Source organism: Zingiber officinale, chromosome 6A, assembly GCF_018446385.1.
Source record: "Zingiber officinale cultivar Zhangliang chromosome 6A, Zo_v1.1, whole genome shotgun sequence".
Classification (NCBI taxonomy): Eukaryota; Viridiplantae; Streptophyta; class Magnoliopsida; order Zingiberales; family Zingiberaceae; genus Zingiber; species Zingiber officinale.
The window spans coordinates 50537515-50609603 of record NC_055997.1 but is presented as its reverse complement, the minus strand read 5'-3'; the positions used below and the strand labels follow the sequence as shown (position 1 = coordinate 50609603).

The 72089-nt window shown below is 39.2% G+C and overlaps 1 protein-coding gene across 4 annotated transcripts; it reads left to right on the top strand.

Annotated features, from left to right (window-relative positions):
• The first annotated feature begins 51279 nt into the window (after window positions 1-51279).
• Window positions 51280-56377, top strand: LOC121996352 (cleavage stimulating factor 64-like). Of its 4 annotated transcripts, none has more exons than XM_042550292.1 (8): window positions 51280-51410; window positions 51615-51826; window positions 51918-51995; window positions 53804-53842; window positions 53925-54485; window positions 54571-54651; window positions 55500-55697; window positions 55810-56377. In XM_042550292.1, the coding sequence occupies exons 2-8, from the start codon at window positions 51707-51709 to the stop codon at window positions 55930-55932; spliced, it is 1200 nt and encodes a 399-aa protein (XP_042406226.1). In that variant the 5' UTR covers window positions 51280-51410; window positions 51615-51706; the 3' UTR covers window positions 55933-56377. The 4 variants fall into 4 exon arrangements, with proteins under 4 accessions (XP_042406226.1, XP_042406225.1, XP_042406228.1 ...); XM_042550291.1 differs by having other exon boundaries at window positions 51308-51410; window positions 51589-51826; XM_042550294.1 differs by lacking the exon at window positions 51280-51410 and having other exon boundaries at window positions 51590-51826; window positions 55506-55697.
• Window positions 56378-72089: the final 15712 nt, after the last annotated feature.

Genomic DNA, 72089 nt, shown 5'->3' with positions numbered 1-72089 from the left:
AAAGAAAATGCTTCACCAAGGAAGAAAATCAAAACACTAACCAAGCTCCAAGAGATGCTCGCTTCCTCTCCTTCTTCTTCTTCTTCTCCAAGTAGTATCCGGCCACCACAAGAGCTCCAAGGAAAGAGAAGGGTTCGGCCACCATAAGAAGAAGAGAGGGAAAGGATGGCCGGCCACACCAAGGAACCAAAAGAGGGAGAGAAAATAATAGAGGTTGTGTCTTGTGAAGGCACCCTCACCCCTTCTTTTATATTCCTTGGCCTAGGCAAATTAGGAAATTTAATTACAATAAAATTTTCTTAATTCCCTTGACATGATTTAATTGAGAAAAATAAAATAATATTTTCCCAATTAATCTCTAATGGCCGGCCACATCAAGAGGAAATAAATTAGACAAGTTTTAATCAACAAATTAAAACTTCCTAATTTGTTTCCGGAAATTTTAAAAATAAAATTTCTCTTTAAAAATCTCTTCATGGTTGATAAAAGGAAATTTCTATAATTTTAATTTTATCAATATGTGGATAATTTTAAAGAGAAAATAAAATATCTCACCAATCTACAAATAAGGAAAGAGATTTAATCTCTTTCTTTAATCTTTTATAGATCTTTTACAAGAGAGATATTTTAATTTTAATTCTCTTTAATAAATTATTTCTTTCACATAATAAAAATTAAAATTAAAATCCCTTTTTAATTTAATTTGGCCGGCCCCCACTAGCTTGGGTTCAAGCTAGGGCCGGCCACCCAATTTTATACCTAGGCCGGCCCTAGCTTGGTTCCCAAGCTAGCTTGGCCGGCCCCTTATTGGTGGGTATAGAAGGTGGGTATAGGTGGGTATAGAACTTTATAAATAAGAGGCTACGATAGGGACCGAGAGGAGGAATTGGTTTTGGTCTCCCGATAAAATTAAGCATCCCGTGTTCACCCCGAACACACAACTTAATTTTATCAATAATAATTCATTCCACTAGAGAATTATTATTGAACTACCGCACCAATCCCAAATTACATTTTTGGGCTCCTTCTTATTATGAGTGTGTTAGTCTCCCTGTGTTTAAGATAACAAATGTCCACTAATTAAGTAAGTTACTGACAACTCACTTAATTAATATCTAGCTCCAAGAGTAGTACCACTCAACTTCATCGTCATGTCGGACTAAGTCCACCTGCAGGGTTTAACATGACAATCCTTTTGAGCTCCTCTTGGGGACATTCTCAACCTAGTATCTCTAGGATACAGTTTCCTTCTATAATCAACAACACACACTATAAGTGATATCATTTCCCAACTTATCGGGCTTATTGATTCATCGAACTAAATCTCACCCATTGATAAATTAAAGAAATAAATATCAAATATATGTGCTTGTTATTATATTAGGATTAAGAGCACACACTTCCATAATAACTGAGGTCTTTGTTCCTTTATAAAGTCAGTATAAAAGGAACGACCTCAAATGGTCCTACTCAATACACTCTAAGTGTACTAGTGTAATTATATAGTTAAGATAAACTAACACCTAATTACACTACGACCTTCTAATGGTTTGTTCCTTTCCATTATGGTCATGAGCTACTGTTTATAATTTATAAGGTACTGATAATATGATCCTCTGTGTGTGACACCACACACCATGTTATCTACAATATAAATTAATTGAACAACTACATTTATCATAAATGTAGACATTTGACCAATGTGATTCTTATTTCTAGATAAATATTTATACCAAAAGCTAGGCTTTTAGTATACACTCTAACAGTTCTGCCTCTGATTGTAACCCATGATTGCATCACATTGCTCTAATTGATTAATTTGTGCAGTTATAGCCCCCAATGGGCATGAGTCACTTAGATGTTCAGAACTTCCACATACTTCACAAGAAGCAACAATGGCATTGGCTGTATTTGAACTAGCTCCCATATTCTCAAATTTTTTTGTAAGAGCATCCAGTTTTGCAACCAACAAGGTTACTGCATCAACATCAAATTTCCCTGATGCTTTTGTTGTTGGGTTCATACATGAATAGCCACCACTTCTTTCATTGGCCCATTGATGGTGGTTTTGTGCTACGCTCTCGATTATCTCTTCGGCCTCATCTAAACTTTTGTTCATAAGTGCCCCTCCAGCAGCTGAATCAAGGGACATTTTTGTGTGATAGTTGATGCCGTTATAAAATGTGTGTAACACTAGCCATCTTTCCAAACCATGGTGTGGGCATTGTCTGAGCATGTTATTGTATCTATCTCATGCTTCAAATAAAGATTCTGAGTCCGCTTGTTTGAAGCTTGCAATAAGATTCCTCATATGAGCTGTTTTGCTAGGGGGATAAAATTTATCAAGGAATTGTTGCTCACATTGTTCTCATGTGGTGATGCTATTTAGAGCCAAATAATTCAACCATTGCTTGGCTCTATCTCTCAAAGAAAACCCAAACAATAATAAACACACTGCCTCTGAAGGCACACCATTCATTTTCATTGTACCGCATATTTCATAGAAAACCTCCAAATGTTGATTTGAGTCTTCATACGGTCCTCCACCAAATTGATTTTGCTGCACCATGGATATGATTGCAGGTTTGATCTCAAAATTATTTGCCTCAATGAAGGCCTAGAAATACTAGATCGAAAACCCCTAGCATATGGTGCTGCATAATCCTTAAGTGGTCTGTTTGCCATAATGGAATGTTCTTGTTTTTCTTACTATCTTTGCAGAATTTTTCTCCTATGAAATGTTCTGTCTATCTCAGGATCCAGAGGAAGAAGTTTTCCTGCAAAGTTAGATCTTCGCATACACAAGAACAAGATGACAAGATATGTTCTCAAAAGAAAATAAAAATAGAGGAGAGTGTTAGAAATCAAGAATGCAAAGTTAGAATTAGAATTAGAATTGCAACAAAAAGAATTGTCAAGAATGTTATTCAAGAAAAGAAAAGCTTATAGAAACAGATTTCTAAAAAGAAATTAGTTACAACTATGCAAATGTAAAGAAAAGAAAAATAGAGGAGAGTGTTAGAAATCAAGAATGCAAAGTTAGAATTAGAATTAGAATTGCAACAAAAAGAATTGTCAAGAATGTTATTCAAGAAAAGAAAAGCTTATAGAAACAGATTTCTAAAAAGAAATTAGTTACAACTATGCAAATGTAAAGAAAGAAAGAAAAGTTATGTTTAATCTAACTCAATTGATAATCTCTAATGTTATAGCGCAATCCCTGACAACGGCGCCAAAAACTTGTTCGCTTCCGCAAGTGTACGGAAATGTCGCAAGTAATATAAAATATTATCGTATCCACAGGGACTTGAATAAGCACTAGAAATATTTCGACACGAGTTAGCTAAACAACTAATTAATTGGTTTCCAAAAGCTAAATGTAACTAATGAAAAGTAAACATAGGAATGAAAAATCAACAAACTAGATTATGGGCTATGATAAAGGAATGTTCTAGGAGTTTTGGTTTCTTTGTAAGATTCCTAAATGTAAATGATCTACCAAATCTTATTTCTCAATTGTCCAACATTTATAGAAGGTTGAAGGTTCTTTCTTGCAATAGACAACCGACCTAGGACTGAAATCTATCCCTAAATGTGATCAAGTTGATATGAACTTATGTTGTCTTTACACGGGCTTGTTCCTGTCACGAAGATCCCTCGGATGATCAACACAAGATCATACTCCTCAACCCATAAGATATAAAGATTAATCCCTAAATCTATCCTACCCTCTTGAATTGTCCTCCTTTTCCCTATATCTTATCCCTCAAGCGTCCTTACACGGGCTTGCACCTTTCGCGTGCTTCCCTCGGAAAATCGAGTGGGGGATAATCTTTATAAGATGCATAGGACATTCAAACAATCAATCAAGAATGTGAATTAGGTCCATATCACAACAATACATTCAAGATCAAATTGATACAAACAAGACAATATCATAGAAACAAGGAAATGACAAATCCACAAGAGTTTACATCAATTCATCATACAAATACTCCCTCCTCCTAAAACAAGAGATCTACTCCATGAATCGAAGAGAGAAATCTGAAAATATAGAGATTACAAGCATTTCTTGATCCCCCAATCCAAGAAGAGGAGAGAAAGAAGACTTATCTAAGATGACGCTTGATCTTCGAATCCAATCCACGCTCCTCGGAGTCGATTCTGTTGAAGATCCACCTTTAGATCGCCAAGAAAACTCCCAAGAATGGAGGGAAAGCCCCAAATATCACTCTCTCTCAAAGGGGAGAAGATCCCCTTTCAAATCTTGAAGAAGGGTTTAAATAGAGGTGAGATTTGGGCACCATACTGCCCCGTGGCACGGCCGTGTGAGGTTCACACGTCCCTACCCATTCTCCTCTCTGTCAGCCTTGCACAGCCGTGTGTGAGACACGACCGTAGCAAACATCTCCAATATCCTCTTCACACGGCCGTGTAGATCTACACGGCCTGAACTGCTCCTGCCTCTGGAAGCCTGGCACGGCCGTGTGGTGCACACGGCCAGAGCTCTCTTGTTTACTGGGAACCCTGCACAGTTGTGTAGTGCACACGACCAGAGCCTTCCTGGTCTCTGGAAACCTCACACGGCCATGTAGATCTACACGGCCATGTAAGGTTTAAGCTCTGGATTGCTTCATATCTTGACACGGCCGTGTGAGGTTCACACGGTCGAGCCTACTCCCTTTCCTGTTGCTGCCACACGACCTTTGATCTCCACACGGCTTGAGCACCCCTCTGTGGCATGGCCGTGTCTGGTACACGGCCAAGTGCTTTCTCCCCTTACTTTACTTATAGGTTTGGCCTTGAACATGAAATCTTCACCAAATTCGACTCCTGTGTACAAAAAATACACAAAAACATATCTCCGAACAAAGAGAGTAAATATGTTAAAAAGGAAAGTTGAAAGTACGAAAATGCATAGATCAAGCATGCTCAAAGTATGTAAATGTGCGTCAAAACATGCCAATAAGTGTATACAATCTACGCACATCACCTTGGCCGTGTGAACCTCACACGGTCGTGCCTCGGGGTCGTGTGGTGCCCAAACCTCTCCTCTATATAAGGCCTCCTTCAAGATTTGAAGGGGCATCTTCTCCCCTTTGGGGGGAATCAAGATTTGGGGCGTTCCTCCACCTTCCTGGAGGGATTTCCGACGATCTAAGGGCAGATCTTCATCGTTTCGACTCCGAGGAACGAGAATTGGATCCGAAGACGGTTCTTCATCGTAGATAAGCTTTTCTTCCCTTTCTTTCTCGAATTTGGGATCAAGATGCTTGTATTCTCTTTATCTTTGGATTTCTTTCCTTATTCTATGGATTAAATCTCTTGTTCTAGGATGGAGGGAGTATTTGTAATGGAGATTTGATGTAAAATTCTTTTGGATTAGCCAATTTCCTATTTCTATGATTTTGCCCTGTTTGTATCTATTCTTTTTTATGTGGATTGTTGTGATTAGGGCTCAATTACCTTGCTTGATTGAATGTTTGAATATCTTGTGGATCTTGTATGGATTGTTTCCCATTCAATTTTCCGAGGGACGTTCGTGATAGGAACATGCCCGTGTAAGGACGTTTGAGAGGTAATCTTGAAAGGGAAATTAGGTATTTCAAGAGGTTAGGATAGATTGTATAGATTATATATTATATCTTGATGCAGTTGAGGGGTGATGAATTGTATGTTGATTATCCGAGAGACGCACGTGACAGGCAAGCCTATGTAAGGACAACATAGATTCATTTCTAATTGATCACGTTTAGGTATAGATTTCAGTCCTAGGCCGATTGACTATTGCAAGAGAGAACCGTAACCTTCTACAAATGATAGTCAATTAAGGAATAAGATTTGGTAGATCATTACATTGAATAACATTACAAAGAAACTAAAACTCCTAGAACATACTTTTACCATTGCCCTTATTCTTGTTTCTTATTCTTTCATTTCTACGTTTTACTTTGCATAGTTGCATTTAGCTTTTGAAAACTAATTGATTAGTTGTTTAGCTAATTCGTGTTGAGATATCTTTAGTGCTTATTCCAGTCCCTGTGAATACGATACCTTTTATTATTACTTACTACATTTCAGTACACTTGTGGAGAGTCAACAGTAGTCATCCTCCCATAATTGTTGAGACGCTCCTTCAGCTCTAAGGGCGAGCTTCCTTGAAATGCGTACAGCAAATTGCTGGCTAAATTCACGAGATTCGTGATAAGCTTTCCGCCTAATCTTGAAACACTCATCCTTCCAGGCCTTATAAGATGCCAACTGGGATTTAGTAGACTCTAGTTCAGCCTGCATTGATTCCAGTCGGGCTTCCTATGTATCCAAGTTATCCTGCTATTCTAATATTAACAGGTCTTTAGACGATAGTTCTTTAGCTCACTTAATGGATCCCAAAGGTTGAATAAACTTCAGATCCTCCAGCAAGGCAGATTTTTATGCCAGGTCGGAGACCACCCTGGCTCTCATTGTGCATTCCGCTTGGAGCTTGGTTTCACTGGTCTGCAATAGGATTTCTAGTTTCCTTTTTTTCTACCTATTAAGATTCCACCAGTTGCTGGGAGTCCCTCATCCGCTTCTTCATGTCAAATAGCAACCCGACTTGATAACTTACTTCTTTCTGCAAATTAGCCACCTCCGTGCTTAGATTAGATGTGGAAGCTGTTGGGATCTTAGATGGCTAGAGGGGGGGTGAATAGCCTCTTTAAAAACTTAAGCAGAGAGTTCTACACAGAAACTAGTTAGCACGGCGGAATAAGCAAACTAAAGCAAAACGAAAACAAGCACACAAACACTGATACACAGATTTACGAGGTTCGGGGATAACTTGCCCCTACTCCTCGGCGTGTCCATAAGGTGGACGACTCCTTGATCTTCGGTAGATCGCACCCCGGAAGAATTCCGGCTAAAGATCCTCCTTCTAGGTGGAGTAACCTTCCCACAAAGTCTCAAGAAATATCTAAGTTAAAGCACAAGACTTACAGAAGCTCGATGGCAGAGAAGAATGAAAAATGCTTACAACCACGCGAGGATCAGTGAAGGAAACAGAGATCGCAATTCACCCGAGAGCTCAAGAAGTTTTTCACACCCAACAGACTTTTCTTTCAGCTTTCTTGTTGTTGTGTTCTTCTTTCCTCTCGCTGTTTTTACTGCTTCTGAAGCCCTGTTCCCGATTATGGTCAGACTGCACGAATCAGTGCTGCAGCCAATCCCTCTTTCTCCTTACCTAGTTCTCTAAACTCACACCAATAAAATCACAGTCATCACTGGCGTCTCTGGATACGAACCAATAAGTAGAGGTCAAACTGAGCGTAGCCCAATCGCAATCAGATTCGCCAGTGAACGTTGATGCCTCAAATGCATCTGTTGCAGCAAATCACAGTGAAAAGAGCACTTGTCTTCTTCTCTTAATGAAGCTTAATTTGAATTCAACCATGAGAGTGTGACCTGCAACCTGCAAGCTAAAAAGACTCACAGCAGATGGTTAAAAACAGATGGGTGAAAACAAATACGGCAAGAAGAAAAAGTGCATACAGAACAAACAATATCGTGGGTCGGTCAGCAGACCGATCCACGCTTTCTGGATCATCGCTGATAGGTCTGGCAGACCGATCAGGAACTAATCTGATCGGTCCCCAGACCGATCAGATGTCGCTCGCGGTCTGCGGACCGATCAGCACTAATCTGATCGGTCCCAGACCGATCAGATGTCGCTCTTCCCAGCGCTTACCTCCCGATCGGTCTCTAGACCTATCGGAAAATCACGATGAGCTCGATCGATTTCGATCGATGCGGACCGTCGATGTCGCTTCGGTAGCCATCGATCGATTCTGATCGGTCGCCGACCGATTAGGTGTCCAAGTTTTCCTGGATCGGTCCCGATCTAGCTTCTTGACTCGGTCCGGGTCGAGCCCTCTCGACCTAGTCCGGAGAAACGAGCTCCCTAGCCCTCTCCGACTCCGGTCCTAGAGAACGAGCTACCGAGCCCTCTCGACCGCATGCCAAGCTTCCTTCTTGGACTTTTCAACACGGATGTCCGATCACCCTTGATCCATCTGGATTTTCCTTCCCAGCTTCACTCACCGGGACTTGCACCTAGCTTCACTCACTAGGGTTTCACACTTCCTCACTGATTTCAATCTGCTGACTTCACTCACGGGACTTTCCAAGCCTAACATCCCGTTAGGACTTTCTCAATCAGTCAACCAAGTCAACCTAGATTAGTAATTAATCTGAGTTAAATATCGATACAAACTTAAATCGGTGTCAGCAACAAAACATCCAGGTCAGACTGTATCAACAATCTCCCCCTTTTTGTTGTTTGATAACACGATTTAAGTTTAGATCAGAAATGCTCATATACCCATAATTTTAGGGAAACCAGGATCCTCCCCCTAAGACGGATATACCTTAGTTATTTTCTCCCTCTTTTTCATATTGACTTGATGAAGTCAATTCATCACTTAACTTAGTCGAATATGTGCGAATTAGGTAAGAGGATTCAAAAGGACTCAAAGTCATCCTCTCCCCTAAAATCAATCTTTCATTCATTTCTATACTTAGTTATCTTCTCCCCCTTTATCAAACACCGAAAAGGAGCGAACAAGGTAAGATAACTTAAAGAGCTCCCCCTTAATCCATACTGTCTTCTGCTTAATCCCCCTAGAATTCCTTCTAAGTGTATTTTAGGACAGTAAATGAATAAAGAAATAAAAGACATATGAAGAGTATAGTAACAGCCAAGAAAAGAACAGCAAATATATAAGGAAGAATGAGTAGCATAACAGTAAGTAGCATACAACCAAGTCAGGCATAAGTATCTAGCAACCATCATCCAAAACATACAATCAATATGATCATCAAAAAGTATCAGTCATCTTCCTCAAGACGAGGAACATCTCCAGTGTCGGCTGGAGGAATATCTTCCAGAGGCGGGATGCTGCTGCTCGAAAGTGTATGGTCCGGGTGGTGCTGCGGAGGTGGGTAACTGTCCATCCACCCTCGAAGCAGTTGCTGAGTCACCAACTGCTGGCTGCACAGATCGTCGTAGCGCTGGTCAATCCGTATACGTAGTCCATCGAACTCAGTAGCCATCATCTCCTCGTGGCGATCAAATCGACTCTCCAGCTCGGCGATCTGCCAGCGCAGATCAGGATCGGCCTCTCCATCGTCAGCAGCAGGAGGAGCAGCAACAGGAGCAACTTGTCGTCGAGGTAACTCACCTAATGCCCTCCCATCCTTCCACCTAACTGCCCCAGCCTCTCCTAAGATTCCAGACTTAGAAAATGCACGTTTCCCAAGTCGACAATCCTGCCTAACCATCTTTACCAACCTCCCCCGAGAGACGTCAACACCCAGGGTCTCAAGCCAATCAGTAATTACATGCCCATAAGGCATATAGATGGTGTAACCGCTTGGCTCGCTATGGGATATGATAGAAGTATAGACACTTGACATGATATCAAAGTCAAGACGCCTACGCAACCCATAAAGCATCAGACAATGATACGGTCGAATCTCTGCCAATGGTTTAGAAGTAATAGGTAGAAGATAGTTTGTGACAATTTTGAAAAGAATGTAATCAGGAGCAGAAAGGCCAAGGGCTGCAAATGTAGGAAAGTCGACATCTAACTCATCTAATCCATCCGGTCTCGGATGTCCAAAGAAGTACTCATAAATCGAGTCAGATGAGACATCAAGAGGATGAGACACGGGTTCAGGCAAAGCAGGATAGAATGAGAACACCGTCCCCGAACACAAACGACAGCCTAAATAATCAAAGAAGGCAATTAAGCTGAAATCAACGGTTTGCTTAGCCACTCTTGATCTATAACTACCATCAATAGTCTGATGAAGGTTGTTATAGAATTCAGAAACTAGGTCAAGGTTGATATCCCTCTCTAAATATACCAAGGAGTCAAGTTTATAGTAGGCGATGGTCTCCGTAATCGCTGGACAAAACTCATTCATGTATTTTTTATCGACTGATCTACATGGGAGCAACTTGAAGGTCCTTTCCTTAAAGGATTGTTCAAACTGTTGGTTGGGAAATCTTCCCGAACTGGATGGTTGAGGTCGGGAGGTTTCTTTGGATTTGGATTTATCTTTGGACTTGGAAGTACCCTCACCTACTGGTTTCTTCCTAAGGGGTTAGGAACATGACACAGATGAAGCAAAGGAGCACAACCCGAGCACCACCCCAAATCACTGAATCAGTGAGAAATGAAACAAATGAAGTACTAACGAGAAATAGAGCTGATGAAGTTACCTTGGAGCCATTTCTCTGGTTTTCGGAGAAAGAAAGAAATGCTGAGGCAGGAGGGAGTCGTCTAGGGTTCGGCGATCAAGGGGAAGAAGAAACGGGGGAAAAGAGAGTCGGCTAGGGCTTCGTAGGTAATGGGAAAGGAGGGAGTCGGGAGGAGTTAAAGCCAGGGATCGATCTATTCCCTGATCGGACGGCTGTTCGATCAGGAGAAATCCTGAACGATCAGATTCACCCGAGTGAATCGGCGACACCTGATCGGTCAGTGGACCGATCAGGGATCATCCTGATCGGTGCCCGGACCGATCAGGGGGCTTTCTTCGTGCGCTGATCGGTCACTGGACCGATCAGATACCAAACAGAGAGTTTGGCTTCGTTCTGGATCAGTCGATAGATCGATCCAGACTTTCCTGATCGGTCTGTGGACCGATCAGTGTCTGATAACCCGATTTCAGTAATTTCAGTAACTGAAATACTGAGCCATGAAGTCTGAAGAATCCGGAACTCAAGAATTCATAACTTCCCTAAGACATACCCTAGAACTTAGGAATCACCAAACACTAATATATTCGAAATATGATTTCTTATGGCCTGAACTTGTTCATAATCCAAAAGTTTCAGACTCTTATCAAACAAAACCTCACACTAACTCCAACCATATGGAGTTCTGTCTTCTTGGTCCTTAGAAGTTCAAAACATATTTTTGCTAAACTCATCTCTATGATCAGGTTCAAATTTGTCAAAATATAAACAACTTGTCCTAATTTTTTCAATCAAGGCATGAAAGCTGAAATTTTTTATCCTTCTTATGTTTAGTTTCAAGTTTGTCAAAATATATCCAAGTTGCTATTATTTCCTTTACCAACCTATCGTTTTATCAATCAAAGTCATGACATGAACCAAACAACAATACCAATCAACACATCAACCATCAACCATAATTAGAAAATTTCTAGGCAAAAGTCCAACCAAGATTCCTTGGTTGGAATATATGAGTAAGATCTAGGAGCCAAATACACATGAATTATGTAATGGCCTTCCCCATACTCAATTAATGTCTCTTCAACCTAATTATTCAAGGGATGCATGATACATTTTGAATAATTTGGTTGATCCTAGCATCTCACCCCATATTTAGCAAACAAAAACAATTTGTTAAACCTTATAGTTTGTGTGAGATGTCCCCAAGTTGCCCAAATTAATTTCCCAATTTTTCTTGTCATTTTAATGGTCCTTATTGATCATGATGTGGTCAACATGACTTATTGAGCCAAACACATTCCCAATTCCCTCCTTAAATGACTAAATTCATTTTCTGGAAGGGGTTTTGTGAAAATGTCGGCTAAGTTCGACTTTGACTCAACATATGTGAGTGCAATGTCTCCCCTAGCTACGTGATCTCTAATGAAGACTTCAATGTGTTTGGTCCTTGAATGATGGACTGGATTTTTCGTTAGGTTTATTGTGCTAATGTTGTCACACAACACTTGCACTCCCTTATACGAAAGTCCATAATCTTCTAGAGTGTGAATCATCCACAACAATTGTGATACACTCTCTCCCATAGCAATGTATTCAGCCTCGGTCGTGGAGAGAGCAACACAATGTTGCTTCCGACTTGACCAACTAACTAATGATGAACCTAAGAATTGGCAACCCCCACTAGTGCTTTTCCGATCCAATTTACACCCAGCATAATCGAAATCGGTATAGCCTATCAAGTCAAAAGACTCTGTACGAGGGTACCATAGACCTACTCGAATTGTGCCCTTAAGGTATCTCAATATTCTCTTAACTGCAATTAAATGAGATTCCTTGGCACAGACTTGATATCTAGCGCACATGCCCACAGCAAAAAGTATGTCTGGTCAACTAGCTGTGAGATATAGAAGACTACCAATCATACTTCTATATTGCGTTAGATCAATTGGTTTTCCACTCTCATCATTGTCAAGACGAGTGTTTGTCGCCATCGGAGTGGACACTTCCTTAGAGTCACTCATATTGAATTTTCTAAGCATCTCTTGAGTGTATTTTGTCTGATGGACATAAATTCCATCTCGAGTTTGTTTGATTTCAAGTCCGAGGAAGAATGTCAACTCTCCTACTAGACTCATCTCAAACTCACTTTCCATGTGAGAAATGAATTCATTCAAATAGCCTTTGTTATTTGAGCCACAAATTATGTCATCGACATACACTTGGGCTACAAAAATATTTTCACCATCTCTACGCAGAAATAGTGTTGGGTCTATTTGGCCTCTTACAAAGCCCTTTTCTAATAGGTAAGTTGACAACCTTTCGTACCATGCTCGAGGTGCTTGTTTAAGCCCATAAAGAGCTTTCTTGAGCTTGTACACGTGGTTTGGAACTGTATTCACAAACCCCGGTGGTTGTTCAACATAGACCTCTTCTTTGATGAATCCGTTTAAGAAGGCTGATTTAACGTCCATTTGATAGAGCTTGAAACCTCTATGTGCAGCAAAAGCTAGCATCAAACGAATGGACTCTAATCGGGCCACGGGAGCATAAGTCTCATCATAATCGAGACCTTCGACTTGACTATAGCCCTTGGCTACAAGTCTTGCCTTGTTTCTTACAACTTCTCCCTTTTGATTTAACTTATTTTTGAAGACTCATTTAGTTCCAATAATGGTGGTCTTCTTAGGTCTAGGAACTAAGTCTCACACTTGACTCCTTTCAAATTGACCTAACTCATCTTGCATAGCTAAGATCCAATCAGGATCGTGCAATGCCTCATCAACTATTTTTGGTTCAATCTCTGAAATCAAAGCGACTTCATTAGACTCATTTATTATGAATAAAGAATCACATTTGGTCTAATTGTCTACATTTGTTTGTAGTTGTTCATTTAATTTATATTGTAGATAACATAGTATGTGGTGTCACATACAGAAGATGATGTTATCAGTACCTTATAAATTATAAACAGTAGCTCAAGACCAAAATGGAAAAGGAACAAATCATTAGAAGGTCGTAGTGTAATTAGGTATTAGTTTATCTTGACTATATAATTACACTAGTACACTCAGAGTGTATTGAGTAGGACCATTTGAGGTCGTTTCTTTTATACTGACTTTATAAAGGAACAAAGACCTCAGTTATTATGGAAGTATGTGCTCTTAATCCTAATATAATAACAAGCACATATATTTGATATTTATTTCTTTAATTTATCAATGGGTGAGATTTAGTTCGTTGAATCAATAAACCCGATAAGTTGGGAAATGGTATCACTTATAGTGTGTGTTGTTGATTATAGAAGGAAACTGTGTCCTAGAGATACTAGGTTGATAATGTCCTCAAGAGAAGCTCATAAAGATTGTCATGTTAAACCCTGCAGGTGGACTTAGTCCGACATGACAATAAGGTTGAGTGGTACTACTCTTGGACTTAGATATTAATTAAATGAGTTGTCAGTAACTCACTTAATTAGTGGACATTCGATATCTTAAACACAGGGAGACTAACACACTCATAATAAGAAGGAGCCCAAAATGTAATTTGGGATTGGTGCGGTAGTTCAATGATAGTTCTCTAGTGGAATGAATTATCATTGATAAAATTAAGTTGTGTGTTCGGGGCGAACACGGGATGCTTAATTTTATCAGGAGACCAAAACCAACTCCTCCTCTCGGTCCCTATCGTAGCCTCTTATTTATAGAGTTCTATACCCACCAATACCCACCTTCTAAACCCACCCATAGGCCAAGCTAGCTTGGGAACAAGCTAGGGCCGACCTAGGTATAATATTGGGTGGTAGGCCCTAGCTTGAACCCAAGCTAGTGGGGCCGGCCAAATTAGATTAAAAGGATTTTAATTTTAATTTTTATTAAGTGGAAGAAATAATTTATTAAAGAGAATTAAAATTAAAATATCTCTTATAAAAGATCTACAAAGATTAAAGAAAGAGATTAGATCTCTTTCCTTATTTGTAAATTGAGAGATGTTTTATTTTCTCTTTAAAATTATTCACATGTTGATAAAATTAAAATTATAGAAATTTCCTTTATCAACCATGAAGAGATTTTAAAGAGAAATTTTATTTTTAAATTTCCGAAACAAATTAGGAAGTTTTAATTGTTGATTAAAACTTGTCCAATTTGTTCTCCAATGATGTGGCCGGTTATTTTGAGAAATTTTATTTTATTTTTCTCAATAAAATCATGTCAAGGAAATTGAGGAAATTTTATGGTAATTAAATTTCCTAATTTGCCTAGGCCAAGGAATATAAAAGAAGGGGTAGGGGTGCCTTCATGAGACACAACATCTATTATTTCTCTCCCTCTTTTGTTCCTTGGTGTGGTCGGCCAACCTCTCCCTCTCTTCCTCTTGTGGTGGCCGAACCCTACTCTTCCATTGGAGCTCTTGTGGTGGCCGGATACTACTCGGAGAAGAAGAAGAAGAAGGAGAGAAAGCTAGCATCTCTTGGAGCTAGGTTAGTATTTTGATTTTCTTCCTTGGTGAAGCTTCCTCTTTGTTGGCCGAACCTAGCTAGGAGGAGAAGAAGGTGATTGGTGGTTTCTCGTCTCGGAAGATCGTTGCCCACACAACGTCCGAGGTTAGAAGAGGAATACGGTAGAAGATCAAGAGGTTTTTCTACAAGGTATAACTAGTAATTTTTATTTCCGCATCATGCTAGTTATTTATGGAAATAATACCAAATATAAGAGGCTTACGTTCTAGTATTTTGAATATGTTTTTCGATGTTGTGTTCTTTTATTTTCTTTCTTTTCCTTGTGATTTGATTGTTCTCTTTGGTTAACCTAAAGTTATTTTAGGAAATTAAATATTAGCTTTCTATTAAAGGTTTTGTCTAGTCGGTGGTGGTTGCTCCCATATCCAAGAAGGCCATGTGCCTCGCCACGTCAGTACTGGGAACCTTTTATGGAAATTAATATTTAATGGAATTAATAACTTAAGGAGACTTGGGTCGAACGTGTTAAGTTCCGCAGGAGATCCAAGTCAAAACCTAAAAGAACAAATAGATTAAGTTTTGGATCAAACGTGTTAAGTTCCGCAGGCGATCCAAAATTTAATTTAAAAGAACACATGGTAGCTAGGAAAAGGTTCAGACCTTTGTACAAAATTTTTGTACAGTGGAACCTTTAGGTTTTCCGAGTAGCAACCAACAATTGGTATCAGAGCTAGGATTTTGCCTCTGTGTATTTGGTATTTAGTTTAATTATGCACATGTCATACATAATTTAGGCAGGATAATAGTAGGATGTGCTAACTTTGTGGATGCAGGATCCAACTATTATGGCTTTTAGTTAATTATGTGTGTGATTGGACCCTTGGACATGTCAAGGGTAATTTATATGTGTGTGCATGATTGTATTAAAATACAGTAGGAGCTGTATTTAGTTTTATTAGGATTTTATTTTTGATCTAGATACATGTACATTCCTTTTATGGAATATAGGATCAAAAATGTAAAATTCTATTTATGTCGCGGATCGAATCTTGCAAAGCGTGGAACCTTCTAAGGACCAGAGGCGCAGCGGAACTAGGAGCAAGATGGATGCGACAGCTAGACCCGGAGGCGGTGGCCAAATATGGCAGCAGCTTGGGATGACAACACACGGAGGACAATTAAGAGATAAAAGCCATAATAGTTGAAAATTAAATTTTCTATTTATTGCTTTTATATTGTGTTGTGTGTGCATGTTAGTTTACAAGTTTAGTAGGCTAGCATAGTTAAAATTCCTCATTTATAAATAACTAAGTGGGAGAGGGATTTTAAATAAATCCCATGGTCTCCATTCTTGGTTTGTAAGTGAGGTAAACAAGCTTGCGGTTTGGCTCTTAGTGCCTTCCTCCATAACGGATGAACTTGTTTGTGGATGACTAGAACAGACTTCCATTTTGGATGACTATTGGAAATTAATTATGAGCGTGTGATCTTCCCCAACGGAAGGGGCATAATCTTATTAATGGACTTAGTGTCAAGTAATGGTATACACTTAGACACATCTAATAGTATCCTCCCAACAGAGTCACTATTATTATTTGTGTGACCAAATAATACCAACTATTAATTTTATTTGTCAAAAGTTAGGTTGACAAGATAATAAAATTAATGGGTTAAAACCTCCTTTTACAAATGTTGAATTTGTATACGTCCACACTAACGTGGCATACAAAATTCACGGTGTGATGAGGTGTTGGTTAATTTAAAATAGTATTGTTTGAGGAATCAATATTATTCTAAATTTAGAGTTCGACCAAAAGTTATTTGTGATTCTTAGGATGACTTTCAACCCATCCATCATACTTCAACAAAATAGACTTATTGGACCTAATTACATAGATTGGAAAAGGAACTGGACATTGTTCTGAATGCTATAAATTTGTCTTGATGAACCTTGTCCTGATGCACCCATCGGTGAATCTACCCAAGAGGAGATTGAATATCATAAGAGATGGGTAAAGGCGATGAGATGGCGCGGTGTTACATTTTGGCTCCAATGTCAAATGTATTGCAACATCGCCATCAAGATTTACCAACAGCTTATGATATTATGAACAATCTCAAGGAGCTCTTTGGTCATCAGGATAGGGCTTCTAGACAAGAAGCTATGAGAAAGATAATGACAGCCACCATGCAAGAGGGTACTCCTGTAAGGGATCATATCCTAAAGATGATGGCTTATCTGAACGAGATACAGATCCTTGGAGGAGAAATTGATAGGAAACCCAGATCGATATGATCCTCCAAACACTACCTAGAAGTTTTGAGCAGTTCCGCCTGAACTATAATATGAATAAAAGGATTTATTCATTAGGGGAACTACTGACAGAACTTCAAGCAGCAGAAGGATTATTTCGTCACAATTCTCAAATTCACTTTGCTGAAAATGGTTCTACTTCTAAACCGAAAGGAAAGAAGAAGAAGAAACAAGCTGGCTCAGTAAAGAAAGTGAATAAATCTCAGAGTACGGGATTTAAAGCTGGAGTGAAGAAGCCGAAGGGCAAGTGCTTCATCTGCAAGCAGGCAGGACATTGGAAGGCGGACTGTCCTCGTAGGAACCAAAACAAAGGTATATCTCATGCTCTGGTTGTTGAAACATGTTTAGCGGTGTTATCTACCAGCACCTGGTGTGTAGATACGGGAGCCACTGATCATGTCTGCAATTCCTTGCAGGGGTTCCAGGAAACCCGACGACTATCTGAAGGGGAGATTACCGTCTACATGGGCAATGCTACTAAGGTGGCAGTTGTTGCAGTGGGAGACGTCTACTTGTTTTTTATTAGAAATAGAAATTTGGTTTTAAGAAATTATCTTTATGTACCCAGTTTTAGAAAGAATTTAATTTCAGTTTCTAAACTGTTTATAGATGGATATTCAGTTTCTTTCAGTAACGATGTAGTTATTAAAAGAAATAAAGTGATTATCTGTTCTGGTGCATTAGTTGGCAATTTGTATATTTTAAATCCAATTTCTTCCACAAAGCAAAACATGGAAATTTATAACTCATCTTCTAATTCTAATAAGAGAAAAGAACCTTCAGAAATGAACCAAGCATATCTTTGGCATCTAAGACTTGGTCATATTAATTTAAGTCGGATTCAGAGGCTTATAGCCGATGGACTTTTGAGTTCATTAGAGTTGGAAAATTTTCCAACTTGTGAATCTTGCTTAGAAGGTAAAATGACCAAGAGGTCGTTCAAGGCCAAGGGGTATAGAGCCAAAGAAGTGTTAGAGTTGGTTCACTCTGATTTGTGTGGTCCTATGTCTGTCCAGGCAAGAGGAGTTTTGAATATTTTGTCTCTTTCATAGATGATTATTCAAGATATGGATACATTTACCTAATGCGCCGCAAGTCCGAGTGCTTTGACAAGTTCAAAGAATACAAGGCTGATGTGGAGAAACGATTAGGTAAAAGTATCAAGACACTACGATCTGATCGTGGTGGCGAATACCTCTTAGGAGAGTTTAGGAATTACTTATCGAGGTCGGATTCAATCCCAATTGTGCACTGGAACACCCCAACAGAATGGTGTGGCAGAACGAAGGAATAGGACTCTTATGGAGATGGTTAGATCGATGATGAGTTATTCAGAATTACCAAATTCGTTTTGGAAACAGCAGTGTACATTCTGAACTTAGTACCTTCTAAATCAGTTTCTTCTACTCCCATAGAATTGTGGAATGGGCGAAACCCGTCTAAGACATATTCGGATTTGGGGTAGTCCAGCACATGTGCTGATAAGTTAAAATCTCGTACAGAAGTTCGCGTGTTTGTAGGATATCCCAAAGGAACGAAGGTGGTTTATTTTATAGTCCTAAAGACGAGAAGGTCATTGTTAGCACCAATGCCCGCTTTTAGAAGAAGACTATATAATGGATCACAAGCCCGATAGTAAAGTTGTTTTAGAAGAACTTAGAGAGGACATGTCTACTCCAGAGGACAAGATGAAGTACCACAAGAGACCGCAACACGTGTCACACATGATACACAACCACGGATGCCTCGTCGTAGTGGGAGGGTTGTGAGGCACTGAAAGATTCATGTTTTGGGAGAGTCTTGGACTTGATCCGGGTAAACATGAACCTGATCCCAGTCATATGACTAAGCACTCCAAGATATATAAGGATCTTGGCAAAAGGCAATGAATTCTGAAATAGAGTCCATGTACTCTAATAAGATTTGGGAGCTTGTAGAACCACCTGATGGTGTAAAAGCCGTTGGATGCAAGTGGATCTACAAAAGGAAAAGAGGGACAGACGGGAAGGTAGAAACCTTCAAAGCTAGGCTTGTTGCAAAAGGGTACACTCAAAAAGAGGGAATCGATTATGAGGAGACCTTTTCACCGGTAGTCATGCTTAAGTCTATCCGGATACTCTTATCCATTGCTGCTCATATGGATTATGAGATTTGGCAAATGGATGTCAAGACAGCTTTCCTTAATGGAAGTCTTGAAGAGAACATCCATATGAAGCAACCAGAAGGGTTCATTGAAAAAGGCAAAGAGCATCTAGTGTGCAAGCTCAATCGGTCTATTTATGGACTGAAGCAAGCTTCAAGGTCTTGGAACATCCGGTTTAATGAAGTAATCCAGTCATATGGATTTATTCAAAGTCCGGATGAGTCTTGTGTATATAAGAAGTGTAACGGAAACGTGGTGGTATTTCTTGTACTATACGTAGATGATATTTTGTTAATTGGCAACAATGTCAAGGTATTATCAGACGTAAGGGTATGGTTGTCCAAACAATTTGATTTGAAGGACTTAGGAGAATGTGCACACATTCTTGGGATCAAAGTTATAAGGGATCGTAAGAAAAGAATGTTGTGTCTATCCCAAGCTTCATATATAGATACAATCCTTGCTCGTTTTAGCATGTAGGATTCCAAGAAAGGTTTCTTACCTTTTAGACATGGAGTAGCTCTATCTAAAGAGATGTCTCCAAAGACATCAAAAGAGATAGAGGACATGAAAGTAGTTCCTTATGCTTCGGTTGTAGGAAGCCTAATGTATGCAATGCTATGCACGAGACCTGATATCTGTTTTGCCGTGGGCATGGTCAGCAGATATCAGAGTAATCCTGGACAAGGACATTGGACTGCAGTAAAGCATATATTAAAGTACCTGAGAAGGACTAGAGATTATATGCTAGTTTACCAAGCAGACGATCTGCTCCCTGTGGGTTACACGGATTCAGATTTCCAATCAGATAGGGATAACAGTAAGTCTACATCAGGCTATGTGTTTACTTTAGGAGGTGGAGTCATTTCATGGAGGAGTGTTAAGCAGAAATGTGTTTCGGACTCAACCATGGAAGCTGAATATGTAGCAGCCTCTGAGGCAGCTAAAGAAGCAGTATGGCTCAGGAACTTTCTAATGGACTTAGATGTGATTCCTGGTTTGCCCAAAATCATCACAATTTATTGTGATAATAGTGGTGCAGTTGCAAACTCGAAGGAACCACGAGCTCATAAGGCAAGTAAACATATAGAGCGCAAGTACCACCGATACGAGATATTGTGAAGCGAGGAGAAGTTGTCATCGCCAAGATTGCATCAGCGGATAACCTGGCAGATCCTTTCACTAAGGCCCTTCCGGCGAAAGCTTTCGATCGGCATGTGGAGGGAATGAGAATCAGATGTATGGTAGAAGATATGGCAGCTTAGTCATTAGTATAAGTGGGAGATTGTTGGAGTGTATATTGAAAGCCTAAGCTTTGTAAACATTTATTATGAATAAAGAATCACATTTGGTCTAATTGTCTACATTTGTTTGTAGTTGTTCATTTAATTTATATTGTAGATAACATAGTATGTGGTGTCACATACAGAAGATGATGTTATCAGTACCTTATAAATTATAAACAGTAGCTCACGACCAAAATGGAAAAGGAACAAACCATTAGAAGGTCGTAGTGTAATTAGGTATTAGTTTATCTTGACTATATAATTACACTAGTACACTCAGAGTGTATTGAGTAGGACCATTTGAGGTCGTTTCTTTTATACTGACTTTATGAAGGAACAAAGACCTCAATTATTATGGAAGTATGTGCTCTTAATCCTAATATAATAACAAGCACATATATTTGATATTTATTTCTTTAATTTATCAATGGGTGAGATTTAGTTCGTTGAATCAATAAACCCGATAAGTTGGGAAATGGTATCACTTATAGTGTGTGTTGTTGATTATAGAAGGAAACTGTGTCCTAGAGATACTAGGTTGATAATGTCTTCAAGAGGAGCTCATAAAGATTGTCATGTTAAACCCTGCAGGTGGACTTAGTCCGACATGACAATAAGGTTGAGTGGTACTACTCTTGGACTTAGATATTAATTAAATGAGTTGTCAGTAACTCACTTAATTAGTGGACATTCGATATCTTAAACACAGGGAGACTAACACACTCATAATAAGAAGGAGCCCAAAAATGTAATTTGGGATTGGTGCGGTAGTTCAATGATAGTTCTCTAGTGGAATGAATTATCATTGATAAATTTAAGTTGTGTGTTCGGGGCGAACACGGGATGCTTAATTTTATCAGGAGACCAAAACCAACTCCTCCTCTCAGTCCCTATCGTAGCCTCTTATTTATAGAGTTCTATACCCACCTATACCAACCTTCTAAACCCACCCAATAGGGGTCGGCCAAGCTAGCTTGGGAACAAGCTAGGGCCGGCCTAGGTATAATATTGGGTGGTCGGCCCTAGCTTGAACCCAAGCTAGTGGGGGCCGGCCAAATTAGATTTAAAAGGGATTTTAATTTTAATTTTTATTATGTGGAAGAAATAATTTATTAAAGAAAATTAAAATTAAAATATCCCTCTTGTAAAAGATCTACAAAAGATTAAAGAAAGAGATTAGATCTCTTTCCTTATTTGTAGATTGGAGAGATGTTTTATTTTCTCTTTAAAAATTATTCACATGTTGATAAAATTAAAATTATAGAAATTTCCTTTTATCAACCATGAAGAGATTTTAAAGAGAAATTTTATTTTTTAAAATTTCCGGAAACAAATTAGGAAGTTTTAATTGTTGATTAAAACTTGTCCAATTTGTTCTCCAATGATGTGGCCGGCCATTGGTTTTAATTTGGGAAATTTTATTTTATTTTTCTCAATAAAATCATGTCAAGGAAATTGAGGAAATTTTATGGTAATTAAATTTCCTAATTTGCCTAGGCCAAGGAATATAAAAGAAGGGGTAGGAGTGCCTTCATGAGACACAACATCTATTATTTCTCTCCCTCTTTTGTTCCTTGGTGTGGCCGGCCAACCTCTCCCTCTCTTCCTCTTGTGGTGGCCGAACCCTACTCTTCCATTGGAGCTCTTGTGGTGGTCGGATACTACTCGGAGAAGAAGAAGAAGAAGAAGGAGAGAAAGCTAGCATCTCTTGGAGTTTGGTTAGTATTTTGATTTTCTTCCTTGGTGAAGCTTCCTCTTTGTTGGCCGAACCTAGCTAGGAGGAGAAGAAGGTGATTGGTGGTTTCTCGTCTCGGAAGATCGTTGCCCACACAACGTCCGAGGTTAGAAGAGGAATACGGTAGAAGATCAAGAGGTTTTTCTACAAGGTATAACTAGTAATTTTTATTTCCGCATCATGCTAGTTATTTATGGAAATAATACCAAATACAAGAGGCTTACGTTCTAGTATTTCGAATATGTTTTTCGATGTTGTGTTCTTTTGTTTTCTTTCTTTTCCTTGTGATTTGATTATTCTCTTTGGTTAACCTAAAGTTATTTTAGGAAATTAAATATTAGCTTTCTATTAAAGGTTTTGTCTAGTCGGTGGTGGTTGCTCCCATATCCAAGAAGGCCATGTGCCTCGCCACGTCAGTACTGGGAACCTTTTATGGAAATTAATATTTAATGGAATTAATAACTTAAGGAGACTTGGGTCGAACGTGTTAAGTTCCGCAGGAGATCCAAGTCAAAACCTAAAAGAACAAATAGATTAAGTTTTGGATCAAACGTGTTAAGTTCCGCAGGCGATCCAAAATTTAATTTAAAAGAACACATGGTAGCTAGGAAAAGGTTCAGACCTTTGTACAAAATTTTTGTACAGTGGAACCTTTAGGTTTTCCGAGTAGCAACCAACATCTTGCATAGCTAAGATCCAATCAGGATCGTGCAATGCCTCATCAACTATTTTTGGTTCAATCTCTGAAATCAATGCGACTTCATTAGACTCATTTCTAAAGAATGACCTAGTCCTAACCCCTTATTGGATGTCTCCCACAATTTGGTCTTGGGGATGACTAGTGGCTAACCTAGACTGCCTTGGTGTTGGCGGTGCCTCATGAGTGGTCTCACTCGGCACAGGCAAGGACTCAATATCAGGCAAAGGATCAGATTGAGTTCTTTGTTGCCTTTGCTCATCAACATCAGAGTCAACTTCGACTCGTTCTTCATTTTGATCATTCAAACTTAGATTTCTAAGTTCAAATTGAATTTCTCCTACATCCCTTGGTTGATCATTTAAGTTAGGGATTTCTTCAAAAGCTACATCAGAGGACTCTTCAATCAATTTAGTCCTATTGTTGTAGACTCGATAGGCTTTGCTGGTAAGAGAGTACCCGACCAGTATCCCTTGATCAGCCTTAGCCGTGAACTTCCCAAGATGATCCTTGGTGTTCAAGATAAACACCTTACAACCAAATACCCTAAGATGTTTGATTGTAGGCGGTTTCCCAAACCAAAGTTCATGGGGAGTCTTTCTTAAAAACCTATGTATTAAAACTCGATTTTGCACATAGCAAGCTGTATTCACAGCTTCAGCCCATAAGTAGCTCGGTAGTAAGTACTCATTAAGCATGCTTCGTGCAGCCTCTTGTAGGACTCGGTTCTTTCTCTCCACAACCCCATTTTGCTGTGGGGTCCTTGGAGTAGAGAACTCATGCCTATATCCCTTTTCTTGACAAAACTCTAAAAACCTATGATTTTGAAATTCCCCACCATGATCACTTCTAATGGTTTTAATTGTTGTCAATTTTTCATTTTCAGTTCTTCTACAAAAGGAAATAAAAATATCTATACTTTGGTCCTTATGTTTCAAAAAGAAAGTCCATGTGTATCTAGTAAAATCATCAACGATTACCAAGCAATATCTACTTCCATTCAATGATATTACACTACTGCAATCAAATAGGTCCATGTGCAATAAATCTAAAGCAGTAGATGTACTTACAGTGCTTTTACCTTTATGAACAACTTTTGTTTGCTTACCCTTTTGACATGCATCACATAGTTTGGTCTTGTGGTACTTGATGCTGGGTAAGTCTCGTACTAATCCTTGGTTGGCCAACTTCCGGATGTTCTTCATGTTTACATGTGCCAACCTTCTATGCCATAGCCAAGACTCTTCTTCTTTCGACATGAAACACTTAATCAAAGCATTAGTAGCACTTTTAAACGATACTTGATAAATATTATCAACCCTTGTGCCTACTAGTACTGTGTCAAGTGTGTCAATGTGTTTAACCAAACATTGACTTGAATGAAATTCAATTGTGTAACCCGTATCACACAATTGACTGACACTTAGGAGATTAAAAGTCATCCCCTTGACTAGAAGGACATTCTTGATATGGAGACATTCGGATATATGAATGTCTCCAACTCCTACAACCTTAAGGCTACCATTATTACCAAAAGACACATTACCTCTACTTTTGTTTTGAATGGTTGTAAATAGTGATCTGGTCATGTGCTTGGAGCATCCACTATCAACAAACCAAGTTGATAGATGCTCCCCCTCGACCAATGCCTACAAGACACGGAAGAAAGAGGTTTTAGGTACCCAAATCTTGGGACCTAATGCTTCTACAACGAAAGACCTAGGGACCCATGCCTTGGTCATACCTTTCCTAGTTCCATGAGCCCTAGAAACATGTGATCTACTATTTTGAGTTCTAGACATTAGGGAAATGAAACTCGACTCCTTGGGTTGATACCCTAGCCCGGCCTTGTTGTAGACTGCCCTTTGGGCATTTAGAATCATGTCTAGAGTCTTAGAGCTAGTTGAGAACTTCTCAAGCATTTTCTTGAGTTTCTCAACCTCACCCTTTAAAGCCTTGTTCTCATCCTCAAGGACTTCTAGATGTAGGTCATCGACCTCATCTTCCCTAAGGGTCCTTAAGGTTTTTACTTCTTCTTTTAATAATTTATTTTCTGTTTTTGACTTTTTAAGCAATGTAGATAAGTGAGTGATAGTCTTATAACACTTTTCTATATGAGAAGAGGTTACCTCTTCATCATCCGACGATGATGAAGCCGCGGTTGAAGCGTCGCTCGAATCTCCCTCACTTTCGGAGTCCGAAACCTCCCTTGCCATGAGTGCTAATTGTCGTGTGCTCTTTTCCATCTTCTCTTCTTCCTCCGATGAGCTTGATGAGGACTCATCCCAAGTGGCCTTGAGAGTCTTCTTCTTCTTGGCTCTTTCCTCCTTCTTTTTGGCTCGTTCCTCCTTCCTCTTTAATTTCGGACACTCGCTCCGAATGTGTCCTTTCTTGCTACACTCATAACATATAACATTAGATTTATCAAAATTTTGATCATTAGTTTTACCTTTTCCTGTGTATATTCGGCTTCTTCTCATAATCCTTCTTACAAAGTTCGCCATCTCACTTGATGATGATCCACTTTCATCATCGGATTCGGAGGAAGAGGTGGATGAGGAAATCTCCTTTTCCTTCTTCTTTTCATTCTTTCTTCTTCCATCCTTACTCTTTGGTCCTGCAAATAAAGCAATACCCTTCTCTTTTTGACCTTTGTTAGCAAGCTCATGAAGTTCCATCTCACAGAAAAATTCATCTAGTTTAACAATGGAAAGATCCTTGGATACCTTGTAGGCATCTACCATATATGACCACAAGGCATTCCTAGGAAAAGATTTAAGAGCGTACCTTACTAGATCGCGATTCTCCACTCGTTCGTCCACAGAGTGTAGACCGTTGATGATCTCCTTGAATCTCCCATGAAGTTCACTTACCGTTTCATTGTCCTTCATGGTTAGATTTTGGAGTTGATTCAAGAATAGGTCCCTCTTGGCAATCCGAGAATCTCGAGTTCCCTCTTGGAGCTCGATGAGTTTGTTCCATAGGTCTCTTGCACTTGAGAACGGACCTACCTTGACAAGTTGGTCCTTGGCGATTCCACATTGCAAGGTGACCATAGCCTTGGCATTGGCTTGTGCTTTGCGGAGTTGTTCGGTAGACCACCTTGACGAATCGAGTTCCTTACCTTCTTCATCCTTTGGTGGTGTGAAACCTTCCTTGACTGAGAACCACATGGCAATGTCGGTCTTGAGGTAATACTCCATGCGGCCCTTCCAATATTGAAAATCTGCTCCTTCGAAGTAGGGTGGTCGATTTGTGCTAAAGCCTTCCTTCATAGCCATCCTTGTTTGCTCTTTTGGGTGTTAATCCGAATCAAAGAGCCCCTTGCTCTGATACCACTTGTTGGGATCTTAGATGGCTAGAGGGGGGGTGAATAGCCTCTTTAAAAACTTAAGCAGAGAGTTCTACACAGAAACTAGTTAGCACAGCGGAATAAGCAAACTAAAGCAAAATGAAAACAAGCACACAAACACTGATACACAGATTTACGAGGTTCGGGGATAACTTGCCCCTACTCCTCGGCGTGTCCGTAAGGTGGACGACTCCTTGATCTTCGGTAGATCGCACCCCGGAAGAATTCCGGCTAAAGATCCTCCTTCTAGGTGGAGTAACCTTCCCACAAAGTCTCAAGAAATATCTAAGTTAAAGCACAAGACTTACAGAAGCTCGGTGGCAGAGAAGAATGAAAAATGCTTACAACCACGCGAGGATCAGTGAAGGAAACAGAGATCGCAATTCACCCGAGAGCTCAAGAAGTTTTTCACACCCAACAGACTTTTCTTTCAGCTTTCTTGTTGTTGTGTTCTTCTTTCCTCTCGCTGTTTTTACTGCTTCTGAAGCCCTGTTCCCGATCATGGTCAGACTGCACGAATCAGTGCTGCAGCCAATCCCTCTTTCTCCTTAGTTCTCTAAACTCACACCAATAAAATCACTGGCGTCTCTGGATACGAACCAATAAGTAGAGGTCAAACTGAGCGCAGCCCAATCGCAATCAGATTCGCCAGTGAACATTGATGCCTCAAATGCATCTGTTGCAGCAAATCACAGTGAAAAGAGCACTTGTCTTCTTCTCTTAATGAAGCTTAATTTGAATTCAACCATGAGAGTGTGACCTGCAACCTGCAAGCTAAAAAGACTCACAGCAGATGGTTAAAAACAGATGGGTGAAAACAAATACGGCAAGAAGAAAAAGTGCATGCAGAACAAACAATATCGTGGGTCGGTCAGCAGACCGATCCACGCTTTCTGGATCATCGCTGATAGGTCTGGCAGACCGATCAGGAACTAATCTGATCGGTCCCCAGACCGATCAGATGTCGCTCGCACAGCTTCTGATCGGTCTGCGGACCGATCAGGCACTAATCTGATCGGTCCCGAGACCGATCAGATGTCGCTCTTCCCAAGCGCTTACAGCCTCCTGATCGGTCTCCAGACCTATCAGAAAAATCATGAGGCTCGATCGATTTCGATCCGCGATCGATGTCGCCGAGCCATCGATCGATTCTCGATCGGTCTGCACCGATCGGTGTCCATTTCCTGGATCGGTCGCCGACCGATCCGCCTTCTTGACTCGACCCGGTCGAGCCCTCTCTGACCTAGTCCGGAGAAACGAGCTCCCTAGCCCTCTCCGACTTCATCTGGTCCTAGAGAACGAGCTACCGAGCCCTCTCTGACTTCGCATGCCAAGCTTCCTTCTTGGACTTTTCAACACCAGATGTCCGATCACCCTTGATCCATCTGGATTTTCCCTTGCCTGGCTTCACTCACCAGGACTTGCACCTAGCTTCACTCACTAGGGTTTTCACCTGGCTTCACTCACCAGGATTTCCAATCTGCCTGACTTCACTCACCAAGACTTTCCAACTGCCTAACATCCCAGTTAGTGTTGGTGCAACCTTAGGTCAAGGTTGACCTGGTTGACCTGACTCGAGTTGACCTGACTCGAGTTGTATTTTGATGTTTGACTTAGGAAGATTGTCGGTGCAACCTTAGGTCAAGGTTGACCTAGTTGAGTTGCATGTTGATGGTTGACACTCGTGGAAGAGTTGTATTCTTGATATGGGACAAGAATAGATGTTTGGGAGATTGTTGGTGCAACCTTAGGTCAAGGTTGACCTGGTTGACCTGATTCGGGAAAAAGTCCAAGTATGGAGACTTGGCACTGGAAAAGTTCAAACAGGAGCTTGGCATGCGAAAAGTCCAAGTATGGAGACTTGGCACTGGAAAAGTCCAAGTATGGAGACTTGGCACGGAAAAGTCCTAACTGGGATGTTAGGCAGTGTGGAAAGTCCTGGTGAGTGAAGTCAGGCAGTGGGAAAGTCCTAACTGGGATGTTAGGCAATTGAAAAGTCCTGGTGAGTGAAGCCAGGTAGTCGGGAAATCCTGGTGAGTGAATCCAGGTGAAAATCCTAGTGAGTGAAGCTAGGTGAAGGTGAAAGTCCTGGTGAGTGAAGCCAGGCATTCGGGAAAATCCTGGTGAGTGAAGCCAGGTGAAAATCCTAGTGAGTGAAGCTAGGTGAATGAGAAAGTCCTAACTGGGATGTTAGGCAGTTGGAAAGTCCTGGTGAGTGAAGCCAGGCAGTTGTGGAAATCCTGGTGAGTGAAGCCAGGTGAAAACCCTAGTGAGTGAAGCTAGGTGAAAGTCCTGGTGAGTGAAGCCGGGCAAGGGAAAATCCAGATGGATCAAGGGTGATCGGACATCTGGTGATGGGAAGTCCAAGTAGGTCATAGGAGTGACCGGATACTTGGTACGGAGAGAAAAGTCTAAGTGGGTCAAAGGGATTGACCGGACACTTAGCGGGGAGTCCTAGCAGGTCAAGGGAGTGACCGGATGCTAGGCGCAATGTACCAACAGGTCAAGATTGACCGGATGTTGGTTTGGACTTGGTTTGGGCGAAAACCATGAGCTGGATCGATCTGGTGATCGATCCAGTGATACCGAGAATATTCGGATCGGTGCGGTGACCGATCAAGAATACATCGTAGCATCTTGTGTGATCGGTCGATCGGTGACCGATCGGAGTCGATCGAGCCGAGCAGAGCGAGGCGCAAGATGGGCTGATCGGTCCGGGGACCGATCAGCTAGCCTGATCGGTCCCCGGACCAGAGGTTCTGATCGGTCCATGGACCGATCGGGACAAAGCGAAGGAGGAGGAATGGATCGGTCGTGGACCGATCCATGGAGCCTGATCGGTCCACGGATCGATCCAGGCACTAGCCGTTGCGACGCAACGCCTATTTTCTGTGTTTCTTCGTTTTCTTCGCAGTTATAAAAGGAGGGCTGCTGCTGCGAGCCTCTCTCTCTCTTCTTCTTCCTTCTTCCTTCTTCCTGTTCTTGGTGCTGCTAAGCTTGCTGTTGAGCTTTGTGAGCTTCTGGCTGGGTCACCTGCTGTTGTAGGCGCTTGGAAGCGGCTGCTTCTTCCAGTCGAAGAGAAGGCAAGAAAGTTTACATTTGTATTGTACTTTATTTCTTGTTTTCCTTGTACTCTTTTCTTGCTGTTGCAAGAAGTTTCTATGGCGAGGTTTCTCCACCCAGAAGGAGTGTTTTTATTAGCCGGTTTTCCGGGGACTCATCCACCGACGGATTGATTGGGTTCGTCCACCTTACGGACACGCCGAGGAGTAGGAGCATCATCTCCGAACCTCGTACATCGCTGTGTTAAGGTTTGATATTCTTCCTTTCGTTTCTATTTTATATTTCCGCTGCGCTAGCTATTCACACCCCCCTCTCTAGCCGAGTACGTAGGACCCTAACAAGTGGTATCAGAGCGAGGTCGCTCTTCGTTGGATCAACACCCGGGGGAGCACGAGCTAGAGATGGATCAACTCGGAGAAGACATCACAATTCCACCTTTCTACGATCGCGACGACTTCGCGTTTTGGAAGGTAAGAATGAAATATTTTCTTATGACTAACCTTGAAAATTGGAGTTGTGTTCAATTAGGGTTCAAGCCTCCGATGGACAAGAAAGGAGAAACCCTAGAGAAGAAGAAGTGGACCAAGGAACAAGTCCACCAATCCCTAGTCAACGACGAGGTAATGAAAATATTTGAATTCTCATTACCTAACGATATATTGTGTAAGATAGGTGGTTACAACAATGCCAAGGAATTGTGGAACAATTTGGCCAAGTTCCATGAGGGGAGCTCCACTTCAAGTAATGAAGAGGAGTCAAGTGAGCTAAGTAGCTCACTTCATGGAGATGTGGATTTAGAAGTTGAGGGCCACTCAACATCTAAAGAAGAAGAGGAGAGTTCTTCCTCAAGTACGGAGCAAGAAGAAGAAGCTTCTACCTCCGGAAGGGATGAAGAAGAGAGCTTTCATCCATCCTCAAACCTAGGTAACTCAAGCATTTTAATTTCTAGCAAATTACACATAATGTGCTTTGAGTGTAGGGAATTTGGACATTACAAGAGTAAATGTCCAAAGAGGGTTAGAAAGACTCCACCGGCGCCCAAGATCAAGGAAGCCGGAGTCCCGATACGCAAGAACAAGGAGCACGTGGTGTGCTTCCAATGCAAGCGAAGGGGACATTATCGGAGCCAATGTCCGAGGGGGAGGCAACCTCACAAGGACAAGAAGACGAGCACATCGATAGGGGGAGCTAAGGCAAACCCTAAGGTAATCTCTAAGGCTCATTTTTGCAATTCAAATAGAACACATGCTAGTAGTTTGATTGCGATTGTTAACAATAATGATAAGCATGATAATTATAGAAATCGATACACATGCTTAGGTGCCAAACATGCGAGCCTAGATAAGGATAATACTAGGAAAGCCAACCCTAGGATCAACTCATCTAAGGTTAAGGATAACCTAGGTAGAAATCCCAAATCATCTAGACATATGCCTAGGAATACCTCAAAGACAAATGACAAGTTGAAACTTGAGGTATTAGAGAAGGAAAATCAAGTCTTGAGGTCAAGACTTGATACTTTGGAAAAGGCTCTTAAGAACTTGGAGAAGTCATCTCTAGGGTTTAAGGGTCAAAAACCAAAGTCCAAGGACAAGAAAGGTTTGGGTCACAAACCTAAGTCCCAAATGGTCAAGCCCACTTATCACAATGTTCCATTCGACTATGGAACAAAATCTAGGGCTAGGAAGACCATCACCAAGGTCACAAGGGGAGTCACCCCTAGAGTTGATCTTGATGAGTCCCAAATGACCAAGGTTTTAAAGTCTAGGAGGGTCATTAGGAGGGTTGCTAGGGAAGTCATCCCTAGTGAATATTTAGTGAACCCAATGAGCTCCAATAGGTATTGGGTTCCTAGGAGCATCTTCTCTACCCCATAAATGGGTTAGAGAGTGTCAACTCCAATAAGAAGGGTAGTTAACCCAACTTTGAGGAAATTGACACTCAAGGAGCATTTTCAAGGTTTTGTGAACCTTTGAAAATGAAAATGAATTATCGTTTACTCCTTGAAGAGTAAATTGTGCCATATTTGAAAAATATCGATTTTAATCTTATTTGGCACAATTTAAGAAAACCTAGAGAATACTATAATTGGGATTTTGGTTTTCTCTTAGGGATATATGGGCAATCTAGGGTTAGATTTTAAGTTAGCCAAGGCTAAGGATACTTAGATAGGGAATTTAGGTATTTTATTTGTGCTAACTTGCTATGATTGGTTGCCATATGCCATGCCATGACATCATATTTATTTTATTATCATTTGAAATGTCATGATAATGCTTAGGTTATCTATATGTCATGTTTATTTAAGTTTTCAAACTTTATGCCATGACATCATGACATTGGCACATGTTTTTACTTATGATATCATTTTATGCCATGTCATCATCTCTTGCATTAATAATCAATGAAATTGATTTAAGGATGAAAAACACATTTTGATATTGAGATCAAATTTGTGTTTAGAAAATGCATGAGACCTTAGTCTAATTTACCTAAACCCATATCTCACATCAACATTGACTTGGATGTATTTGATACACTTTAGATGTATGTGAGATATTAGGATCATGAGTTAGGATCAAGGTGCATAGTTTTTGTACCTAGATGAGCCTAATTCAAGAAATGGAGGATCATAGGGAAAGCTTGTGTACAAGTCATGTACATTTAGCCCTAAGATTATGGTCCTAAATTAAAAGGTTTAAAATCATTTTAAAATTGATTTGAAAAACCTTGATGAAGCTTTCCTAGTGATAGCATTCATCATTGAACATTGTGATACAAAGTTAAGTTAAACTTGAACTATTTCAAAGTTTTAGAACTTTGTATCAAGATTGAAAAATGGAAGTTATTTTCATAGAAAACTATTTTTCCATGATAGTATATGTCATGAGGAATGTATCCTCAAAATTTCACAATTTTTCGAATTTTCTGGAATTTTCTAGGAGTTTCTGAATTTCGGGAAGGAAATTTCAGAAATCTGCCTATCAGAATCTGGATCGGTCTGGGGACCGATCCAGGTAAGTCCTGATCGGTCTGCGGACCGATCCAGTGAAGCATGGATCGGTCTGCAGACCGATCCAGTAAGAACCAGGGAGCTTGGTGCGATCTGGTGAAGGCCTGATCGGTCTGGGGACCGATCCATGGGGTTTCTGATCGGTCTGGGGACCGATCAGAGCGTGTCAGTTTCTGATTTTCAGCTGTTGTCTGAAATTTCAGTTATGGAAATGGTGTTTTTGTGGATTTCTAAAGGTTTGGAACTCACAAAGACATTGTTGGTGCAATGGTCAAGGGGGAGTTGACCTTTAGGGGGAGTTTTACCTAATTGTCAAGGGGAGTTGACTTTTAGGGGGAGTTTTTACTCCTTAAGATTTTTGAGGATTAGTGATATGGGATTATCACTAAGTTGATTGTTGAGTTTAGTATCAAGGGGGAAATTAAGAGTTTCAATGAAAGGTATGGGACTTTCATTAGGAAGAAACTCTTGACCTTGATACCCTCTTTTTCTTTTTGATGTGTGTCAAAAAGGGGGAGAATTATTGGAGAACCCAAGTTAGGTTATCGGGTTAACCTAAGGGGAGAATGTCTAGAGAATGTTTAAGGAAAGAACATTGGATATTGGAAGATGATTGGAAAACCTAAGTTAGGTTATCGGGTTAACCTAACTTGATTATGGGTTTTGTCAAACATCAAAAAGGGGGAGATTGTTGGTGCAACCTTAGGTCAAGGTTGACCTGGTTGACCTGACTCGAGTTGACCTGACTCGAGTTGTATTTTGATGTTTGACTTAGGAAGATTGTCGGTGCAACCTTAGGTCAAGGTTGACCTAGTTGAGTTGCATGTTGATGGTTGACACTCGTGGAAGAGTTGTATTCTTGATATGGGACAAGAATAGATGTTTGGGAGATTGTTGGTGCAACCTTAGGTCAAGGTTGACCTGGTTGACCTGATTCGGGAAAAAGTCCAAGTATGGAGACTTGGCACTGGAAAAGTTCAAACAGGAGCTTGGCACGCGAAAAGTCCAAGTATGGAGACTTGGCACTGGAAAAGTCCAAGTATGGAGACTTGGCACGGAAAATTCCTAACTGGATGTTAGGCAGTGTGGAAAGTCCTGGTGAGTGAAGCCAGGCAGTGGGAAAGTCCTAACTGGGATGTTAGGCAGTTGAAAAGTCCTGGTGAGTGAAGCCAGGTAGTCGGGAAATCCTGGTGAGTGAATCCAGGTGAAAATTCTAGTGAGTGAAGCTAGGTGATATGAAAGTCACAGTGAGTGAAGCCAGGTAGTTGGAAAATTCTGGTGAGTGAAGCCAGGTGAAAATCCTAGTGAGTGAAGCTAGGTGATGAAAACCCCTAGCGAGTGAAGCCAGGTATGAGGAAATCCAAGTAGGTTAAGGGTGATAGGACATCTGGTGATGGGAAGTCCAAGTAGGTCATGGAGTATCGGATACTTGGCATGAGGAGAAAAGTCTAAGTGGGTAAAGATTGACCGGACACTTAGCGGGGAGTCCTAGCAGGTCATGGGAGTGACCGGATGCTAGGCGCAATGTACCAACAGTCAAGATTGACCGGATGTTGGTTTGGACTTGGTTTGGGCGAAAACCATGAGATGGATCGATCCGGTGATCGATCCAGTGATACCGAGAATATTCTGATCGGTCCGGTGACCGATCAGTAATAGTAGCATACTGCAGAACTCAGGTTGTTCGCTTTCGATCGAGTCGACCGGTTTAAAGATCGGTTCATGGAATGAGCAATGTACCGGATCCCATCAGTATTGGGCGCGGTTGGTTGGGACTCGGGAGCTTTTAAGAGCAAGGAACGCCTACCCCTCTCTAAACGCACCCAACCTGTACCGGCCAATGAGAGACTCCCCACGCTCTTATTGATGGTGCGATCCTCTCTCTCTTCTTCCTTCTCTTCGCTGCGCTTCTCCACTGCTTGTACCTGCTGAGCTTCTGCTTCTTGCTCCTCTGGGTCACCTGCTGTTGTAGGCGCTTGGAAGCGGCTGCTTCTTCCAGTCGAAGAGAAGGCAAGAAAGTTTACATTTGTATTGTACTTTATTTCTTGTTTTCCTTGTACTCTTTTCTTGCTGTTGCAAGAAGTTTCTGTGGCGAGGTTTCTCCACCCAGAAGGAGTGTTTTTATTAGCCGGTTTTCCGGGGACTCATCCACCGACGGATTGATTGGGTTCGTCCACCTTACGGACACGCCGAGGAGTAGGAGCATCATCTCCGAACCTCGTACATCGCTGTGTTAAGGTTTGATATTCTTCCTTTCGTTTCTATTTTATATTTCCGCTGCGCTAACGAATTGTAGGAAGAAACGAGTGATTTGGGGCGGCTATTCACACCCCCCTCTCTAGCCGAGTACGTAGGACCCTTACAGTTAGGACTTTCTCAATCAGGTCAACCAAGTCAACCTAGATTAGTAATTAATCTGAGTTAAATATCTGATACAAACTTAAATCAGTGTCAACAACAAAACAACATCCAGGTCAGACTGTATCAACAGAAGCTTCTAGTTCCTCTACATGCTCTCGTAGGATTTTATTATCCCACTCCAAGTCTACCACTAGGTGGCTTAAATTTAGCCCAACCACATAAAGCTAAAAAGAACAGCAATGAAAGATTCTATTTAATGAAAGAAATCAAAATTAAGCACTTACCGCAGTTGCATTCTGAGCATATTCGTCTGCCTGCTCAAAAGTTGAGGACTCCTTTGGCTGCTTTCTTGTAGTTGTCCTAGCTTCAGCCAAAGAGCACCACCCCGTAAGAGGGTTGAGTGGTAATCATCCCCTATTGGGATGGTAAACCATAAGTGAGGTGAAATTGACAATTCAAGTCGAGGGGAGAGTTTGGTCTGGAAGAAGGGGGGCCCGAAACCCTGCCTATTGGTGGTACCAAATGGACGGATGATGAAGGTTTCTATATCATCTCAGCTGGCCTGGATTCTTACGCGAATGCATAAGGCGTAGAAGTGGTATCATGTGGCCTTGAAATAATGGACTTAGGCGGAGGATGCTCCGCTATGATTGGATCTTTTCCTCGAGTAGAAGGAACCTGGGTTGTATCAACAATAGCCCGCTCATCCACTGGTCGTTCAAACAAAATAAGAGTGCCCGATCGACGCTTTTTTATGTCTAAAGGCGAGTGGTGTATCTGAGTTTGTAGACTCAGAGGAAGCCGTTGTTAATAGGGGGAGGTCAGAAGACGAAGATACCTGCTCAGCCTCACGCTTCTTCAAAAGTGCTTGACCTAGCTGGTTTCTTCCCTTATCCGGGCACTCTTGAAAAGAAAAGTTTTGGAAATAATTTCTACTATAAAAATAAGGTTAAATGCCATAAGGTAAAGGAGTTTTCATTCATAAAAATGAAGGAAGAGGAGAAATATTTCTTACCAAAGGAGGAGTTCAACCTAATTTTGACAGAACTCAGCCCAAAGATGTATAATAGTCCATCCTGAAGCAACTAGAAAATGTCAAACTTCATACCACTCAGTTTCTCTATGGCTTTGCACAAAGATAAGTCTGTGCTGAGATTGCCTAAGGTTGGGACAAGAGGAAGACGTTGTTGCCAGATATAGACCAAGATAGGGGAGTGGGGAGTCAGATAAAAAAATATTTATACCTCTACTCGCTTCAAGGAGGGATTTTATTGAATAAGGCAATCTTTGGGTGAGTATGAAAGTGAAATACACCCTCCGTTATTTGTTGAGGGTAGAAAACGTAGTGAAACAAGTGAGGGAACAAAGAGACTCCAAACAAACGAAAAATGATAACAATCCCACACAAGAGGTGGATGAAATTGGGGACTAGCTGATAGAGGGGAATGTGGAAATATTAGCACACCTCAGTAAAGAAAGGGGGAATCAGAAAATATAGTCCTATCAAGATTTGTTCTTTAAAGATAGACACATAACCTTTGTGAGGGAAATGGGGGTATTATTGCTCGGTTGCTATGATTATGTGCATGTGAGTAGGAATCCCATAGGTGAAATGTAGGTCATCGATGTCCACCTCATTGATGTTTGAGGTGAGGAGTGTATACCATGTGCTAGGAGCATCCATGGTAAAAAGCAAGGAATGAGATCAAAGAAGAGTAAGCAAAGGGGAAACGAGTTCACTACAATTCGTAAAAGCAAGGGGTTCATTCAAGCTAAGGACGAAGGCATTAGGGTTTTTAAGGAAACCCTTCAAATTCCCCTTTAAAGCAGGATCATTGGATCATGGTAATAAAAAGGTGGGCTAATGCCCAAGACACTGATTAGATGAGAAGCTGAAGTGATAGGCGTATGAAAAATTATACACTGATTATTGTGCCAGAAGAATGAGGTGTGTATATATGTGTCACCAATAGGAGACACTTTTATAATAGATGTGACAAGTAAATCATTATTCCTAAGTGCCAACGTAAGCATCAAGGTGAACCTTGTTTTTTGTGTAAGTCATTTAAAATCTCGATCGATCGACTCTCGGTCGAGTCTTTTAGGCTTTTCCTTTCCTGTATCTTGAGAGCAGTCTTGGACACCTATTCGATTGATGTGAGAATCGATCGAACCTTTTCAATGTGTGGTAATGATCTACAGTTCAACTGGCTTTTATTTTGAACGGACTTAACTTTGAGTGGTTCGTTAGGGCGTTACCCTTACATAAGCAATCTTTACATTACATCCAATTGGTTAAATACTAGTTAGACCGTTGAAGTTTTATCACTTATAGTTGAGTAATAGGACTTCTAAGTCACTCAATACATAAAATTGGAGTGGGATAACCATTCACTTAGGCGCACGGAGTCATCACAAATACTTGAGAGAAATAGAGACATTCAGACAATCAAGTATAGATCAATAGTCATTGAAACTTAATAAAATCACAGTTACAGGAGAAGAAAGTCTTAATTACAAAGTTTCATTTGCCCAGAAAAGGGCGTAAATACGAAATGAACTATAGTAGGTTGGGAATAGGTAGGGAGAACGCTCCTTGATTAACCTTTGGTAGTCGAAGAAACGAGCTAGAGGTTCAGAAGCCAAGTAACCCCTCTCTTTAAGTTGCTTATGTTAGGATCGGTTGAGCTAGAGGGGTGAATGGCTCACTTCTTTTTCTGACCAACTTTGTTTTGCACAGCGGAAATCTGAAGGCAATGCTAACACCGTTATTTACTTGGTATTCACCTCCTCAAGGAGGTGACTAATCCAAGGATCCACACCACTCACACTCTTTCACTATCAAAAACCCTCCTTCTCGGAATCACACCGAAGGTGGAGAAACCTTAACAGAAATACACCTCTTCCTTTTCTTCAAAATAAATATCACAAACGCTACAAAGAAGAAGTAGAGAAGGATTACAAGCTTTAATCAGCTTCTTCTTTGCAGGTGAGATTTCAGTACGTAGTGGAGAGGAGCTTGAACCCTTTCTTTTGAATCTTGATCACTTGAGAGCTTTCAAAAGGCTTGGAGAGCAATGGAACAGTATGTTTTTCGTTGTATGTGTTTTCCAACTTCTTTCCGTGTTTTATACGTTGAGAAAACTAGCCGTTTCTCACGTCGCCGTCGCCGTGGATCGATTGAGGTCATATTCCAATCGATTCACAACTATCCGTTGGAAACCATCGCGTCAAGATCGACGGTGCAGATTCTTTTATTTGACTTGGATCGATTGGGGCAGCGTTTGAATCGATTCAAGCGCTTGCTCATGAAATTAGCAGCTGCGTGAATCGATCGGCCGATCGATTCAATCCCTTGAATCGATCGGCCGATCGATTCAATCCCTTGAATCGATCGGCTGATCGATTCAGAACGATTCTGTGCTTCGCACAGAATGTTCACGGATCGATCGGCCGATCGATTCAGTACCTTGAATCGATCGGCTGATCGATCCAGACGCATTCTGTGCTGCGCAGAACTTTACCAATCAATTGCCTTACCTTCAATCGATCGGCTGATCGATTTAGAGGCAATTTGCCGCACAGCCATGTCTGAATCGATTTTCCAGTCGATCTCTGACAGTGAGCCTATCACACACATAATCTTGTGACTTGCAGGAGCTTCTCTTGCCAAGAATCCGGTCCCCAACCTTCTTGGACTTCTCTTGCCTTGCATCTGGTCTTCTGACCTGCAAGAATTCTTTTTGCCAAGAATCCAGTCCTCGACCTTCTTGGTCTTCTCTTGCATCTGGTCTTCTGACCTGCAAGAAACTCCTCCTGCAAACTCACAATGCATGTTAGTTCCACCGTATTAACCTAAACTTAAATAATTGTCAACACATTGAAACTTCCAGGGCATGATTGCACCAACAATCTCCCCCTTTTTGATGTTTGACAATCTATTTAAGTTTAGGCTAATTTCCAATACAATGATAAATAATGATTGTAGCTTGCTGAAATAATAATTGCATAATTGCAGTAAGCTTGATTTTAATTTACTAAGATAGGCATAAGCAATAAGCATGAACTTCAACATAGATCTCCCCCTTTGTCAAAAATCAAAAGCAAATAACTCCCCCTCAATAAGTGCACAGGGCAAATATGATAAATCCAATGAATGCTCCCCCTAAAACACATATATCAACAGAACAGAACAACACTGAAATGTAGAATCAAAAGGAGAGTGTAGCAAAAAAAAATATCATACATTCAAAATAAAAGAGAGTTCACAAAAAGGACTCCAGAACAACCATCCATACAACAAGATAAAAATACATCATATAGGAACATAAAACTCGATAAGCTCGTCTCCAGGAGGAGTGGGAGAAGGATCAGCAGCTGGAGCGGACGTAGTAGCCGGAGCAGGAACCGCCGCAGAGTCAGGATCAGGGGCATCCTCAGCAGGGGGAACAGGGGCGGGGGATGGACCAGACTGAGACGGGTGGACCGTCACCCACGAGCCCACTAAGTCCACTAGTGTGTCCAGAGTCCGCTGCATCGAAGTCATAGTCGCCTGCATCGAAGTCTGCTACTGGACCACGGTATCCAACGTGGTACGCAGGCTGGCTACCTCCAGGGTCAGCTCCTCAAGGCGAGTGGAAACCGTCTCCTCAAGATCCGGAGAAGCTGGCCCGTGGAACTCCTCCTCAGCCTCATCCTCCGCAGGAGCCAAGGCCTGTGCATCCCCCCTGTGGCGAGCCCGGGGTCCCTCCCCAAAAGCACGGCCATCGATCCATCGAACTCCAGCGGGACCACCAATCAGACCCGACTTCTTGAAAGAGCGGGAAGAGATCCAAGAATAAGCCACTGTCATGTGCTCCAGCCGTCCCCGGGAAACATCAACCTTCTGGGACGCCAGCCAATCTGTGATAAGATGCCCGAAAGGCATATGTATCGTCTGCTGCACGGGCTGGGTGAAATGGATGATGCAATGAAAGATATTCAGAGGGATGTTGATGTCAAGGGAATGACGAATGGCGTAGAGAGCAAACATATGAGGCGGTCGTAGAATGGCCAGGGCACGAGAGGCAATGGGGAAAAGACAGTTGATGATTACTTTAAACAAAGCGGCATTTTCAGCTGATAACTCAAGAGAAGAAAACTTAGTGATATGAGCATCTGGCCCATCCGGACGAGGACGACCAAAGAAGAACTGATGCATGGAGGCAATGCTAATATGCTCAAAAGGTGGAGGCAGCTCATCGGGAAGATTCGGATAAAAGACAAAATCATTGTTTGAGGGTAGACATTCGAGATAAGATTGAAGAATCTCACAAGAGAAGTCCAGGCTCCGTTTTGCAACACGAGTGCGATAATTTACACCATCTGAAGTGTGTAAATTATTATAGAATTCGGAGACAAGACCTATATTGATGTCCCTCTCACAAGTCAACAAAGAGTCAAGTTTATAATGCTTGAACCTATTATAGGTATCAAAACAAGAAGATCTATAATATTGCAAATTCACTGATCTAGGGGGAATAAGTTTGAAGGTGTTTTTGGTGAAAGCTTGTTGCATTGCAGCATTTGGAAACCTAGGGTCAGTGGGAGGTTGAGGACGTGAGGAAGGAACAGACGACCCTTCGCCCGATTCACGGACCTTTTGTTTCTTTCTGTGGGATAGAAAACAAATGCACGAGATGCCCAGAGTTGACAGTGAACGGGAAGGAATACAAAGTGCGTGAGTAAGGGACAGTGAATGGTTTGACAGTAATGCAAAGATTCAAGGGTAATGCAAGTAATGCAATGCATGAGGGATAATGCAATGCACAAAGACACACAAAAATACAGATTAGGTCAAAAATAGGAGCAAAAAGGAACAACAAGGAGTAGAGCAATGAGTTTTACCTAGGTTTAGGGTTTTGAGTCCGCATTTTGTGTGAGGACGCGGAGAAGAGGAAAGGAGCTGCCCAGTGTGTCGAGAGAGAACTGGAAGAGAAGTGGAATAGCGCCTCTTCGCCGGAGAAGCACGCCGGAGTGATGATCGAGACAGGCAGAACCGCCGCCTGGGAAGTCGCCTAGGGCAAAAGCCGCGTCGAGAGAGAGAAAGAGAAAAGGAAAAAGTAAGGGATCGATTCGGATCCACGGGTTTAAGACGGGTTTTAGGGCTTCGATCGATCGACCGATCGATTGAGAGTAATTGAATCGATCGGTCGATCGATTCAAAATGCTTCTGTGAAAGTCGAACAAAATACTGAATCGATCCATAGATCGATTCAGACGCCTTCTGTGGAAAACCGAAAGGGCGTCTCAATCGATCCATTGATCGATTGAGGTGCTCTGAATCGATCCATTGATCGATTCAGATGCCTTCTGTGGAAAACCGAAGAGCGTCTCAATCGATCCATTGATCGATCGAGGTGCACTGAATCGATCCATTGATCGATTCAGATGCCTTCTGTGGCCAAGTGTGAGCCTCCCAATCGATTGACCAATCGATTGGGAAGCCTGATAGTTCTGCATGTCTGAAAAACTTTCAGAACCAAGATTTGGAAAAGCACAACTAATTGTACACTACCCCAAAAATCATGAAATTTTGCATAGACACTATATATGTCCCATATTATCAAGGAAAAATAAAGTTTAATAAAATAAACTCGTCTTAGTGAAAACTTACACAAAATCACAAATTATTGAAAACTTCAAAGATATGAGGAAGTTTGTATCTATCTTTTTCATAATAATCCCCATCCAATAACACACTACAACCAATGTTTCAGAAGTGAGTTGTTACATGATCAATTGGAAATTTCCAATCATAATCCTAGGGCAACGGGCACATGAGTTGTACACTTGCTTTCCCTATGATTGGACAAATGAATGTTTCATGTGACAATCATTTTTCTTGGCCAATCTTAATGCATCATAACAAGCATTATGACCAAGATAAATGTTCCTAACCTCTCACCCCCATCTAAATCACACAAAGAAGATAACCCTATGTGTTTGTGAGAGGCAAAAATTAAGGTGAAGAACCCAAAGACTCTACCTATAAAGTGACCATGGAGGATTTGATTTAATCAATACAACGCATTCCCAATTCTCTTCTAAGAAAGCTAAATTCAACTTCGGGAAGAGGTTTGGTGAAGATATCGACTAAGTTAGATTTTGATCCAACATAATTTAAAATGATATCACCTCGAGTTACATGATCACGGATAAAATGATGTTTAACCTCTATGTGTTTCGTTCTTGAATGATGAACGGGATTTTTTGTTAAATTGATTGTACTCACATTATCACAAAGTACTTGAACATTGTTATAGGTAAGTTTATAGTCTTCTAGAGTATGAGTCATCCACAATAATTGCGATACACACTCTCCCATGGCAATATATTCCGCTTCGGTTGTGGAGAGAGCTACACAATGTTGTTTTCTACTTGACCAACTTACTAAAGAGGACCCTAGAAATTGACAACTACCACTAGTGCTTTTGCGATCCAACTTGCATCCGGCATAGTCGGAATCAGTATAGCCCACTAGGTCAAAAGTTTCGGTTCTAGGATACCAAAGACCAACATTTTGAGTCCCCTTGAGATAACGAAGAATTCGCTTAACGGCACTCAAATGTGACTCCTTGGCACAAGATTGATACCTAGCACATATACCTACGGTAACAAAGATATCCGGTCTACTAGGCGTGAGATAGAGAAGACTTCCTATAGCACTACGATACACTTTGGAGTCAACTTCTTTCCCTCAATGTCTTTATCCAACTTAGTATTTGTGGCCATGGGGGTAGATATTTCCTTTGCATTTTCCATTCCAAATTTCTTAAATAGCTCTTTGACATATTTGGATTGATGAATGTAAATGCCCTCTTTTGTTTGCTTAATTTGTAATCCTAGGAAAAATGTCAACTCACCAACCAAACTCATTTCGAATTCACTCTCCATGTGATTAATGAATTCATTTAAAAAATCTTTATTTGTGGAACCACAAATAATGTCATCTACATATACTTGGGCCACAAACAAATCATTACCATTATTTTTCAAGAATAGAGTAGGATCAATTTTTCCTCTATGAAACCCTTTTGATACTAGAAATGTTGACAATCGTTCATACCAAGCCCGAGGAGCTTGTTTTAGTCCATATAAGGCCTTTTTAAGTTTATATACATGGGTTGGACACTCCAAATTTTCAAATCCCGGTGGTTGCTCAACATATACTTCTTCTTTTATTACACCATTTAAAAATGCTGATTTTACATCCATTTGGTACAATTTGAAGCCCTTGTGGGCAGCAAAGGCCAACATCATTCTAATTGACTCCAATCTTACTACGGGTGCATAAGTTTCATCATAGTCCAACCCTTCTACTTAATTGAAACCCCTAGCGACCAATCTAGCTTTGTTTCTCACCACTATCCCTTTATCATCAAGTTTGTTCCTAAAAACCCATTTTGTATCAATAATTGATTTGTTGCCCAAACTTGACTTCTCTCAAATTGAGATAATTCATCTTGCATTGCTAAAATCCAATCCGGATCAAACAAGGCATCATCAATGGTTTTTGGTTCTATTTGAGATATTAGGGCAACTTGACTTCCTTCATTTCTAAAGTAAGATCGAGTTCTCACTCCTTGAGTAATGTCTCCTACTACTTGATTTAAGGGATGATTTACATGAGTCCTAATAGGTCTTGAGTCTTGATTTGTTATAACTTCGGGTTCAAGTGGCAAAGGTTCATTTTTCTCACCATCACTTTCTTGATTTTCTTCTCCTTGATGATTTTCCTCATTTAGTGTTAGTTTCTCTAACTCAAATTGTAATTCTTCATTGTTTGTTCTTATAGTGTTTAAAGAGGGATTTTCTTCAAATACAACATTTAGTGATTCTTCAACTAGTTTTGATCTTTTGTTGTAAATTCGGTATGCCTTGCTATGACTTGAGTATCCTACAAGAATCCCCTCATCCGCCTTAGCGGAAAACTTTCCCAAGTGATCCTTGGTGTTTAGAATATAGACCTTACACCCAAATACTCTAAAATGCTTAATTGTAGGTTGTTTGCCAAACCACAATTCATGAGGTGTTTTTCCTAGAAACCTATGTATTAAAGTTCGATTTTGGACATAACAAGCCGTATTGATTGCTTCGGCCCATAGGAAACTATGTAGTGAATATTCATTTAACATGCTCCTAGCGGCCTCTTGTAACACCCTATTTTTCCTCTCAACAACTCAATTTTGTTGAGGTGTTCTAGGGGTTGAAAACTCATGTTTGTAGCCTTTTTCCATACAAAAACTTGTGAATCTATCATTTTCAAACTCACCTCCATGATCACTTCTTATTTTGTTTATCTTATGACCCTTTTCATTTTCTACTCTATTACAAAAAGCAATCAAGGTATCTAGAGTTTGATCCTTATGTTTCAAGAAAAACACCCATGTATATCTAGTATAATCATCCACAATTACAAAGCAATATCTACTGCCGTTTAAAGAAATATATTTGCTACTATCAAATAAATCCATGTGAATGAGCTCTAAAGCATTTGAAGTACTTACAACATTTTTACCTTTATGAGTAGCTTTGGTTTGCTTACCCATTTGACATGCATCACATATTTTGTCCTTTTGAAACTTCAACTTTGGCAATCCGTGCACCAACTCCTTCCTTGAGAGATTTTTGATATTCTTCATGTTGGTGTGAGCGAGTCTCCGGTGCCAAAGCCACGTCTCCTCTTCTTTGGACATGAGACACTTAGCAAACACATTAGTAGCACCAAATAGTTCAACTTAATAAATATTTTCTTTTCTATGGCCTATGAGAACATTGGTGTTTAGTTCACTATGTTTGACTAGGCATTGAGATGAGTTGAACTCAACTCTATACCCCGAGTCACATAGTTGACTAACACTCAAGAGATTAAAAGCCATGCCTTTTACTAGTAACACATTTTTTATTACAAATTTCTCGGAAATTCTAATATCTCCAATTCCTATAACTTTTAGCTCACCACTATTACCAAAAGAAACGGTACCTTTACTTTTGTGTCTAAATGATGAAAATTTTGATGAGTCTCCTGTCATATGCTTAGAGCATCCACTATCTACGAACCATGTTGTTGGATGCTCCCCCTTTGCGCATGCCTGTTTAAACACGATGAACCAAATGTTTTGGTACCCACACTTTGGGTCCGGTAGCATCAATAACAAATTTCTTGGGTACCCAAGCTTGAACAACCTTAACCCTTGAAGCATGGTTTCTACTAATTAGGGACATGAATTTAACTTCCTTATCTTGAGATTTGAAAACCTAGTCCCGCTTTATTGTACACGCCTCTTTGAGCTCCTAGAATCATGTCTAAGTATTTTGAGCTTGAAGTAAATTTTACTAGAGCACATCTAAGATCATCAACTTGTGATTTCAATGATACATTTTCTTTTTCAAGATCATCAACATCATTTTTGTCATTTTCATGAAGCATGCAACTTTCACATGGCACAATTTCATTTTTGAGTGATTTCAATTCATTTTGCAATCTCTTGACCTTCCCTTTTGATTTAGCTAGTGCATTGGTTAAGCATGCAATGGTGGCATACATCTTATCAAGCTTGGGAGAAATTACCTCATCATCACTAGAAGATGACTCACTTGAAGACTCCACATCTTCTTCATGACTATCTTCATCTTCACTATCTTCTACATGACTTAAGGCCATGAGAGCCATGTGCTTTGAGCTCTTCCTTTCATCTTCTTCCGATGAGCTTGATGATGAGTCATCCCATGTGGCTTTCAACGCCTTCTTCTTTTTCTTGATCTTTTCCTCTTGCTTCTTCAACTTTGGACACTCCGTTTTATAGTGCCCCTTTTTCTTACATTCATAGCAAATTACATCAGTTTTATTCTTAGAATCCACAAGAGATTTACCTTTTCTTTTCTCATCATTGAAGATTTTCTTAACATCCTTCTTGTCAAACTTCCTTGAATGTCTCATCATTCTTCTAACGAAGTTTGCCATTTCACTTGATGATAGCTCTTCATCACTATCACTATCACTATCACTATCTCGCTCAGATTCTGAAGATGATTCCTTCTTCTCCTTCTTCTTTTCTTTGTGCTTCTTTTTGCTCTTTTCACCTGCAACCAATGCTATACCTTTCTCCTTATGGCTTGTGTTAGCTTGCTCATGCAATTCAAGTTCACAAAATAATTCATCCAATTTCACTATTGACAAATCCCTTGAAACCTTATAAGCATCCACCATGGATGACCATAAAGAGTTTCTTGGGAAAGATTTTAAAGCATACCTTATGAGATCTCGGTTCTCCACACTCTCTCCAACTGAATGAAGACCATTTAGGAGTTCCTTGAATCTCCCATGTAGTGAGCTTACCGTTTCTCCATCCTTCATGGTGAAGTTTTGAAGTTGATTTATCAACAAATCCCTCTTTGCAATTCTTGAATCCTTGGTGCCTTCATTTAGTTCAATAAGTTTATCCCATAAATCCTTGGCACTCTTAAAGGGTCCAACTTTGTTGAGTTGTTCCGAGCTTAATCCACATTGAAGAGTCACAATCGCCTTTGCATTTGCTTGAGCCTTCATTTTTTGTTCAACAGTCCACTTGGATGACTCAAGCATTTTTCCATTTTCAGTTGGCGCCATGAATCCCTCCGTGATTGAGAACCATATATCAATTTCGGTCATGAGATAGTGTTCCATGCGGCTCTTCCAATAAGCAAAATTGCTGCCTTCATAGAATGGTGGTCGTGAAGTACTATGTCCCTCCTTCATTGACATCTTGTAACTCTTTGACTTGTGCTTTCTTGACGATGAATCCTCAAAAGCAAACCAATGCTCTGATACCACTTGTTAGGATCGGTTGAGCTAGAGGGGGGGTGAATGGCTCACTTCTTTTTCTGACCAACTTTGTTTTGCACATCGGAAATCTGAAGGCAATGCTAACACCGTTATTTACTTGGTATCCACCTCCTCAAGGAGGTGACTAATCCAAGGATCCACACCACTCACACTCTTTCACTATCAAAAACCCTCCTTCTCGGAATCACACCGAAGGTGGAGAAACCTTAACAGAAATACACCTCTTCCTTTTCTTCAAAATAAATATCACAAACGCTACAAAGAAGAAGTAGAGAAGGATTACAAGCTTTAATCAGCTTCTTCTTTGCAGGTGAGATTTCAGTACGTAGTGGAGAGGAGCTTGAACCCTTTCTTTTGAATCTTGATCACTTGAGAGCTTTCAAAAGGCTTGGAGAGCAATGGAACAGTATGTTTTTCGTTGTATATGTTTTCCAACTTCTTTCCGTGTTTTATACGTTGAGAAAACTAGCCGTTTCTCACGCCGCCGTCGCCGTGGATCGATTGAGGTCATATTCCAATCGATTCACAACTATCCGTTGGAAACCATCGCGTCAAGATCGACGGTGCAGATTCTTTTATTTGACTTGGATCGATTGGGGCAGCGTTTGAATCGATTCAAGCGCTTGCTCATGAAATTAGCAACTGCGTGAATCGATCGGCCGATCGATTCAATACCTTGAATCGATCGGCGGATCGATTCAGTGTGATTCTGTGCTTCGCACAGATCGATTCAATCCCTTGAATCGATCGGATGATCGATTCAGAACGATTCTGTGCTTCGCACAGAATGTTCACGGATCGATCGGCCGATCGATTCAGTAACTTGAATCGATCGGCTGATCGATCCAGATGCATTCTGTGCTGCGCAGAACTTTACCAATCGATCAGCCAATCGATTGCCTTACCTTAAATCGATCGGCTGATCGATTCAGAGGCAATTTTCCGCACAGCCATGTCTGAATCGATTTTCCAGTCGATCTCTGACAGTGAGCCTATCACACACATAATCTTGTGACTTGCAGGAGCTTCTCTTGCCAAGAATCCGGTCCCCGACCTTCTTGGACTTCTCTTGCCTTGCATCTGGTCTTCTGACCTGCAAGAACTCTTTTTGCCAAGAATCCAGTCCTCGACCTTCTTGGTCTTCTCTTGCATCTGGTCTTCTGACCTGCAAGAAACTCCTCCTGCAAACTCACAATGCATGTTAGTTCAACCGTATTAACCTAAACTTAAATAATTGTCAACACATTGAAACTTCCAGGGCATGATTGCACCAACAGCTTAACCGCACCATCAGCTCCAAGAAGGAGAGCCTTGGAAATGGAGTCGGCGATCAATAAGTTAAAGTCATGTGATTGGAGGAAGAATGTCTTCATTGTCTCGAACTGCTCGTCTTCCCCCTCTTGATGGACAACTAGCTGTTAGTTCAACCGTATTAACCTAAACTTAAATAATTATCAACACATTGAAACTTCCAGGGCATGATTGCACCAACAGCTTAACCGCACCATCAGCTCCAAGAAGGAGAGCCTTGGAAATGGAGTCGGCGATCAATAAGTTAAAGTCATGTGATTGGAGGAAGAATGTCTTCATTGTCTCGAACTGCTCGTCTTCCCCCTCTTGATGGACAACTAGCTCTGCCTGGGTAGCTGTTAGCTCAGAAGAAGAACCCGCTAGTTCAAATTTAGAGGTGGTCAGAGCATTTTGGCTGGCTTCTAAGTCTATCTGCAAAGATTTCAGCTCCATTCTTTAGTCATCCAAACTTTGATGTCACTTAGATGCAAGTTGTGTTTGGGCCGCTAGCTCGGATTCTTTAGTAGCCATCTCTGCAATATGTGCAGCCTTTGATTCCTCTAATTGAACGGAGATGCGCTGGACTTCTACAATCTTCTCATCCAACTCTACCACTATTTTTGTCGATAGACTGATTCTGAGTGGAGCTTATCCTCTAAAGTTTTTAAAGCAACCTTAGCCTTCTATGCTCTCTTTACCCCAACAGTTATTGACGACCGAGCCTCCTAGAGTTAGCTCTCCAACTCGTTTAGCTGGTCGAGTGGCACTTGACTTCCCTAGGGCAAGCAGGTTGGAGCATAAATGGAGCCTACCTCTAATAAGCGCTTCTTCAGGGCTTGATTTTCTTAGGTTAGCTGAGATAATTTGTGTGCTAGGCCCATCCCAATCACCCACTGCTATAGAAAAAACATCATCAGAGGCGTTCAAAGTAAAAGATAATCGGAAAGTTAAAGCATACCATAGTCAAATCATATAAATACTCGTCCATCGCCTCTACTTGTGTGTGTTCATCCAGCTAGCTCATAGCTTGCTCTAGGCTTCTATTAACTGGCCCCTTACTAATATTCGACCATTGATCAGTTGGGAAGTAGATGGAGAAGATATAGCTTGTGCGGATGGTAGATTGTAGGCGGTGGAGAATTGGTAGAACCTTTTGGCTCAATGTTGGAAGCTATGGCTGGTGGAGCTTTGGCGAGAGGAGTAGCGGGGAGAGTGGGGGATACATGTACATAGGTTGTCGGAGAGTCATTCAGCTATGAGATGGCCTCCTTTAGAGTTAGATTGATGGAAGGAAGAGCGGATAAAGTCCGCTCAGAGGATTGGACTGAGGTGGCTTCTCGGACGGGTGTAAGCTGAGGTGAGGGCATGTTGATGGTGTAAGTACCTATGTTGGTTTTGATATGGTCAACCAAATCACGTTAGGTCCTATGTATTTGATTCTTGTGTCTAAGTGTGCAGGAGCTTGTCATCACAAGAAGTCGAGTGAAACACGCAGCGGACGAGAAGAATAGCACGCAAGTTGATGGGCTCAATGTATCTAAGGGATGAGAAGCTGTGGAAGAGTACACCGGTAGAGCCAGAAGGATGTGCACGACACTTTTGAGGGACGAGGAGAAGGCTAGAGTTGGGTTATGATGAGCTTAACTCTGGAAGGCCGAAGCATTACCCAAGCGACTGGAGACAAAGCCAGCGACTGGAGAAGGTGCTGGACGATCAGCATGAAGCTGACCGATCTGGGTACCCAGACCTTCTGGGTGCTCGGACAAGATGGTACGGGTGCCAGGACCATTTTGGTGCCCAACGAGCGCCTCTTCTTAGTGGATCAAATTTGGGTCCACGTCGGCATCAGTCCGAGCGCTCGGAGATGGTCCGAGTGTCCGGGAGTGGATAAATTTTTATCCCTTTATCATTGTGAAACAGATTAAGACGACCAGTAGGCGACCAGTTGGGGATGCCAGGAGAGGGTCCGGGTACTAGGACCGCGTCACGTTAAAAAATGGTCACTTCAATTAGTGAGCCTATAAAAGGAGCCCTAGAGCGCGAGATTTAGTACAACAATTTCTATACTCAAAATTCTTATTCTGTTCTCAAGTTTCTGCACTGTCAATGTCATGTACAAGGCTTCTCCACCTCTGACTTGTGTCGAAGAAGGAGTCTTCTAGTTGAGCTACATTTACCTTGGATTAGTAACCTCCCTGGTTGTAAACCAAGTAAATCCTTTTTGTTTCGTACTTCTTTTTATGCGGTTCAATTTTGTTTTTAAAGTGTTTGTCTTAATCAAAGTCGCAAGTTCCAATAAGGGTATATTTGTCTTTTCAGGACAATTCACCCCCTCTTGCCAGTCATACGGGACCAACAATTGATATCAGAGTAAGGACACTTCAAAAGGACTAATCGTTGATCGAAGCAAAAAAATCGATGGTCAGACCAAGCCTCAACCTGCCAAAGTTCAAGGGGAAGTTCGCGCACTGGAAGCACCAAATGAAAGTATTTCTAAGAACAAATTTTGAAATTCTTTTAATAATAAAGGACCAACAATTAGTTTTTCAAACTCATTTTCAGGTTAAAAAATTATTACTTTTAATATATCTGATCAAATTGATATTTGAGGACATAGATATAATCAGAAGAAGTAGACGAACATATAGAGCCCTAGTTTTATATTATTCTAAAGTCTCTAGATCCATGAGTCGTTTCAGTCAAAATTGTCCAAAACCAGCTGATGGACTTAGAGACTTCGGAATAATATGAAATATATTTCTATGTGTTGGTCTAATTCTTCTAATTATATAAATACTCTCAAATATCAATTTGACATAATATGTTAAGTGTAGTGTTCGTTTCAACATGAATCATTTTTTAAAAAAAATATTATTATTCACAATGGATTTTTCGAAATCGATTCGACTGAGTTTTTTCTAGTTGAATCGATTTTTGAAAAATTTATTTTGGGAAAAATTGTTTGATGGACAAACGAAATCAATTTTTCCATGTTCGTTTAGTTCTCATAATTATATCAATGTATTCAAACATCAATTTAACCTAATATATTGAGAGTAATGATTTTTTGAACACTAATTAATTTTTTAAATATATTTTCATATTCAAAATCTCATTGCTCTCAATATATCGGGTTAAATTGATATTTGATGGTATGAATATAATCAAGATAACTTGATAAACATATATAAACTAGTTTCATATAATTTAAAATCTCTAGGTCACTAAATTGGTTGATCAACTTATTTTAATTGAAATTGATTGATATGAAAATAGTTCGATTGATAAAAAAAAATCGATTCGATTGGAAATAATAACAGGGATAAAATCAGTAAAGCATAGATGATCTCATATTTTCAAATTAACCTACGTGATTTAATAATTTCACAAACTTATCTAAGTAAAAAGGCGTGATATTTTAGGTGAAACGGTTCACAAGGACGCACCAATTCGACCCGATAGGCCGATACTATATAAAACCATCCGATGAACCCGATTTTGCCCTAATCCCCATTAGTCTTCTCCTCTTTCTTCTTCGCCATGCTCTCTCCGTAGCGCCGGCCAAATCGAACCTTAGTTCGCCGACGACTATTGGTACTTTCTTTGCTCCTTTTCTTTTCAATTATTTTATCGTATTATCGACACTCCTGTTCCTCTGTTGATAGACGCGAGGAAAGGGGGGGGGGGGGGGCGGGTCTGGGACTAGGGTAGGCTTTGATTTACTCCTCTTATGCATTTTTCACAATTAGTTTTTTGTTCTGGATTTTGATAGCTCGGTTTGTCCTGGTCTTACCCAAGGATGCAATTCATAAATTTCTGAGTCATAAATTTTGGGAAACGAGAACGTTCCTGAGCAAACCAGCGAGAGAAAGGTGGAAGGGCCTAGAACAATGGCTGCACAGCATTCGCAGCAGCAACAGCAACAGCAGATGCCAGCTGGCGATGGCCTCACTTCCCAGTTCGCTAACTTGCCAAAAGCTCAATTGTATGAGATCATGTCTCAAATGAAAGTATGCTCTTGTTCCCTTTCTCTTTTTTTCTTTTTCATGTACTCAAGAAGGGAATTATTTTGCATTAATATTTTTATTCTTATTTTTGAAGGTTTTAATAGATCAGAATCAAAAACAGGCGAGGCAAATTCTCATTGATAATCCTCAGCTAACTCGAGCTCTCTTCCAGGTTAATTATCTACTGTAACTTGCTTCCCTTTTGACCATCTGTCACATAAAAGTAAAGCAAGTTTCTATCTATTTTTTTATAGCTTGGGATTGAATTATTAAGTTGATCCAAGTTCTGCACGGGCATTAATCCTGTGATTACTCATTCTTCTATATAATATTTTCTTCTTGCAAATAATGTGCTTCATGCATTTGGTGATCTTTTACTCTTTTTATTTCGTTTTATTCATAATCTAGTGATGATGTTGATATCAAAGTTTCTAGAATCAAATTAATCTTATTTTAAATCATGGAGCCAAACCCAACACAAATTTTAATAATTACTGGTTTGATCATGGAACCATGATTAGGTTTCTAAGTAAAGTCATCATATATAATTACTGGTGAGAAAAGTAATTGTTGTCTGTTTCTAGCCAACTCTTCTTGATTATTTTGCTTGTTATGGCTGCATACAACAACAACAACAACAACAACCAAACCTTATCCTACTAGATGGAGTCTGCTTTGTTATGGCTACATAAATTAGTAAATTTTGTTTGTATTTTTCAAAGTTGCATTACAGTTCACTTTCACATTGAGAAAAAAGATTAAATTGTATGATATAATTCCAAAATTTTTAAGTTTGATAAACTTTACCTTGCATTAGATGATTCTTAACAAAAATTGCAGCCATTTTTGTGGAAATGTTAATTTCTAATTAGGACCTGAAAAATTTAAGAAAAAGGCGTCGCTTTGTCAGTGTTATTTAAATGTTTAAGGTGTTCCATAAACATTTTCAAACTACACAAATTGTTTTGGAACATTTATAATTATTTTTATGAGCATATGAAAAAAAAATAGAATGCATGTCCAGTCAGTTTGATATTCGGATTCATGCTGTTATACTTGATTAGTGCTGGCTCATGGTGAGGCAAAGTTTAAGATGATTTGTGTTATAGTGATATGTAGATGGATAGGCCTTACATAGAGTCCGAGTGCAGAAAAAACCAAATAGTTGAGATTCACTTTTTGTTTGCTATTTACTGTTGCTAGATGGATAAAATAAAAAATCTACTTGAAGGAGAGATAATTGGTTTTGTACTCATCGATTGAAAAAAGCAATGCTACTTTATGAGGACTCCTCTGTGTTGCATATGTTGTGTTAATGTGCTAAAAAATAATTGTCAAAAGAAAGCTTAATAACTGTAATATAATAGCAATTTAGATATCAGATTCTTAAGAGGAAGAATATACTTTTTAACCTGATAACATTAATTATGCTGTGTAAAACTTAAGTATTGGTCTATGGACATATAAGTTGCTCTGCACTTTGCTTTAAGTGTCTTCTGGAGTAACGTGTCCTGTATTCATTTAAGATTATATGATCTATCCGAACCTATCCTTATTTTTTGGATCCACATTAGTATCATGGTTGTGAGTGACCTAGTAAACTGAACTATAATTGGGTGGCAGTAGATTTTGAATCAAGATTTTTTATTTAATAAAACATTGACCCAAAGTTTTGTGAAGGTCAGTGTTTTGATGCTATGTGTTCTATAATACATTACATTTAAGATTTTCACTTTGTTAGCTTATCAATTTACCAAACTGGATTTCTGTTGTACCAACAAGGGTCTGTGATAGCACTAATAAATATTCGTGTTGACTTGAGAGAACTGATTCTCTTGGTCCTTCGCTTCAATAAAAGATGACGGGGAAATCAATAGTTGCACTTTAGCTATGATAAACTTTCACATCTTCGTTTCATATAATTTATTTTTCTGCAGATAAAATACTGGTAGGTTTGGACTGATTTTTGGTTAATTTCAGGCACAAATAATGCTTGGAATGGTGCAGCCTCCAAAAGTGGTAATATTAATACTCTTTAATTTTTTAATAGCCAGTTTGATAAAGACTCTTTATTAAGAATTACTGCCTTCCTTTTTCATAGATGCCCAACCTTCAACAGCAACAGATATCACAGCCACAACCTGCACAGATTGGACAGCCATCTAATGCTCAAGATTCGCAAAAGCAGTCAGCTAAACTTGTAGGACAGGGTGAACCTAGTTTATCTCAGAATCCGCCATCAGCTAGATCACAACAACTAACACAACCTTCCCTGCCACTTCCAGTTGCATCTGTTCCTTCATTGACTGGGCAATCATTGCAGATTCCTTTGCCACCTTCAGCACCACAAGCCAAGAGCTTTCCGCCCATGCAAATTCCTTCAGTACCTGCACATTCTTCCCACCATCCAAGCTTGACTTTGCCTGCTCCTGGTCCTCCGCACAATTCTACCCTTCCATCCCATATGCCAATGGTTTCTGTGCAGCCACAACAATCTTTGCAAAATCCTGGAATATTCAACCAGGCACTGCAGCCACCATTACCGCTGCAGCCTAGACCAATGCAAACTTTTAACCATCAACTTCAACCACATATGGCTCATTCTCTTGCTTTTCAGCCACCAAATGTGCCTCATCAACTTCCATTACACAACTTGTTCAATGTAAGTAAAACACTATTCTGTTAGTTGTTTTTTTTTTCCAGTTTAAATGATGTCACAAAATTTGACATTTTTTCGAATTATTCAGCCGGGTGCTGGCCCTTCAGCTTCCTTCCTGCAAGGACAACTTCCACTTCCTAACCAGCTGCTGCCTCAACATATCTATCAGGTGCATTTCTATTCTGCTCATCTGCACAGGATAACAATTTAACTTTTAATGTAGCATTGATCATACTCATAAGAGTGGTTTTTTGACTCAATTATGATAGCCAAAACTTAATTTTTATATCATTTTTTTAATCTAATCGATCATATTTTATTTGAACTGCACATGTATTGGTCTATATATACATCAAAGAGGGAGAGGATGAAGATGAAGAGAGAAAGTAAAGAATCTCACATTTTGCACCAGTGTCACTTCTAGGTTGAGGGCAATGAGAGGCTGCATATATCAGATCAACCTAACATTGGTTTCTTTGCAGCATCATAATAGACCCATCATCTTGTATAGGGTGCATATGGTGGAATACATGGTTTAGAAAATTGATTATGCGGCCGCAACTATATGCACTACACATGTAGAAGGACGACCTTTATGTTAAGGTATTCAGGCTGTGTATGCTACAGGCAGCCCAAATGTGTTACTAGACTGATTTTGTGGATCTAATCTTGATAACTTTACATCTCAAATTACTTTTCCTTTTCTCTGCAAACCCTATGTTTTCTGTCAGAAGATATAGCAGTAGTCATTAATCTTAGCTTCATGTTGTTTTTAAACTAATCTATCTGATATTAATTTGTTATATTATGGGGTAGACATAGAATAAAATTTTCTTAATTTTTTAATGTACCTAGTTGACCTCAAAAAGTTGGCATAAGCAGTTTGATTGGGATATATGGCTACATATCACTTCCATCCGTTATATTTAAATCAAAGCAGCTCTGTAACGTCAACACATCATATGTAGTTGCTTTAATGCATAATTATCCTACTGAACGAAGTTGGTAATTTTTAAGCAGCAGGTAGGTTCTCACTTGGGTCCAGACTATGCCAACCAAATTGGCAACGCAATGCAAATTGATAGAGGAACCCCTTGGGCACCTGGCCCATCAGAATTATCAAAAATGGGTGCTCAAGTGCCAGGACTAGCTCCGCTAATGGCTTCTGGTCAGATGGCTGGAGGCTCAAGTGGTCAGCCACCTCGCCCTCCACCGGTAATAGGCTTTATGATGCTGCCTTTGTTTATTCTCTTTCACAAGTCTGAGCTAGTTTCTTTAATTATGACAAAAAAAAGACCATGCTTGATCTATAGTTCATTGTTTGCAGTTGACTCCAGAAATGGAGAAGGCATTGCTTCAGCAAGTTATGAGCCTTACTCCAGAACAGATCCATCTTTTACCTCCAGAGCAGAGGAATCAAGTGTTTCAACTTCAGGACATGCTAAGATAGTGGTGATATCACTCATCCCTTTAAGGATTCATGTATTTATGGTGCCAGCCTGTTCCCTACTTGATCGGAGTCGTTATTGATGATTTAACTTCCTGCCTTGATGTGTTTGGCTGCATTTGATAGACGGAGGAGGGAGGTCTGATGGGTAATAACTAGATTGGTTTAGATCATGAATTCTAACCTGAATGAGACATGTCACTACTTTGTTCCCTCGCCAAGACTGCGGCAATCTACTATCTATATCAACATTTTGTTTCATGAGTTTCTTTTGTTCTTGTTTGCTTTGGACTTGGGAATTTGGAGCTTTTGTCCTCTTGATGTAACACTTATTGAATTAGAGGGATGACTTCCACCTGTAATGTTTTTAAATTGTATTCGCAGATGTTTGATGAACTCTAACTGTAGCAAGTGATTACTATGTAGTGGAACTAGAGTTAATGGAGAATTGTGATGGTATGAATCAAATGCATTTGGCATATGGTTTTGAAATGTGTTCCAATATGTGTATTTTTCTTGTCATCCTTCCTAACGTCACATTTTATGCTTTCTAATGACCCCAAAGATGTCCGTGCCTAGAGAAAATAGTGGTAGAGAGAATCTCCCATAGTTCACATTATTGAAATGTCCGTTATAGTTCCTACGTCAATCTTGTAGTCGAAGACCTCCTTCCCATCACCTCTCTATTGCACTTTTCGACATGTGTCTTAGCTCAGAGGTCACTGCTCTATGCAGCCCAGCATCGTCATGGTATCGACCTTGCCCTCCTTTTTGTCTTGATGGCCTTCATCCCCTAGATTGTCAACGGCATCAAGAGTTCAAATAGGACGATATTTAAGGATATAGGGAGCACCTTTTAGTAATTAAAAAATATGAAATAAATAAAAAGCAGAGACGCTTTGAGTGCTCTCCATCAATCAATGACAACACTGAATTGAACATCCAGCCTTGGCACGAGTCCATCAAGCATACCTCGTGTGAAAGAAACAAAAGATGTCATCAATAACTTGATGATGAAGTAAGGATTAGTTTGACCCAAAGAATGAAATAGATTAGTTTGACCCGGATAGATTAGTTTGGCCCCAAAAGATATTATCAAGTACCCTTTTTCTTTCAATGGTGCCCTAATAATAACTGCGAAAATGGTTGACTAACATAGAGGGGGTAGTTATTGCTATTTGAAAGTTTGCAAATGTTTTATATTTTAGTATTCACAAGAAAAAATTATACCATTTCAATGCTTTTAATGCTTATATTTTCATACGCATTCTAAAAGTTATCATTATGCTACTAGTTTGCTCTAACCACACAAGTTGCATATCAAAGAATGATCACCTATTAAAAGGAGTTACTAGTTACTCCCTCAATCTCACAATTTGTGATCATGTTGGTATATTGTTACGTATATGTGTATAAAATATGTATAGGTGAATTTAGGAAGGAAAATAAAAATGAAGACAAATGACTTTTTTTTAGAAATCATATAAAATATAAAACAATTTATTTTATTATAAAAAAAAATGAATATTCAGAATAAAAATAAAAGGCACCCTTTGTTATCATTTTTGTTAATATATATATATATATATATAAATGTCAAAAGAATATTTTAGCATATTCTTCATCTTGAAAATATCCTTATTTTAGCATTATTTGCGTAAGACCAAACATCGCTCTTCAAAAAACTGACTCTTATATTGACAAGATATGTTACAAAGAGAGTATTGTAATAAAAGAAATTAAAACTTTTCTTGCAAGAGAGGAAGATTGTCTCACTTATTTGAGAATAAGAAGAGTAGATGAATGGCTTACAAGCTTTCTACAAGAAGAGGATTTCTTGATGATTTCAAAGAGACAGAAAATCCTTTTTTTATAGGAGGAGGGATGATTAAATAGCGGTTGTAAACTAGATAAATAATAACTATATTGCTGCCAAATAATGGTGGGCAATAATAGTTGATTTTAAAGCTAAGTAATGACTGATAGACTAGTCAAATCGTGGTTAATTTTACAATCAAACAATGGATGGTCAACTAGTTAGCTAATGAGAGATTTCAAGCTAGATAATGACTAGTTTTCAGTTGGATTATCTTTCTTATTTTCAACACTCCCCTTGAATTTGGCGAATAAATATCTATGGAGTCCAACATGATGAGAATGCTCTACATATGGTTGACTATAGTTCCCTTTCTTTTGGCACACAAAATGACAATCAACTTCAATATGTTAAGTTTGCTTATAAAAAAGGGGATTTGAAGCAATGGGGATGGTTGATTGGTTGTCACAATATAGTTTGATAGGAGTTGTGACCATAAATCCCAACTCTTCAACTAGAGTCTTCAACCAAATTATTTCACTGTTTGCGGTTGCCACAACCCTATATTATGTCACTGTGCCACCACTAATTGCTTCTTACTTTTCTAGGACACTACATTTCCTCCAACAAACATATAGTATTCAATAATTGATTCCTTGTATTAAGAGTCTCTAGCTTAGTATGCATCACATTAGCCTATAATATATGAGTTTTTATTATTTCTCGTGCAAATTCTTCTTGTTGGAGATCTCTTGAGATATTTGAGGACCCTTTCAACTATTTTTCAATGGTTCATCTTGGGTGCATGCATATGCTACCTGATTTGGATAACAACATATGCCATATCTAGCTTGATAATAGTCTAGTAAATAAGTCTCCCAACCAACCTTTGGTACCCCTGTATGTCAGTGGAGAGCTCATCCTTATCCTTCCCTTCGTTATACACAAAGAATGGATTGTTAACTAGTTTTGCTCCCAATTTATATATCTCCTGTAAAAGGTAGGAGCATATTTTCTCTAAGACAGAGCTAATCCCTTAGGAGAGTAGGCTAATTTTATACCTAGAAAATACTTTTTCCTATATCTTTAATTTCAAATTTAGAAATAAAAAACTTTTAGCTTAATTAATGCAGTTCATGCTACTTTTAGTAACAAGTATGCCACCTACGTATATAAGTACTGTGACGATTTCCCTATCATTGGTTTTAATAAATAGAGAAGAGTCACTATTGTATTTTTTTTTAAAATTGATAATAATAAGTGCAGAACTTAATTTTGCATGTCAAGATTGAGGAAATTGTTTCAACCCATAGATAACATTTCTTAGTCGATAAACCTTTCCTTCCTCTTTTTAAAATTGCATACTTCTTCTAGTTTGACTTGAAGAAAAATATTTTTGATGTCCATTTGGTACATTGGCCATCTCTTATTGGAAGTCAATGATAAAAGGACCTTTACAATGTTCATCTTAGGTACAAGAGAAAATGTTTCTATGTAATCAACACCATAAGTTTGGGTAAACTCTTTAACCACTAGTCTAGCTTTGAAGTGATCTATTAAATCGTCAATTTTATACTCAACTTTGTAGATCCATTTATACCCTGTTGCCTTCTTACCCTAGGGTAAGATTATAATTTCCTAGGTCTAATTTTTTTGTAAGAGCATCTAGCTCTTCTTGCATTACTTTTTTCCATTCTGGATGTTTATTAGTCTCATTAAAGTCCATGGGTTATTATACTTGATCAATGCCACTTATTAATGCTTGGTGACTTAAGAAAATATTATAAGTAGTATAATAATTAGCAATTGGAAGAGATGAATCTTAATGTTGTAATAATCTATCCATTTAGAGGAGGAAACCTTTGCCTTGTGGATTTTTTAAGGGAAGGTAGAAATGGTAAACCACCAGTTTCATTTTTCTAATTTTGGAGGAGTTGAGTCAATTTGAGATTGATCCCCCCCTTATTTAGTTCTTGCCTTAGTCTTTGAGGGTGGTTAGGTTTACCACCTTTTCTTTGTCCAAAAGTTTCATATCTTCCTACCATAGAGTCCATATTCTCATCTTCTGAGTTACCCCCTTTTGATTATGTATTTTCCTCCTCACTTGATTGTAGAGGAGGAATAGTTGGCTCTAGTGGAGTATATAAGAACATTTGTAAGCTCTCCTTTCCCTATTTTTTCCCTTTTCTTGACATGCAAAGTAAAATTTATTTTCTATAAATATCATAGCCTTCAATGTGTGTATCTTATTAGTAATAGGATTAAGGTGTATATATCCTTTTTGAAATGAGCCATACCTTATAAAAATGCAATGTCTACCCTTTTTATTAAGTTTGTCCCTAAGTTGTTAAGTACATGTACATAACAAACTTGGTCAAATAGTTTCAAGTATGAGATGTTTGGTTTAATCTTGGTGACTAATTCCAATGGAGATTTTTCTTTAAGTACTCTAGAGGGTAAGTAGTTGATAAAATGAGTAGTTGTACTAACTGCATCACTTCAGCAATTTTTTTGGGTATTTGCATGAAACATTATGGTCCTAGCTATTTCTAATAGGCATTGATTCTTCCTTTCCACTACGTAATTTTGTTGTGGGGTGTATGAGAAGGATGTTTTGATGAGTAATTCCCTTTTCTTCTAGATAGTTTTTAAATTCATGATTCATATATTCTCCTTTATTATCAGCTCTAAGTATTTTGATGTCAACATTATATTACTTAGAAGTGTAGTTGAAGAAGTGTTTGAGTGTCTCAAATGTTTGTCCTTTTAAATGTAAGCATATATTGTTGGTGCGGGTAGCACTAACGGTCTAACCTAGGTTTTGATGAATGACAAATAGGTTAAGTTAGTTTTGTTATTGTCTGACACTTTGATCGAGTGTGCAGGAGAAGTCCAGACAGGTCGACGGGCTGACCGGATGTCTGGCACGAAGTCCAGCTAGGTCGACGGGCTGACCGGATAGCTGGCAAGAAGTCCAAGCGGGTCGACGGGCTGACCGGACGCTTGGCAAGAAGTCCAAGCGGGTCGACGGGCTGACCGGACGCTTGGCGAGAAGTCCAAGCGGGTCGACGGGCTGACCGGACGCTTGGCGAGAAGTCCAGACGGGTCGACGGGCTGACCGGACGTCTGGCAGGTAAGTGAGGTAAGTCACTGGAGGGGAGTGACTGCGAGGACGCGTTCCCGGGAAGGGAACATTAGGCATCGATCTGGCTTAGATCCATTTCGGATATCTAAGTCGAGATCGTGACTAGATTCCGGTCTCGGAAAGACGGAATCTAAGTCATACTATTTGTGCTAATTCATACTATTATAAAATGTGCTAACAATCTATGTTGCAGGTTATATATTGCCTCGGACTAACTTTGTTTTGCAGGAAAAGGGAGGTTTCTGGAACAAGGAGGTCCGGGCGCCCGGAGGGGATCCGAGCGCCAGAGGTCCGGGCGTCCGGAAGGCAAATTATATCCAGCCAAGTCGTCGCCACGTGGAGCATCACAGTTTGAGCAGCTACGTCACATTCCAGGCGCCCGGAAGGAATCCAGGCGCCCGGAGCAACATATAAAAGAAGCCCCAGGCAGGAGCTTCAGATCATCAATCATAAATCTGAGAACTCTTCTACTGCTGGTCCTGCTGCTCTGCTGCGATGCCAACAAAGCTCCGACAAAGTGCTCCTTCGGTTTTTAGTTAATTTCCTTGTCGGTATTACTTTGTTTCACTAGCATTTCCTGTATTCATCTTGTAATTATATTCGAATTGCTAGTGATTGCCCAACGAAAGTGGTAAAGGACCACGGATCTTCGAGTAGGAGTCGTCACAGGCTCCGAACGAAGTAAAAACAACTGTGTTCATTACTTTTCCGCTGCGTATTCTTACTCGACTTTTCGAATCGATATTCACCCCCCTCTATCGAATCTAACGGTCCTACAAGTGATATCAGAGCAGGTACCGCTCTGATTTGGTGCAACCACCAATCAGACTGGGGGTGAATTTTTTTTTCTTTTTTGTTTTCAGTTCAACGCTTAATTCTAAAACTGGTGTATCATTACTTTAATATTTTTTTTAATTAATCTAAATTGGTGCAACACGAATCTAGATTTTTTTTTCTACTACTTATCCCTCTCTTCCCGCACTACTAATCCAAGACCAAGTCTTGGGATTTTTTTCTTTTCGTCTGTGCGCAGGACTAAGATGTCTCAGACAGAAGGATTCAGCACAGTACGACCTCCACTCTTCAACGGGGACGATTTTCCGTACTGGAAAAAGCGGATGGAGGTCTACCTCAAAACCGACTTCGACCAGTGGATGAGCATTACGAGACCCTACAAAATTCCAGTGGACAACTCCGGGAATCTACTGGATCCTGAAGACTGGACAGCAGACCTGAAGAAAAAGGCATCAACAGAAAATAAAGCGATCAACACTCTACAGTGTGGATTGACAAGAGAAGAACTGAACAGAGTCGGTCCACACAAAAACGCTAAAGAGCTATGGGACAAATTGATCGAGCTGCACGAGGGAACGAGCGACGCCAAGGTAACCAAACGAGACTTGCTCTTAAATAAAATTTTTAATATAAAAATGTAGGAAGGTGAAACGGCGAATCAGCTCCACGCGAGGATCAAGGACATCCTCAACGGGCTTCATGCGATAGGCCACCAGATGGAAAATAGAGACTTAATAAGGTACGCATTAAATGCTTTTCCACGTAATAGTTTGTGGGCATCAATAGTGGATGCTTACAAAATCTCTAAAAATCTTTCTAAGTTAAAGTTAGATGAGCTTTTCTGTGAATTAGAATTATATGAACAAACTAATGCTGGAGCCGAGAAAGGTATTGCTTTATTTGCAGGTTCCACCAAAGAAAAGAAAAGCAAGCCTGAATTTGAAGAAGATTCCGACCAAGATTCTAAAGACGAAGAACACCTGGTGAACTTGGTAAGAAAAATGTTCACCAGGAGAAAAAGGAGCTTCAGCAAAAAGGACCTTCAAAAGATCAGTTCTCCCTCAGAACAAAAGAACGTGACTTGCTACGGCTGCAATAAAAAGGGACACTACAAGAACGAATGCCCAAAACTGAAGTTCGACAAACCAAAGCCAACCAAAAAGAAGGCACTCAAAGCAACGTGGGACAACTCCTCGGACGAATCGGAGGAAGAAGAGCAGAAACATCAGAGCCACCTCGCACTGATGGCCCGGGAAGATGAAACAGAAGACGAGTCGGAAGATGAAGACGGGTCTGAACCCGAAACAAGCCACGAGTCCGTACTCATTTCCGAAGGCCCGAATGAGGTATATTTTAATTTGAACAAAATTTTTTTAAAAATTATTTCCTGTTTAAATAGTAAATTAATTAAAATAGAAAATGAAAACAAGTCACTTGTTGAGGAAAATCAAAACCTCAAAGAACAAATTAAAAATTCAAATCCAACTCAAGATCTAACACTTGAGGAGGAGAATTTATCACTAAAAAATGAGATTAACAATTTAAAAAAAATGTTAGAAAAATTCACAACAAGATCAAAAAATCTTGACTTAATCTTGAACAATCAAAAAGCATGTTATAATAAAACCGGACTCGGATACAAGTCAAACTCAAATAAAACTTTTAAGTCATTAATAACTCAATACAAATCAACTAATCAAGCTTGGGTTCCAAAAGCGTGTCTGACCACGCAAGTAGGACTTAATCAATATTATATACCTAAAGAAAAAATACATTATATAAAATCGAATAAACCAAACCAAAATCCAAAATACAAACCTAAATCAAATTCAAAATCTAAACACTTTAAAAATCAACAAAATTATCACCAAGTTAACCATAACTATAAAAAGAATCGACATAAACCTAAAACCAAAATTTAAATTAATGGCCAATAATTTAGGGGGAGACTCCAGAATAGCTGGCACCTCCAAAACTAACTTACCCGACAGGGTAACCCAAAACAAACTAACCCGGCAGGGTAATTAGGATTAGAGACCAAGTTTAACTTGAATCATGGTACTGGTGAAATTTTTGGATGATAGTACGTTAGGGAAGCTTGGGCATCGCATGTCTAGAAAGATATGACTTCGATCTGGTGCATTTGGCCAAGTGGAAGCTACCCTTAAATGGATCCTAATCAGTTAGACCAAGATTTAGTACTAAGCTCCGTGGATAGGACTATTCGGAAAATCTCGAAAGGTTGGTTACTTCTAATGACGTCCATGTGACTCACCAAGCTTAGAAATTTATCCGAAGAATGCCTATTTGTGGAGACCAAAGCTAAATCTGAATCTAACACAAGTTAAACCAAAACTCCATAAGTAAAAAAAATCTAATTTCATCTTACAAAATCATAGGATTCCCTGATTGATAATATAGATCGGGTGAGATAAATAAGGTTCAAAATTTTAATTTTAAACTTAAAAATGAATTTCAAAATTTTAATTTTAAACTTAATTTCAAAATTTTAATTTTAAACTTAAAAATTAATTCCAAAATTTTAATTTTAAACTTAAAAATTTTAATTTTAAACTTAAACATTTTAATTTTAAACTTAAAAATTAATTCCAAAATTTTAATTTTAAACTTAAAAATTAATTCCAAAATTTTAATTTTAAACTTAAAAATGAATTTCAAAATTTTAATTTTAAACTTAATTTCAAAATTTTAATTTTAAACTTAATTTCAAAATTTTAATTTTAAACTTAAAAAATTAATTTCAAAATTTTAATTTTAAACTTAATTTCAAAATTTTAATTTTAAACTTAATTTGAAAATTTTAATTTTAAACTTAAAAATTAATTCCAAAATTTTAATTTTAAACTTAAAAATGAATTCCAAAATTTTAATTTTAAACTTAAAAATTAATTTCAAAATTTTAATTTTAAACTTAAAAATTAATTTCAAAATTTTAATTTTAAACTTAAAAATTAATTTCAAAATTTTAATTTTAAACTTAAAAATTAACTTTAAAATTTTAATTTTAAACTTAAAAATTAATTTCAAAATTTTAATTTTAAACTTAAAAATTAATTTCAAAATTTTAATTTTAAACTTAATTTCAAAATTTTAATTTTAAACTTAAAAAATTAATTTCAAAATTTTAATTTTAAACTTAAAAAATTAATTTCAAAATTTTAAACTTAAAAATTAATTTCAAAATTTTAATTTTAAACTTAAAAATTAATTTCAAAATTTTAACCTTAAAAACTATTTCAAAATTTTAAAACTTAACTTAAATAATGTCTGCTCTAACTTTAAATCCTACTTACTGTAGGAAACCAAGTGGCTTTTGGACAGTGGTTGCTCCAAACATATGACTGGAGATCACACCAAGTTCACTCAACTCACTTACAAAAGCTTAGGAACAGTTGCCTTTGGAAACAACGACAAACTCAAGGTAATTGGTATAGGTAATATTGAATTAAAATTAGACTTTATAATTACAAATGTTTTACTTGTTGAAAATTTTAAATATAATCTTCTGAGTATAAGTCAATTGTGTGATACTAGGTATAAGGTTAAACTTCTATCCACAGAGTGTTTAATCAAACATCTAGATAATCCTACCATAAGCCTAAAAGGTTTTAGAAAAGACAACATCTATGCCATCAACTTAACCAGTTCTTTCATTAAATATTATTTAACACAAAAAGAAGAAACTTGGTTATGGCATAGGCGGATGTCTCACACCAACTTCAGAAATATAAGTAAACTAAATGGACTTGTGAGAGGCTTACCAAAATTACCTAACTTAGATTCAACCATATGTAATGCTTGTCAACAAGACAAACAAACTAAATCCACTCACAAACAAACAAATCAGCCACAAACTAACTCAATATTAGAACTTCTACATTTAGACCTTTTTGACTCCCATGGAGTCAAATCTATAAATGGAAACTTATATTGTTTAGTAATTATAGATGATTATTCTAGGTTTACTTGGGTAAAATTCTTAAAACATAAAGATGAAACTTTTGAAATTTTTACAAATTTTTGCAAACAAATTGAAAACGAAAAAGATATTAAAATTAAAAGAATTAGGAGTGACAACGGGGGAGAATTTAAAAATCACAACTTTAACAGTTTTTGTCTTGAAAACGGTTACCATCATGAGTTCTCATGCCCTAAAACCCCCCAACAAAATGGGATTGTAGAAAGAAAAAATAGAACCTTACTTGAAGCTTCTAGAACAATGTTAAATGAGTATAACCTACCTAAATACTTTTGGGCAGAAGCCGCCTGCTATGTACAGAACAGAACAACAATAAATAAAACCCATAACAAAACATTCTTCGAAATGTTTTATAATAAACAACCAAATATAAAATATTTTAAAGTATTTGGGTGCCCAGTTTTTATCTTAAATACAAGAGAACACTTAGGAAAATTCTCCTCTAAAATTGAAAATGGAATTTTTGTAGGATATTCCCTAAATAGTAGAGGCTATAGAATTTACAATAAGGTTACCTTAAAATTTGAAGAAACAACTAATGTAAAATTTGAAGAAACTAAACAAGACTTAGAACTTACACAACCATCTGAATTTGTTCCAGAAACCAACCAGACTCTAAGTCATGAAGAAGAGGAACAACATTAAGAAAATGAACCCCCTAGAACTATAAGAGTGAATCCCAACCATCCAACTGATCAAATAATTGGTGACCCAGACCTAAGGGTTCAAACCAGATCATCTTTTAGGAACTTGAGTCAAATCTCCCTGATTTCAAAAATAGAACCCAAAACTGTGGATGAATCCCTACTAGACCCAGACTGGATTATAGCCATGCAAGAAGAACTAGCCCAATTTGAGCGTAATGAAGTTTGGGACCTAGTACCACCACCTAAGAATAAGAAAATAATAGAAACAAAATGGGTATTTAGAAACAAATTAAGTGAAACTGGGGAAATTACTAGAAATAAAGCTAGACTAGTTGCCAAAGGGTTTAGTCAGGTTGAAGGACTTGACTATGATGAGACCTATGCCCCAGTAGCCAGATTAGAATCCATTAGAATGTTACTAAGTTATGCAGCCCATAAGGGATTCAAACTATACCAAATGGATGTTAAGTCTACCTTTCTTAATGAACTAATTAAAGAAGAAGTTTATGTAGGTCAACCTCCTGGGTTTGAAAGTCTAGAACACCTTGATTATGTATTTAAGTTAAAGAAAGCGTTATATGGACTTAAACAAGCACCCAGGGCATGGTATGAAAGGCTAACATCCTACTTAACATCTAAAGGATTCAACCAAGGTCAAATTGACCCAACCTTGTTTGTTAAATCATTAAATACAGACATATTTATTGCACAAATATATGTAGATGATATAATATTTGGTTCAACAAATTCAGATTTTTTAGAGAAATTTATTAATCTAATGGAAAAAGAATTTGAAATGAGCCTAGTAGGAAAATTAACTTATTTCTTAGGATTACAAATCAAACAAACAAATGAAGGAAATTATATTTATCAACACAAATACACTAAAGAATTACTTAAAAAATTCGGAATGGAAAATACAAAAGAAATAAAAACACCTATGGCAGTAAACACAATCTTAGATAATGACCCAAATGGAAAATCAGTTGACTTAAAATATTATAGGAGTACAATAGGTAGCCTACTGTACTTAACTGCAAATTTTATTTGCAGTTAGTATGTGTGCTAGATACCAAACTTGTGCTAAGGAATCCCATTTGACACAAGTTAAAAGAATTTTTAGATATCTTAAAGGAACAACAAATGTAGGAATTTGGTATCCTAGGACCAATAATTTTGAACTAGTAGGGTATTCTGACTCAGATTATGTTGGATGTAAATTAGACCGCAAAAGCACAAGTGGTGGATGTCAATTATTAGGTTCATCACTTGTTAGCTGGTTTAGTAGAAAGCAACATTGTGCTGCTCTATCTACAACTGAGTCAGAATACATAGCTATAGGTGAATGTGTTGCACAATTATTATAGATGATGCATACTCTAAAAGATTTCAACTTAAACATCACAAATGTAAAAGTATTAATTGACAATATAAGTTCAATTAACTTAACCAAGAACCCTGTGCATCATTCAAGAACCAAACATATTGAAATTAGGCACCACTTTATCAGGGATCATGTTACTAAAGGTGATATTGAACTCAAATACATTGAGTCCAAATCAAATTTAGCTGACATTTTCACAAAACCACTCCTTGAAAGTGAGTTTAGCAACTTACGTCGAAAATTAGGGATGTGCTCAATAGACTAGGAATTTTAAATTTCAAAATTATTTTCAAAAATACTTTCAAATTATAAGTTAAACTTATTTGTTTTCAAAATTTTCCATTTTTTAGATTTTCAAAAACAGTTTTGACCTTAGACTAGTTTTGAATCCTTAGAAAACATGTACCCATAGGCCTAGTTTTTGAGTATCTCACCAACACCTTAGGTTTACCTTGCTTATGTTTGACAAACATAGAAAGGGGTGAGATGCATAGGCCAACTGTCTGGACTTAAGATGCTTATTTCAGTGCATCAGCATAAGTCTGGACATTAAATACAAATCAGACAGTAATCAGATTAAGATCATCAATCAAGTTAAACACTGACTGTTTATAATCACCTTAATCTGACTAACCAAGTGAAAGCTACTATCTTCTGATAGTTAGTTAGTACCTAATTGGTTAGACAGCTGGTTAAATTTAAGTATCAAGTTCAGGGGGAGAAATTAATTTTGTGTGTTTGAAAAATGTTTTTTTTTAAACTAACTTATGTTTGAACATTTGTTTACAAAAAGTTAAATTTAACTAAGTGTTTGAAAAACTAAAAATTGACTATTGAAAATTAAACTTTCCAAATTTAGCTTTTATCAAATTAGCCTTAAAAATTTATTTTGGCAAATTTAATCTTACTTGTTTAATTTTTGCTTTGTTTTAAAAAATTGAGGTTGAAAATTTACCTTTTGAAAAGTTAAAAACCTGAAAAAAAATTCACACGCTTGAAAAAGTTAAAACTTGATTAACTTTAAATTTATACTTTTCAAGATTCAACTTGTCTCCCCCAAGTCAACTTGTTTTTTTTACTTGGATTTAAAAATTGTACTTTTTTCTTTGAATTTTGAACCAAACTCAGATATTTTTCAAGATTAACTGTTATTATTTTACAGTCACTCTACACTATGATTGTTTACCCTTGTTTTTTTTGATGAATGCCAAAGGGGGAGGGTTAGACGGTTAAGTTAGATAAACCAAATTGAAAACACTAAAACTAACTTAAAACCGATGTACCTGTTTTTTTTTGCGTTCTTTCACTAACTTAACCAGGTTGTCATTCCATCAAAAAGGGGGAGATTGTTGGTGCGGGTAGCACTAACGGTCTAACCTAGGTTTTGATGAATGACAAATAGGTTAAGTTAGTTTTGTTGTTGTCTGACACTTTGATCGAGTGTGCAGGAGAAGTCCAGACAGGTCGACGGGCTGACCGGATGTCTGGCACGAAGTCCAGCTAGGTCGACGGGCTGACCGGATAGCTGGCAAGAAGTCCAAGCGGGTCGACGGGCTGACCGGACGCTTGGCGAGAAGTCCAGCTAGGTCGACGGGCTGACCAGATAGCTGGCGAGAAGTCCAGACGGGTCGACGGGTCGACGGGTCGACGGGCTGACCGGACGTCTGGCAGGTAAGTGAGGTAAGTCACTGGAGGGGAGTGACTGCGAGGACGCGTTCCCGGGAAGGGAACATTAGGCGTCGATCCGGCTTAGATCCATTTCGGATATCTAAGTCGAGATCGTGACTAGATTCCGGTCTCGGAAAGACGGAATCTAAGTCATACTATTTGTGCTAATTCATACTATTATAAAATGTGCTAACAATCTATGTTGTAGGTTATATATTGCCTCGGACTAACTTTGTTTTACAGGAAAAGGGAGGTTTCTGGAACAAGGTGGTCCGGGCGCCCGGAAGGGATCCGGGTGCCCGGAAGGGATCCGGGTGCCCGGAAGGCAAATTATATCCAGCCAAGTCATCGCCACGTGGAGCATCACGGTTTGAGCAGCTACGTCACATTCCAGGCGCCCGGAGCAACATATAAAAGAAGCCCCAGGCAGGAGCTTCAGATCATCAATCATAAATCTGGGAACTCTTCTACTGCTGGTCCTGCTGCTCTGCTGCGACGCCAACAAAGCTCCGACAAAGTGCTCCTTCGGTTTTTAGTTAATTTCCTTGTCGGTATTACTTTGTTTCATTAGCATTTCCTGTATTCATCTTGTAATTATATTCGAATTGCTAGTGATTGCCCAACGAAAGTGGTCAAGGACCACGGGTCTTCGAGTAGGAGTCGTCACAGGCTCCGAACGAAGTAAAAACAACTGTGTTCATTTACTTTTCCGCTGCGTATTCTTACTCGACTTTTCGAATCGATATTCACCCCCCCTCTATCGAATCTAACGGTCCTACATATATGTCCAAGTGTATTTAGTTAAATAATCAATAAAAGATATGAAATATTTAAAACATCTCTTAGACACAACTAGGAAAGTCCATTTATCAGAATGAACAACATCACATACATCTTTATATCTTGTTTCAGAAATAGGATAGTATATTTGAGTCTCCTTTTAAAAAGAAAACAAGCCTCATTGTATATTTTTTTCATAATTTTCAGATGGGAACAATCTTTGTAAGGTCTTGTTGGTGTGGGTGACCTAATATGGCATGCGACAAAATGTAACTATGTCTTTGGCATGTGGCAAGCGCATGATCATTTTGGTCCAAAAAGTAAATGTTATTTCTTAAGGATTCCCTTACCAATCACCTTGTTCAATTTGAGATCTTGAAAGGTAATGAAGTTAAGATAAAAAAATAAATAAATTTATAATTCTGATCTTTAGTGATTTTGCTAATAGACAATAGGTCAGAAGTAAATTAGGGAACATATAAAGCATTAGTATACTTTCCAAAAAAATTCTACCTTCCCTAGTTCCTTAATTTTAACATTATGTAAGTTAGTTACTTTTATCGTCATATCTAGAGGTTTGTGTGAAATACTATAATAAAATAATAATTAAATAATAATGTTTAATGGATAAATAACCTTATCAGATTTTTTTAGGAATTTTCAAGAATTTTTAGACATTTTTCTAAATTTAAACGGAGTTTGTATGACAAGTTTAAGGGGATGAATCGGTTGGATAGGAAAAAACTTATTTGGAATATCCATTTAATGAGAGTTATTTTAATTAACTTAAGGTTGAGATTAATTAACCTAAGTTTTATTTGCCGAGCCCTAACTCTTCCATCCCGATTCTTCCTCTTTCGCCCGACTCACACCGCCCTTTCCCTTTCCTCCCGATCTTCTCCCCTTGCCAATTCTTCTCCTCTTCGTCTCCTTCACCGATGCCTCCCTTCCACTACGCCGTCCCCTTCTCTCATTGTTTGCGTCGATTCCCTCTGCTCCCGATTTTCCTCAACTGCCGCCTCCTTGCTTTTGCGAAGGTTCACCGACGACGCCGCAACCATCGCCCTCCACTCGTGCCCTAGTATTGATCCTTCTCCGGGCATCTCCGCCTGAAACCTCCATCCGGATTGGTGGCCCTTGCAAGCAGCCAACCCCAACGAGCTCCTCTCAGCTATCAAGCCGTCGATTACTGCCGAGGTTGGATCCTAGCTGTGCCTTTCTGCTCTCAGCGCACAATGCACACGAGTGTGCATATGTTGATTTCATCATTGTTGGGGTCACCACTAGCCTTCTGCCATGCCGACCGCCGGAGATCAGGGCAGCTCCACTAGGTCACCCTTTCCGACAGCAAGGTCCACCGGCAGTGGGTTGCTCCAATCGTGGGCAGTGCATTAGATTTGGAGGTAATTTATGTACAAACTAAATTTTACTTAGTTGTGGAATGGTTAAGGTTTTTGAATTCAATCTAGTGATGGAAGAGATCAATTTGGTTAGGGAGATGGAGATTTGATTTCAATTTCCGGTGGTATTTGGGTTGATTAGATGATTTAGATGATTTCATGGGCATTATCAAAATCATCAATTTGAGATGGATTCGTGGATATAGATTTGTATCAGATTTTGTTGGAGTGGTTCATTATGCTTGTACTTGATACATGGATTAACTAGGTGATGATGGGGGGTTGTCGTTAGAATTGAAAGTTTATTGAATTGAATCCATTCTACTTGTATTGTTTTGGTTAATTAGGGTTTGATGATAATTGGTTGATTTGGTTAAGGGATAAAATAGTAGAATTATGGATTCATTGTTTAGTTGAATTTATTTGTTGGATTGTTAGTTTATATATTGTTTAGAGAATTGAAGTATGTAAACCGAGATGATTACATGGATCTATTTAGAAGTTGGAATTCAGTTGTGACATGTT

Bases quoted from the DNA above. Each gene is read 5' to 3' on its own strand.
- LOC121996352 (XM_042550292.1), top strand. From the start codon at position 51,707: ATGGCTGCACAGCATTCGCAGCAGCAACAGCAACAGCAGATGCCAGCT. The intron at 53,843-53,924 runs GTAATATTAATA...CCTTTTTCATAG, and splicing joins TGGTGCAGCCTCCAAAAGTG to ATGCCCAACCTTCAACAGCA. The intron at 54,652-55,499 runs GTGCATTTCTAT...GTAATTTTTAAG, and splicing joins TGCCTCAACATATCTATCAG to CAGCAGGTAGGTTCTCACTT.